General features: G+C 36.7%; 2 protein-coding genes across 13 annotated transcripts in view; both read right to left on the minus strand.

The window, feature by feature from the left end:
- Window positions 1–1088: 1088 nt before the first annotated feature.
- On the minus strand, window positions 1089–51194 carry LOC137017749 (1-phosphatidylinositol 4,5-bisphosphate phosphodiesterase delta-3-A). 3 transcript variants are annotated; one of them, XM_067382342.1, is made up of 16 exons: window positions 50872–51194; window positions 40926–41093; window positions 29347–29575; window positions 28689–28818; window positions 28356–28581; window positions 26458–26659; window positions 24568–24712; window positions 24244–24396; window positions 22718–22870; window positions 22319–22472; window positions 20544–20660; window positions 20276–20454; window positions 20007–20142; window positions 19609–19758; window positions 15653–17678; window positions 12422–12524 (listed from the first exon to the last, which is right to left on the minus strand). In XM_067382342.1, the coding sequence occupies exons 1-15, from the start codon at window positions 50957–50959 to the stop codon at window positions 17548–17550; spliced, it is 2361 nt and encodes a 786-aa protein (XP_067238443.1). In that variant the 5' UTR covers window positions 50960–51194; the 3' UTR covers window positions 12422–12524; window positions 15653–17547. The 3 variants fall into 3 exon arrangements, with proteins under 3 accessions (XP_067238445.1, XP_067238443.1, XP_067238444.1); XM_067382343.1 differs by having other exon boundaries at window positions 50867–51019; XM_067382344.1 differs by lacking the exons at window positions 19609–19758; window positions 20007–20142; window positions 20276–20454; ... (9 more) ...; window positions 40926–41093; window positions 50872–51194 and adding exons at window positions 1089–2636; window positions 4695–4832; window positions 5465–5632; ... (5 more) ...; window positions 9740–9858; window positions 10038–10182 and having other exon boundaries at window positions 15653–17527.
- Window positions 51195–53769: 2575 nt separating this feature from the next.
- Window positions 53770–72089, minus strand: part of arhgap23a (Rho GTPase activating protein 23a) — a 75314-nt gene continuing 56994 nt past the window's right edge. For 5 of the 10 annotated variants that reach the window (XM_067382350.1, XM_067382347.1, XM_067382345.1 and 2 more), the window contains 16 exons: window positions 66426–66584; window positions 65879–65993; window positions 65435–65474; window positions 62999–63136; window positions 62496–62804; window positions 61336–61397; window positions 61011–61239; window positions 60777–60929; window positions 60523–60601; window positions 60284–60357; window positions 59195–59284; window positions 58761–58886; window positions 58627–58668; window positions 58450–58543; window positions 56532–56563; window positions 53770–56167 (listed from right to left, as the gene is read on the minus strand). In XM_067382350.1, the coding sequence (XP_067238451.1) occupies window positions 54752–56167; window positions 56532–56563; window positions 58450–58543; window positions 58627–58668; window positions 58761–58886; window positions 59195–59284; window positions 60284–60357; window positions 60523–60601; window positions 60777–60929; window positions 61011–61239; window positions 61336–61397; window positions 62496–62804; window positions 62999–63136; window positions 65435–65474; window positions 65879–65993; window positions 66426–66584 (3158 nt within the window). In that variant the 3' untranslated portion in view covers window positions 53770–54751. The remainder of the gene's footprint in view (window positions 56168–56531; window positions 56564–58449; window positions 58544–58626; window positions 58669–58760; window positions 58887–59194; window positions 59285–60283; window positions 60358–60522; window positions 60602–60776; window positions 60930–61010; window positions 61240–61335; window positions 61398–62495; window positions 62805–62998; window positions 63137–65434; window positions 65475–65878; window positions 65994–66425; window positions 66585–72089) is intronic. The other 5 variants (XM_067382348.1, XM_067382346.1, XM_067382351.1 and 2 more) reach the window with 4 other exon arrangements.

Genomic DNA, 72089 nt, shown 5'->3' on the forward strand with positions numbered 1-72089 from the left:
AGTGATCATAAAGAAAATACATCTTTTGTATTTGTTCAGAGGGGGTGTACTCATTTTTGCTGTACACTGTAAAAAGACACACTTAAAAAGACATTCTCCATTCATATACAGCCAATAAATACAATTTAATGGTGTAAATTTGTAAGAAAACAAAATTAATATTAAACAGTACATATCCTTATAACCTATTTGTACTGTTGCACAACATAAAACATGTTTAGTAATTGCCTCTTGTCTCTTTATTTAGAAAAAACATTTATGTTACAAAAGATTTCTATTTCAAATAATTTTGAAGTTTCTATTCATTGAAGAATCCTGAATACAAATCATAACATTGATAATAATGTTTCTTGAGCAGCAAATCATCATATCAGAATGATTTCTGTAGGATCATGTGACTGAAGACTGAATTAATGATGCTGAATTTTAAATAACAGTTTAATTTGAATCAACTAAATGCAGCCTTGGTGAGAATAAGAGACTTCTTTCAATCTTACTGACTCCAAACTTTTGAAGATTTTCATTTCGAAATATGGTGTTACACAATGACACTTCTATGTGATGATATTATACTAAACTTCAAAAGTAAGAAGTGATTTTATATTATTACTGTGTCAAAGACACAAAAAACACTTATCCAGAAACCTTAGTCATTGAAGATGACGTATAAATACTTTTTACTGTACTTTACTGTATTGGTTATTGTGGAACTACAGTAATATTTAGCCCTAAATAACAGCAAATATGGCTAAAGGTTATGTACCATGTGATTTTCACACTTCACTGCCTCAGTGTAGGGTGGTTGAAAAGTTACACATTATATTCATGAAGGATTCTAATAAATCAGGCAGTTTCTACTCGTCTGGCTCTAGGGTCTATTGCTTTAGTCATGAGGATTAATAGAACAAAACATCTTGTCGACCCCACTGATGTTTGACTGACGTGGCTAGACTTACATTTTCCTACACAAATAAAAACTAAAAACGTGTGGAGGAAATAACATCATTATAGAAGGCAGAAATAATGTGATTCTGACCTAAGAGAGAAACGACGTGAGATCGACCACAGGACACGAACTCAGAAATAACAAACCAAAACACAACCGTTCACAGCAGCTGCTACTTTTTATTTAGCACAAAAAAAAAAAAAAAAATTATTAATAATAATAATACACGTTGACATCTTTCACTCCATCATAAAATCCTAAAGACCCGTTTTCAGTTGCTTACATTGTATTTTCCACAACCAGTTTCCTCAAATTACCCATACCATGTTCATAACCACAATTTTAAGTAGATACTGCCAATTACTCATAAAATTGTACTGCTTTGGTACATCCATCTGCTTCCATGCATTGGACAGATGAAGTCATGTGATAAATAAGAGCTCCGGCATATGCTTACACCACGATCGGGATATTCTCCAATACTTCTAGAGCTGTACAACTTTATAAGCAGGCATAATCTATCATCCACGACACAAATCACCACATTTCATTCCCACACCCACCAGATCAAAATCATTTCCTCAAAAACACCATTATTATTGCTAATTTATGATGATCCCCGCCCCCCCCAATCTGCCAGGTGTACAATGTAGTTCAAACCACTGTCAACTTCTGGATCTTATATGGTATTTCTCATTGTTTCCTTGTTTATTTACACTGGTGCTTCTCTGTTGGCAAAACCGTGAAAGAGGATCACAGGCAGTTAGAGACAAATAAGCAATAAACTGATTAGAGAGAACATATTAAAAGCAATAACAAAGCAAAACCAAGACAAAAAGATCTCGCTCGCTGTGTACCGCATCCGTCAGTTGGTCAATGTTTGTCAAAAGAAAGTAGAGACACGGTTCCCATGGCAAAGAAAAACTGTTTAAGATGTGGGAAGGAGAAAATGACCACAGGAAAATCATTGACAGCAGCCCTTGTCATGTCCACTTGGGATTTTTATTATCTCATTGGCTGTTTTTTTCTAGGAACTTTCATGTGTCTTTGATTGTTGCATGTTCTTTTCTAAAACACTGAGGAAATGAACATTTTCATCCTGTTTTTTTGCAAAAAGCACTTCCCATTGGATAAGGAGAGTAAAATAACGTTATACTGAATGAGTTGAATCTACCGCTGCGAGTAGCATGACACTTATGCATCAGGGTTCATCATGAGCATGTCTGGTAGTTACATATCAGCATGTGTGTGTGTGTGTGTGTGTGTGTGTGTGTGTGTGTGTGTGTGTGTGTGTGTGTGTGTGTGTGTGTGTGTGTGTGTGTGTGTGTGTGTGTGTGTGTGTGTGTGTGTGTGTACCAATCATAACAGATTAAGGTTCCTCATCTCTGATGATGGCAATTACAATGGCTTTAGGTCCATGCGCAGAGAGAGATTAAGAAGAAGAGCGAGGGAAAGAGAGAGAAATAAGAGGAAAGAGAAGAAAACATCTTCTCAGTCTGGCAGCAGTAGTGCAGGTCCAAAAGGTCAAAGTTCAAACTTAAAAATGGGCGATGAATTCTCCTTCCTGAAGCAGGAAGTCCATTGGTAGCATCTGTCAGGTGGTCAGTGCGTGATGTCATAAATCAGCCTCGCTGTCATGCGAGATAGAAGTTGTGGATGGTGGAATGGGTCACTGGAGAACCAAACCCACCTAAAAAAAAAAAATTATATATTAAAATATAATATTAAAAATTATAAATATTAAAAATTGAACAATTATACCGGCTTAGTATTGATCTTTAGGAATTTTTACACATTAAAGTGTTAGTTCACACAAAAATGAAATTTCTGTCATTAATCAACTCACCGTCATGTCGTCTACACCCGTAAGACCTTCGTTCATCTTCAGAACACAAATTAATATATTTTTGATGAAATCCAACGGCTCAGTGAGGCCTCCATTGACAGCAAGTTAATTCACACTTTCAGATGCCCAGAAAGCTACTAAAGACATATTTAAATCAGTTCATGTGACTACAGTGGTTCAACCTTAATGTTATGAAGCGACGAGAATACTTTTTGTGACTTTTCAACAATATCTAGTGATGGGCAATTTCAAAACACTGATGCATGAAGCTTTACGAATCTTGTTTTGAATCAGTGGTTTGGAGCGTGTATCAAACTGCCAGTCATGTGATTTCAGTAAACGAGGCTTTGTTACGTGATTGCTATAAATGGAGGCCTTACTGAGCCATCGGATTTCATCAAAAATATCTTAATTTGTGTTCTGAAGATGAACAAAGGTCTTATGGGTGTGGAAAGACATGAGGGTGAGTAATTAAATGACATTATTTTCATTTTTGGGTGAATTAACCCTTTAAATTAAAATAATACACATACATATATGCACACCAGCCACTTTATAAATCGGCCACTGTTCACCTGCTCATTAATGCAAATATCTAATCAGCCAATCACATGTCAGCAACTCACTGCATTTAGGTATGTAGATATGGTCAAGATGATCTGCTGAAGTTCAAACTGAGCATCAGAATGGGGAAGAGAGGTGATTTAAGCCGAGTTCAGACTGCCCCGATTTTGGCTCGCCAACAGGTTTTGAGAAATCACCGACAAATGCCCGAAATCACAGGCAAATCGGTGCTCATTCAAGCGAGTGACAATCACGCAGTGTGAACGAGCAAAGACGCGATATGAGAGAATCGCTGAGGAGTCGCCGACGCCCGTGAGATATTTGGCATGCTAAAAATCTGGACCTGTCTGCGATTCAAAATCATGCAGTGTGAAAAGTGTTCTGACTGAAAACTACATCGGTGATGACTGACAGCCAATGAGAGAGCAAGATACAGAGCAGCGGGGAGTTCGGGGAGGAGTTATAGACCACAATATCAGCAATATCAATATCACAATATCTCCCCAACCATTTCCTCCTCCATATTCTCCATATTTTCTTTTTCTTGTTTTCGCTGCAAATCAGCGCACAGGCAATTTGTACTGCAAGCTTCTTGCGGGCTACTATTTTTAATAATAAACCCAGTCTCACGTGAGAACTCCGGTCTTGCACGCTTGATATCACGTCGTTTCCTTGTCACATCTCATGTGTGTTTGGTTGTGAAATGTGCCAGACAGAGTTGTCGGTGATTCTTCCTATTGTAAAGTCATGCAGTTTGAAACCTTCTATCGCCGAGCCATCATGCAGTTTGAACACGGCAGTGACTGAATGCTGGCCAAGATAGTCATGCAGTGTGAAAAGAACAGTGACCCGACTACTTTGAAAATCGTGCAGTCTGAACTCGGCTTTACGTGACTTTGAATGTGGCATGGTTGTTGGTGCAACACGGGCTGGTCTGAGTATTTCAAAAACTGCTGATCTACTGGGATTTTCACGCACAACCATCTCTAGGGTTTACAGAGAATGGGCCGAAAAAAAGAAAATATGCAGTAAATGGCAGTTCTGTGGCAAAAATGCCTTGTTGATGCCAGATGTCAAACTGGCCTGAGCTGACAGGCAATAGTAAGTCAAATAACCACTCCTTACAACACTAAAGGTAAAAGGAAAACCATAAAAAAGTGACAGCTAGGTGCTTCGGGAGACATACAGTGAGGTACTATGGCCACCTAGTGTATGAACTTAGCAATGTCAATCCTGTCTTAGAAGCCAATTCATTTAACTTCAGCTTCATTCTGATCGACTGAAAACATACTGATTTTAATCTAGAAAAACTCTGGACTGACATCTGAAAACCTGTACCTTTTCTGAGCCCATGCTGGGACATTTCCAATTGTAGAGGTAATACTGCAGGTTTCCATCCCCAATGCCAAACTTGAGCTTCTCCAAAAACGTCTTGTTCTCCATTAGGTCCAGTGCATTAAAGACATCAAATCCTTTCTGCAGTGGGAATGAAAAAGCTTTAATAAATCTGCTGACAGTTTAATGCTCCAGTAATGCCTGCAATTATACAGTTCAAATTGCTGCAGATGTTCTAAAACACAGGTTTGCCTATGGTGCTTCAACTGCTAGAACAACATTATTTCATTTATGAATGTTTTTTTTTTTTTTTTTTTTTTTTCAAATGAGCACAACCCCAAATGGAAAATTGTAGCTCACTTCTAGTGAAAGATTTGCACTAAAACTATAGCTAAACAAACTCATATTAAAGCTGCAACAACTAACTGATAAAATCAATAGTGAAAATAATCAACAGAATTTTGATTATAGATTAATTACGTCTGTACACAGAAAACATCCACCAAGTTTTAGAAAATATAATGTTTGATTTCAGTCCTTTTTTGTACATTATGTATGACAACCCTCCATAGATACATTCTACATTTGTTTCAATAATCTTCAGTTTGCTCACTGTTTGGAGGACAACATTGGGCAGGATATAATAACCCTTTTTGGGAAATAAAATTTGTGAGATTTAATCAGATTAACCAAACACAATTGACAGATTAATCGATAATCAAAATAATTGTTAGTTGCAGCCCTAACTCTCACACACACATTGAGTGACTGACCGACTTGGCGAGGATGAGAGCGTCTCCCATCAGGTCCAGGAGAGGGGTGGTGGTGTGTACGTTATAGAAAGAGTACGCTGCCTTCAGACTGCGATGCACAGGATGGTTCATGATGGTGGACGGCAGAGTGTAGAAACTCAGGATGTCAGTCACCTTCCCATCTGAATTCTACAACACAGTTGATATAAAGGACCAGCTGTTTACATGGCAAATATATTGATGATTGTCCACTCTTATTTTCTAATGCTAGAAACACTTTCATGAGCGATACCTCCAGGACAGTGGTTCCCAAACTGGGGTACGCGTTTTTTTAAATTCTACCCCACCTTAAATTAGCACTAAATCCTAGCATGTATTTTCACAGGGAAATAATGGTGTCATAAAAGGTCAAATACAAGACATCCAATCAAATAACCACATCTTTTGCTGTCAAAACTGATTGCATCCACACAAGCAGCATGCATATAGTAAGTTTCCTGCAGAGTCTGCTGCCTTAGCAAACCGCGCTACATTGCTGCCGTTCTCGTACCTTTGTAAAAGTTTGTAAAAAGTGCAAATATAGACAAACTGTGCAGAGAGATCGATTTAAGAAACTCTCTCAGAGACAGAAACAAAGATTTAATTTGTTTAAAAATTATTGGTTTAGTTTAAGTTATTAACTTATTTTTAAGATTTTGGCATAAAACATGCGACATATATATATTTAATAGGATTAGAAAAACTTTGCATTAATAAAAGGCAAAAGAAATGCGCACAAAAACCAATCTAAGGGGGCAAATATTGTACCTTAATGGAAATGGTGTGAGAGGGGGGATGCAGAAGGATATCAAATGCCTCAAGGGGTACACCACTGTAAAAAGTCTGGGAACCACTGCTCTAGGATTACCCATGCCATGAATTCTAGGTGTTCGGTGAATGTAATACCTGCACTATATAGGTGTCAATGATGTTCTCCTGAGGAAGCAGCCAGTGTTTGACCTCGTCAGGGCTCATGACGGGAACCAGGTTGAACTGATTCAGGTACTCATTCAGCAGGCGGTGAACCGCTGGGACATCCTTTACAGTCATCGGCCTCAGGCCAGGAGTCTTTGGAGCCTGCGGGAGAGAAACACGCATTAAGAGAAAATAGAAAAGAGGAAACCTGACAGATATCACCCAGGGAAGTACCTGGAACTCACCTCTGGCAGTCGGTAGAGCTTCATTGTGCGTTGCATAGTCATGTTCCGACTCAGGTGAGAGAACTTCACCTCAATCAGCTTTCGTGGGTTCAAGGACCGGTGCCAGTATCTGCCAGAGAAATAAGCAAGGCAATCAGTACGAAACAGGGATTTTTTTTTTTTTTTTTTTTTAAAGGCTATTAAAATGAGTTAAAATAAGAGCAGCAATTAGCACACAAATAGCAGTGTTGTGTGACAATTACTTATCCCCATTTGAGATTTTCATTTTATGAGAAATTTGACACGTACACTACAGTTCAAAAGTGTGGAGTCAGAAAGATTTTTTTTTATTTTTTTGAAAAGTCTCTTCTGCTTCATTTATTCAATCAAAAATGCAGTAAGATTAGTAAAATATTATTACAAGTTAAAACAAAAGTTTTGTATTTTTGTATATTTTAAAATGTAATTTATTCCTGTGATGTAAAGCTGAATTTTCAGCATCAATACTCCAGTCGTCAGTGTCACATGATCCTTCAGAAATCACTCTAATGTGATGATTTGATGCTCAAGAAACATTTATCATCATCAATGTGGAAACAGTTGTGTTGTTTAATATTTTTGTGGAAATATTCAGCAATAACACTGATTTGACTGTACTGACACTATTGGATGAGAATTGAACAGAGCTGGGTGCGTTTCCCAAAACGAGTTCTGTCGTTACCAATAGAGTTCAATGCGACTTACGACCATAATTCACCAACAATGCTATTGGGAAACACACCCTAGGATGATGACATCACTGTTTTCTACAGAGCTGCTTTATAGCCGAATTGAACTCAAGTCATATTTGATGATCTTTACACAGTAATTAAATGGAACTGAATCAACACTGAACTGATCTCAGCTGATCAATGACACTATTTTTGTTTTTAGAGCCGCTTTAAAGCATAATCGAACTCTGTTTGAACCACTTGTGGCAGAATAAAGCATATTTGAGAACCGACACGCCACCTGGAGGAAGGTCATTTTGTGTGTCAGTCTAATGCCACTCTCCACTTTGCACAGAGGTAGCTTTACATATATTATGAGAGTGCAGATGTGTATCTTACCTGCAGGTGCCCACTGGTTTGGGCAGCACCACACCTGCGGTGTACACAGCCTGAAAGATGCCCTCCAGGTTGACCCGTCTCGTGATCTCCCTGATGAGTACCGGAGCCACTCGTTTCGAGCGAAGTTTCTTATGCACACACAGAAAGTTAATCTCCACCATCTTCTTCTCTCTGGGAGGATTGAAGAGCAGATATGGGTCAACACCAGAATTGAGAGGCCAAAAAAAGTACTCTACATTCTAGTCTGCACAATATGAAAAAAAAAAATTCATTGGATGAATTTGAAAGTCTAATTTTACATGCAAATTACATATCAGTAAAAATGGTCAGCACTCATTTTCTGTGGATCATACTGCTTTTAACTCTTACACTTGCTTTAACCCTTTCACACGCAAGTTTCAATTATTCTGGCTGAGCCCCCAGCATGAACTTTTAAAGGCAACCATTATTTGGAATGTATCACTTTATTGTTTCCACGGTGACACTGCTCACAGCCTCAATAGCTCTGTATGACTGATGATCTGCTTTTATTTAATTTTTCCTTTTTCAACTCTAAATATTCACAAATTTGTTAACTATAGCATGAAATATCTGATATTCTGATTGTCAAATATGTGCAAGTGGATGTGTTTTGCTGTCTAAACACCTTTATAACAATCACGTTAGTTCAGCTATACGCGCGATGGGCGCCGTCATGTTCGTTTGCGCTGCAATACAGAGAATCAGATCTGTTGGATTTACAACACGCAAATTCATCCCCCCGAAATACATGAAAGCGAGTCGGTGAACTGAGGAAGAACAAGGTAAACTTTAAAGTTATCTGATATGAATAAAACATGTCTAATTATTATGGAAAGAATTGTTATTGCCGCTTCTATAGACATCAGTGTGTATTTACAAACTCTAAATATATTGTTTTGTCTGTACTTTTAAGCGTATTTAAATGTCTGAAACCTAAATGTGGTTAAAAACACTGCATATTTGTGCTCGGCGCCAGCCAAAGCGCGCAAGTACATTTGAATTTGGCAGTTGATCACGTGATGCACTGAATGTTCTAATCACACCGATGTGAACGTACGCGTCAACGGGTTAAAATGGGCAGTTAAAATGGGTTTTATAATTATTAAATACATTAGTTTGACATTGTTTTGTGTGGATATGTTTAGGGCTGCCTCTTAATAGTCAACTAAATTTGAGTTGACAAAAAGAAGCTCAGCTGACCCAAATGGTATTAGTCATTTAATTAAAAAAAAACTCCACAGGAAGTTGCGAAGTCACGCAGTCCCTTCGCACTGTACGCAACCCTTGCATGCGCATAAAAACTGAAGTATACTTTGGCCTTTAGCGTAGGGTAATGGCTGACTCACGAACAGTTTGAAAGTTCAGCACAACTGCCACTAGGGGGGCAAAATGCGACAATAGTACTTAAATGTCGGAGACAGTGAAAAGGTGACTTGAGGTGTTTCTGGATTTAGATGTTGATTTTGATGCATTTGAAATATTATTTAGGTAAACTTATGGCTGCTTACATGTCATAGATGCGGATGTTGGCTGGAATGGCACTGATGAAACCAACTAGCTTCTGATTGGAGTTCACTCTCACTCCACAATGCCACTGAGGCAACCAGCCTGGAGGACGCAGAGCCCTGGGACAAAAACAGAGTACAGAGACACTGAGGATAGATATCACATGACTTTTAGACCAAAAAATAAATAGATAGCCTTTTAAATACAAGAAAAAAAACAACATTTTGATCAACTTTTTCATAACCCATCTGTCATTTTTCAAGCCAAACATTCATACCAGAGCAGAAATTCAGGAGAGTAATCAAAACGAAACATGTTGTCATCATCCTCCACGTAGTTCTCGTTCAGGAGAGTGTACAGCTCTTTCAGCTTCAGAGAGACAGAGAGAAAAATTAAACTGAAAACATCGTCAAGACCGAGTTGTTTCTAGGTGTATAAGGATAAGATATCGAGGGAGAAATTTAGTGATTCAAATGTCGTACCACTCCAGGATTTCCCAAATCGAGAGCATCCCAGCTGAAGCCCTGTGGGAGGCTGTACGGCTCCTCTCTTATGTTATCTTTATCCGGCTCAATGCAGCCATGTGATGTCACAGTCTCTCCTACAAACAAACAAACAAACAAACTCAGAATGAACTGTGCCACAAGTCATGAGTCTCAAGAAAACATGTGTTGTACAGATGATGTTTACACTACTGAAAAGAAAAAAAACTGGTGTCAGAACAAGGAATAAGTACAAAAACTAAACTACTGTGAGTGCAATTGCACAAATGATCAATACCAAGTTTTGGAACAGGCTGAGTGTCCCAGAACTGATAACTGCGACGTGTGGCCTCCTCCATGGTTTTAGCTGGACCTTGTCCCACCGAGAACAGCTCAATGGCCTTCTGGATCTCCTGTAACTTATCCGCAGGGAGAGAGTTTACCTGAGGAAGAGACAAAGATGATGGAAAATGGGGATAAAAATTAATTAAATGCTTACAAAAGTACTTTGGCTGTATCATGGTGCAGTGATATTATCAGATGGTAATTAATACAATGGTACCAAGGTACTTCAAAGAATACCATGTTTTTCAAGGCATTTCCTGCATTGATATATGGGTCTAAATTAAAATATTTTAACTACATGAGTAGACCATGCATTTGGGACAGTGGTTGTTAAGAAAAATCTTTGTTCTTATACTGAAGTAGTGACGCACCAATATTACATTTCTGGCCGATATTGCTAAAGGCTGAAATACAATATATGCCTTTTTTAGTGTATGATGTTCAGACTGAAGATATCAAACCTGATATTTTGAGCAATTTTAGAACACTAATTGTTTTCATTTCTAACAAGGCAAGTGTTTCTACACTAAGTTTGTTGTGTTCGAATGATGTTTAAGTCGTGCATGATCTTTAGTTGTTTATTATATGATGTCCAGTTTCTCCTTAAAGGGTTAATTCAACCCAAAAATTAAAATCCTGTCATCATTAACTCATGTTGTTCCAAGACTTTCATTCATCTTTAGAACACAAATGAAGATACTTTTAATGAAATCTGAGATGTTTCTGTCCCTGCATAGACAACTAAGTGACTACCACTTTGATGCTTCAAAAAATTCATAAAGAGATCGTGAAACTAATCCATATGATTTGAGCGGTTCAGTCCAACTTTTCTGAAGAGACACGATCTCTTTATATTAGTATTGTCAAAAGTACCGACTTCGGCACTGAAATTTTAAAAATGTGATGCTTTGAGCGCTGTTGAGTGGATTCGTAAACACCTCTGATTGGCCATTGTGTTCACGTACTAATCAAATATGTCTGTGATTGGCTACAATGATCACACTATAAAACGTTGTAAATAGTCAATGACGTTCTTCACCGATACACACGGGAGCGTTTGAAAGCAGGTGTCTATCACAGACCAGTCCACTGATAGCCAACTACTTAGACACCTACTTTCAAATCCTCCTGCTTTCAAAATGCTTTCAAATTCAAACACTTCCGTGTGTTGATCACTGTAGCCATTCACAGACATATCTGATGAGCGCGTCAACACAATGGCCAATCAGAGGTGTTTATGAATTTCAGTAGGGACTGGTACCGAAGTCAGTACTTTTGACAACTCCACTTTATATGCTGAAAAGATTTAATTTAGGCTTTTACTCACATATAAACATTCATCATCTCACACATCAGTCATGGTAAACGGAAGCTCAAGTATGTTTTGCTTGACGTGCGAGAACCAGTGACTTTCGTTCTCGTGCGTTTCTCAGCATGTTTGAGCTTCAGAAAAAGGTTTGTTTTCACGCATCACGCAGGTTCAGTTGAGCTGCTGTTCATGTTCGCTGATCAATGTTTATATGTGAATAAAAGCCTAAATTCAATCTGTTCATCATATAAAGCGATTGTGTCTCTTCAGAAAATTTGGGTTAAAGGGTTAGTTCACCCAAAAATGAAAATTCGGTCATTAATGACTCACCCTCATGTCGTTCCACACCCATAAGACCTTCATTCATCTTCAGAACACAGTTTAAGAGATTTTAGATTTAGTCCGAGAGCTTTTTGTCTTTATTCAGCATTGTCTTCTCTTCTGGAATCCTTTTGAATTGGAAATGGAATCAATTCAATGGAAAGGATTCCAGAAGAGAAGACAATGCTGAATAAAGTCGTAGGTTTTGTTATTTTTGGACCAAAATGTATTTTCGATGCTCAAAAACTTCTAACTAACCCACTGATGTCAAATGGACTACTTTGATGATGTTTTTTTTACCTTTCTGGACATGGACAGTCTACCGTACATACACTTTCAATAGAGGGACAAAAAGCTCTCGGACTAAATCTAAAATCTCTTAAACTGTGTTCTGAAGATGAGCGGAGGTCTTACGGGTTTGGAACGACATGAGGGTGAGGAAATAACAACAGAATCTTAATTTTTGAGTGAACTAACCTTTTAACCATTTTCAAAGTCTGCCATTGTATGATGTCTAAAATATGTATTCCAGCCTTAAGCTGATAATTATAGTTATGGATGATATAGGCATAAAAAAGATGAACATTCATTTTGAGAATTGCTTGAGATTACATTTAATTTATTAGTGTTTTTAAAGATGCAGATGAATGTAAATGTAATGTAAATAATCTTGTGTTAGACACACAGAGCCATTCAAATACACTCACTTTGGCCAGCGGATCCTGTACGGCATCTTTTCCTCCAGCCTTGTCCTTGTTCTTTTTCTTCTGTTTCTTTTTCTTCTTCTTGGCACCTGTGTCACCCTTCTCCCTGCAGGTCATATGAACTCAGTTGACATGGGCAGATAAATGAGAGGTCATGTCCACTCAGCACTAACTGCTGATGATGCAGTTGAACCATCATCTCAATGGACGCATCAATACTTCAGGGTACAACAATACTTATAGGCTGGATTTTATTTTGACATTTTTTAACATATAAACAAGATTTTTCACAGGACAAAGAGAAATGGTCCAGAGTTTCTTAGAGCTATAGGGATAGTTCACCCAAAAATGTAGCTCCTGTTATCATTTATCATGTTCCAAACCTGTATGAGTTTTTTCTTTTTCTGTGGAACATAAAAGAAAATATTCTGAGGAATGTTACAGAGTTTCTTTGTACATTCAATGGAAGTCAATATTCACCAAAATCATTCGGTTTCCAACATTCTTCAAAATATATTCTTTTATGTTCCACAGAAGAAATTAATTCATACAGGTTTGTAATGACATGAGGGTGAGTAAATGATGAGAGAAATTTAATTTATGGGTGAACTAACCCTTTAACGAACCTATTCATTTTAGTTGAGAGTGTAGTGACAAATACACACACTGGTAGCAGGTGAATGAAAAAGATCAAGCAGAATCTGAGCTTAAACGAAAAAAACTTAAAAAGAAGAAGGATAAAACTGGACATACTGAAACAAATAACTAAAGTCACCTCAATCCCACCATGCAATTCACCTCATGCTTGAACTACACAGGCACAAGAGTCGAGACCCACACCAGTAATCGAGACCGAATGGGGCGACTTACAGAGAGACGTGCAGCTAATCCTATTAATGTCCTCGGAGGGAGAGAAATGACAGCACTGAGCTACGTTTGTTAAAAGGGGGACATATGGTCTATCACATGACCTGCAGAAAAAGCATGTTTTTGTGTGTTCGAGGGGTGATGGGCTATATAACAAAGACTGACGGATAAACAAGCACCTCTGTGACCATAGCTTTGACAGCCATCTATTCACCAGGGCTTCCCTTTTTTATCTCCATATTACTACAATAGATATAAAGATGCAATGTTGGATGTCCTCATAACATAACGGACAATCGTATGGTAGTTTTAAATTATGTATGCTTTAGATATCACCACACCTACTTCCCCAGCTTAAAGGATTAGTTCACCCAAAAATGAAATTTCTGTCATTTATTACTCACCCTCATGTCGTTCCACACCCGTAAGACCTTCATTTAATCTTTGGAACACAAATTAAGATATTTTAGTTGAAATCTGATGGCTACGTGAGCCCTCCATAGGGAGCAATGACATTTCCTCTCTCAAGATCCATAAATGTACTAAAAACATATTTAAATCAGTTCATGCAAGTACAGTGGTTCAATATTAATATTATAAAGTGACGAGAATATTTTTGGTGAGCCAAAAAAACTAAATAACGACTTATTTAGTGATGGCCGATTTCACAACACTGCTTCATGAAGCTTCGGACCGTTATGAATCAGTGTGTCGAATCATGATTCTGATCGCGTGTCAAACTGCCGAAATCACGTGACTTTGGTGCTCCGAACCACTGATTCGATACGCTGATTCATTTGTACTCTGAATCTTCATGAAGCAGTGTTTTGAAATCGGCCATCACTAAATAAATCATTATTTTGTTTTTTTGGCTCACCAAAAATATTCTCGTCACTTTATAATATTAATATTGAACCACTGTACTCACATGAACTGATTTAAATGTTTTTAGTACATTAATGGATCTTGAGAGAGGAAGTGTCATTGCTCCCTATGGAGGCCTCACGGAGCCATTGGATTTCAACTAAAATATCTTAATTTGTGTTCTGAAGATGAATGAAGGTCTTACAGGTGTGGAACGGCATGAGGGTGAGTAATAAATTACATTATTTTCATTTTTGGGTGAACAAACTCTTTAATCACAGTACACTGAAGACATTACATTTTGTATTTGTAGTTTTCTGAATTATGTTTAAATATACAAAGCATCATCATCTGATTAAATATGCACTCATTTGAAAACATTGGCAGAACAGAAATCATGGAATAAAACCAGGTTCAAAATTCTTGTTTCATTTATTGACATATTAAAAGTTAAACGTTTTTATCACTCCATAAATGAGAAAATACTTTGAACAGCCAGAAAAGAAAAAAAAAAAAAAGAAAAAAAAAAAAAAATCACCACGTTTATTTTTTAGTATTAAATGTAAATGATTCTGTATTACTTTTTGTTACACTTGAATTTCCCAGATTAACTAACAATAAATATACCCAACATGTCACATTCTAGCTAGACACACATAAATAAAAACACAACAAAACTGTTCATTTAAATATCATTATTATTATAACGGAAGAAAAACGGTTTGGCGAAACCTGACAGGTATGTTAATGTTAGGTGCTCTTCGACACACCCGTTACTTCTTCACGATAATAAAGTGCAATATTGAACTATCTGTTGCCTAATTCATCGAGTCGGTCTCTGTACATGACCTTGAGGGACATGCAGTGGATCAGACGCTGGTTAGTGGGGCTTTATTGACTATATTTCAGTGAACAGACCTGCTCTTTTGTACTGAAAGTGAAACTCCATCGGCAAAAAGAGACTACAAACCGAGAGCAAGGTGATAAACTCGTTTAATGATGCTCCAGAAGCAGTCAAGCTAACTAGATCACGACAAGTAATCGGTTAGTGACAGCAAATCCATTTTACTTACAACCCAGTGTTTATACAGGCCTGCATGAGCAGCTTTGAAAGCGGTGTTTGCTGGCGATTTATAAATACTGGCCAGTTTTATGGTTTATTGAAAAGCATATGAAATAGCGACTTTAATCGTGATAGCTTATTCATTTTTACCATACCCAGAATTATGGTGAGGCTATTAAACCCTTCACACAAAAATGCCCATGATCCTAGAAGAACTGGCCATACGGAACGGTCCTTTTGCTCGATTGACGGCGTCCGAGCCAACCATTTTAGAGATCCGCCAGTCAATCAATGCAGTGAACCAATGGCGTAGGACCTCAGGGCGGGCTGATGTGCTGTTAGCGTGCCCAAGCCTTGCCGAACATGGGCCCTGTCTTTTCGGGCCGTGAGGAAGAGTATTTTACATTTACGAGCTAACAATAAAATGCATACACGCTCACCCGTCATCAGAGTGATGCTCTTCATTTTCACAATTGCTGCAATGTCCATGATCCTCTTCTACCTCAGTTTCTTTCTCCAGCTGCGGTGCTGTCTCATTCTCATCCGCCATCTTTAACCAGGAAGTGAGGATCTCGCCCTGCGCTCTCACACCCCGCAAAACCATTGGTGGACTGCCGCAAAGCCCGACGGTCTCTGTAGTTCTTTCATTTTATGTGTGACAGTTCTATCTATCTATCTATCTATCTATCTATCTATCTATCTATCTATCTATCTATCTATCTATCTATCTATCTATCTATCTATCTATCTATCTATCTATCTATCTATCTATCTATCTATCTATCATACAATAATTAGCTACAATTAGCTATGCAAATATTAATATTAATTTTAATTACTGATTATCTATTTCAATACAACATAGGAAAATGTGCATGTATACACACACACACACTGAGATTACACATACACATTCAGTACTGTATGAACACCAAGTAAGACATTAAGATCAAGGTTACTGTTACTGTTAAACAGAAAATCTACAATTAAAACATGTTTGTAAAGAATTTGATATTACATTATTACATATCATAAAAATTAATTATCATAGCCTAGTGCAAAACACAGACCTTTGGGAACTCTATAAATCAACCATGATTCAACAATCTTAGCCATAACATCTAGGAGCAAGTGCTATAGTTGCCTGCACCTTAAAGGGATAGTTCACCCAAAAATGAAAATTCTGTCATCATTTTCTCATCCTCATGTAGTTCCAAAGCTTTATAAATTTATTTGTTCTGCTGAACACAAAAAGGGAGATATTTAGATGGAAGTTTATGTCCAGGCCACTTTGGGACACCATTGACTTCCATAGTAGGAAAATAAATACTATGGAAGTCAATGGCACCCCAGAACTGTTCAGTTTCCCACATTCTTCAAAATATTTTACTTTGTCTTCAACAGAACAAAGAAATTTATACAGGTTTGGAACGACATGAGGTTTAGTAAATGATGACAGAATCTTAATTTTTGGAGGAACTATCCCTTTAAGGAAAGTAACTCTGGTCAAGGGGTTAGGACACTGAACATTTACAATGCTTGCTTTTAGGTTTAATGATCAAATCTTCTGTCTCAGACATTATGTTAAACACAGATTTCATCATTAGTCATAGTTATTTAAAAAATATTTAGATATATTATTTCTCAGAATTATCTAATTGGAACGCCGATGGTGTTTAAATCAATTAAAACATACTTGCGTAAAAAAAAAAGAAAAATCAGTCATAGACCTTACTAAACAGTCCATATACTCTCTATGTTTCCAGTATCATTTCAATGTTTTTTTTTCTACACTTTCTTTATCCTGTCAGTATTCAGCTTATCAAAACCTCCAACACAATTACAATATTCAAACATTAAAACAAGTAAAGACAGAAGATCCTTTCTGTCTACATGCACATACAATTCTTGTCCAGCATCTCAAAACTAGTTTAAATTCAATTAAAATATTAAATTATCATAAAAAGTGTTAAATATTTTAAATATAGACTCAATAGAATCTCCATGGAAACAGACTCTATAAACAACACTGACTTGTAACTTCTAACAATACTGACTTTATAACATATTTAGCTCTGACTGCAACATGTCTTTAACACGCTCTGCTCTGCAGACAACACCACAGATTCACGATGCAAAAACCAAATGCACTTCAGGTCTACATTGACATTCTTGAGACTGAGTTTGTCCATGTACATCCAGTGTCACATGTTTCAGGTGGTCTCATTCTGAAGAGTCGCAGCACCTCAAGAGCCCGACTCAGTGGCTTTTCCTTCAGTAAGGTATTGTACTTCAGGAAATAAACATTTCCAGGAACTGCTGTATGACAGAAGCATCAGGCTTTGCCAATCCGCTCAGAAACGGTTTTAATAGGAACTCCCCGCCGTACGACCTTGACATGAATGAAGAGGGTGGCAGGAGACAGACTGGAGCCGTCTGCTTTTAGCAGGTGAACGTGACGATAACCTGCAGAACAACACAAAACACTTAATTATGTGAAAAATGTAGTTTAAAATAAAAGCAGTGTCACAAGCAAAGTAATACGTACCAAATACACTACAATTTTTGTTTTGTTTTTTATTAAAACTTGTTAGAACAATTAATATTTTATTTATATTTAGTTCGAAATGTTGAATATTGTCGAAAAAGCATCTAATTTGGAACTTTCTTTGTCTAAATGTTTTTCCAAACATTCAAAGTTTCATGAACCTCAGGATTAATTCAAATGTGTTTCCTTCTTGAAATTCAGATTTAGACATTTTTTAACAATTACGTGCTCTAGGCCATGGACTGAGAAGCAGATTTCCATCTGATTGATCTCTCAGTGATCTGGAAACTATTATTCTTCAGGAATGGTGCAAATCCCACTCTAGACGGTTAGAGACTTGAACAACAACATTCCAAAAATGACTAGAGCTGTTCTGAAGGCAAAGGTTGATCTGACTCTTTACTATATCCTTCTTGAAAGGATATACAGTACAGTCCAAAAGTTTGGAACCACTAAGATTTTTAATGTTTTTAAAAGAAGTTTCGTCTGCTCACCAAGGCTACATTTATTTTATTAAAAATACAGTAAAAACAGTAATATAGTAAAATATTATTACAATTTAAAATAACTGTTTTCTATTTGAATATATTTCACAAAGTAATTTATTCCTGTGATGCAAAGCTGAATTTTCAGCATCATTACTCCAGTCTTCAGTGTCACATGATCCTTCAGAAATCATTCTAATGTGATGATTTGATTCTCAAGAAACATTTAATGTGTACAATTGTACAAAATATTTGTGTACATTTTTTTTCAGGATTATTTGATGAATAGAAAGTTCAAAAGAACAGTGTTATAAATGTCTTTACTGCCACTTTTGATTGATTTAATGCATCCTTGCTGAATAAAAGTATTCATTTCTTTCATTTCTTTTCAAAAAAATAAAAATAAAAATTCTTACAGACCCCAAACTTTTGAACGGTAGTGTATAATGCTACAGAAGCTTTGTATTTCAGATAAATGCTGTTCTTTTGAACTTTCTATTCATCAAGGAATCCTGAAAAAAAAGTAAAGTAAATAATCATAAATGTTTATTGAGCAGCAGATCAGCATATTAGAATGATTTCTGAAGGATCATGTGACACTGAAGTCTGGAGTAACGATGCTGAAAATTCAGCTTTGCTTCACAGGAATAAATTACTTTGTCAAATATATTTAAATAGTACACAGTTATTTTAAATTGTAATAATATTTCACAATATTACTGTTTTTACTGTATTTTTAATTAAATAAATGTAGCCTTGGTGAGCAGACGAAACTTCTTTTAAAAACATTAAAAATCTTAGTGGTTTCAAACTTTTGGACTGTACTGTAATTCATTGTTTCCATTCAATTATTTGAGTTACAGTAATATTGTAAATATTATTACAATTTAAAATATCTATTTTCTATTTTAATATATTTTATAATGTAATTTATTCCTGTGTTGCCAAAGCTGAATTTTCAGCATCATTACTCCAGTCTTCAGTGTCACATGATCCTTCAGAAATCATTCTAATATGCTGATTTGCTGCTCAAGAAACATTTATGATTATTATCAGTGTTGAAAACAGTTGTGCTGCTTAATATTTTTTTGTGGAAACCGTGATACATTTTTTTTCAGGATTCAAAAGAACAGTGCTTATTTGAAATATAACTCTTTACTTTAACTTTTGATCATTTTAATGTGTCCTTGCTGGACAGAAGTGTTAAAAAAAATCTTATTGACCCTAAACATTTGAAGGACAGTTCATGCTGGAAAATATAAACTACAAACAGTACTTCCACCACAAATAAAATAAAAATGTTTATGTTTAAATATTGTATGTTTTATAAAAACATTACATTGTGTAAACCAAACACACACACCTGTTCGCAGGCTGGTGAAGGGGAGGGTGAATTGGCCAATAAAATCGTTCTTAGCTTTGTGGTCATGATCTTCCACCATGAAACGCACCAAGGCCAGTTCAGGCACCTGCAGCTGAAAACTCACAGTACAATCCCAGCGGGGGTTGAAACCTGCAGGGGGAGACAAACACACACACACACACTCAATATTCAATCCTGACAGGAACATCTCTTATCAAAATCTTGATCAAAGGGAAAATAAATGTGCTATTACATGAAACTAAATAAATATACACACCATTAAAACATCACTAATGTTTCTATTTCCCATTTATAAGATATCTGAATAGATTATTATGGATTAAACAATCCTACACCACAAAAGGATACCCTTAGATTACTTTAAAAAACCTCCTCACCATTGTTGTCAATGCGCTGGGTTTTGGCACGAGCCTTATCGATGGAAACTCCATGAATCTCCACCCAGACCTGCGGGTCCACAATGGAGTTGGGCTTGTCAGTGTTTATTTTAGGAAGTTGCTGAGCGGAAATCACCTGTGAGAGAAACAAATCAGTCCAGTAAAACATAGATTTATCAAAATATTTACAGGGCACATGGGAAGCGAAGCAGTGTTTCCAGTCAGACCATCATGAAAAGCTAAACTAGAGAAGAGGAGCTGTTACTAACCCGTATGGTAAGTTGTGTGGGTATGTGTCCTGGTCCTCCACCTGTGTTCTCAGGATCAAAGTCGGACTTCGGGTGACACAGGAAGTCAGGTTTGAGCACGTATCCACAGCGCCCGTTGGGCAGAAAGCGGCCCTGGTTCAGATCCATCTGCTCTCCCGGTGTCTGGAAGTTCAGAGCCACTGGAGAATACAAGAGAAAATGAAGCATTCAAGCATTTCCTGCTGGACTTGCAGACATACAGGAATGTCCGTGTGCTCGTTCGGCTCACCCATCTGACAGCCCCCGTTCCACATGTCCTGGGGGTCATAGTTGGAGGACTGTAATCTCTGGCCTGATGGGTAAATCCTGCTCAGCTGCCGACTGTTGTGTCGAACAAACATTTTCCCTACAGGGAGCACACATAAAACAAATTCACATACAGTAAAACAAATGAACAGACACAGAAACTCACGCAAGGAGCAAATACATATTTATAAATATATTTTTAAACTATGTTTCAGTAGTAGTTCAGCATTATTGCTTGTATTTAGTATATATTTTTTTACTTATTTATTATTTACTATTTAGTATGGAAGCTTGTTTCCAACACTAAATAAAAAATAAAAAAGTAATTGCGATTTTTTTTATCTCACAATTCTGACTTCTTTACTCAGAATTGTGAGATATACACTCGCAACTGCGAGTTAAAATGTCAGAATTGCAAGATAAACACAATTTTGAGAAAAAAAATTAGAAGTGTGAGTTATAAACTCACAATTGCGGGATATAAACTTGCTGACTTAATTCTGAGATATAAACTTGCAATTGCGAAGTCCAATTCAGAGGAAAAAAGTCTTTTTTTCCCTCCTCAGAATTGGACTTTATAAATCGCAATTGCAAGTTTATATCACAATTATGACTTTATAACTCACAATTCTGACTTTTCTGACTTTTCGCAATTTTGAGTTTATTTCTCGCTATTCTGACTTTACAACAAGCAACTGCGACTTTATATCTCACTATTCTGACTTTATAGCATGTAATTGTGACTTTATATCACACAATTCTGAGAAAAAAAAGCAATTACCTTTTTTATTTTTTATTCAGTGGCAGAAACAAGCTTCCATAATTTAGTTTTAATGCTGTTAACAAATTGATATTCTCATTGTTTTTACATACACTACTACTCAAAAGTTTGAGTCAATTTTTAGTTTCAAAATAAATTGATACTTTTATTAAGCAAGGATCAATAGTGACAGCGAAGACATTTCTGTTTGAAATAAAGGCTGTTCTTTGAAATGTCCTATTAATCTGAGGATCAAAGAAAAAAAAAAAATCAGTTTCCACAGAAATATTGTTAAAGTATTTTTGATAAAATGCAGCTTTGATGAGCATAAGGGACTTCTTTTATGACCCAAACTTTTGAATGCTAGAGTACATTTTGCTTTGATTTACTAAATACATTACACAATCGGACAGTTTCCTCCTATAGTTTTAACGTAGGTATTTTTTTCTCAAAAGGATAGAGTGACTGACCTCTATCTATGTCTATGTTTTGTTTTGTTTTTTTGTTTTTTTTGTGGTAAATGTTGTGCTCTGAGTGGTGTGACATGACCTAATTATGAAATGATATTGTTTGATGTAAATTTGTCATGCCGCTGGCTGTCAGTGTTGGCTGGAACAGCAGCGTTTTGCGTTGGAAGTGATCTGATGATCTACTCATTTATTATAAACCATCTGGTGGGGCCCTAGGCAACAGGCCGGTCCTGATAAAAGCAGCAAACATTAAAACAATACATAGTTCACAGTAATTTGTGATATATATTCATACAGCAGTGCATTTCTGGGAAGTTGCGTGCCACTTCTATTATGACGGACGTCACGGTATTATATTCCACAACTTAAAAACCTCGATTAAAAGTCTTTTAGAGTCTTTTATCTATCCATCCATCCATCCATATATAATATATAACTTCTATTGTTTTTTCAGGCCGGTCCTGAAGCACACAAAACATGATAAGACTTCAGTGAATATGCAGTGTAAATTTGTTTTGTTCATCTTACCCGAGTCTTTGATGAGTTTAAGTGCCTCATTTTCAGAGAAAGAGGACATCAAGCTAGGAGGTCTCTGATTGGCTTTCTCGAAACCACTGAAGGGCACGCTCTGACAATACACCACCATATCTGACAGCTCTGGACTCAGTTTAGTGCTCACAGACTGTGGGGGGATTTATACATGTCAATGAATACGTTCTCACACAGGCAGAGTTTTTTTTTTCCAGAGAATGTTTAGGCATTTTATGAATCATAAACATACATATGATCCACATACTGAGCTGCACAGACTCAAATAATTATCTCAAATATGCCAAATGTTAAAACACAAATAGTACACGTCAAACCACATAATCATCCAATATTTTACAAAACTGGAAACAGGATTTAATTTATATCTGTACTCACCCTTACAGGATCCTTTTTGGATTCCTTTTTGTTCCCGCCCCCTCCCGCAGCAGGATCTTCATCTGAGCTATTTGAGAAGCTAATCCAGCTGTCAGTCTTCCCCAGCAGACCATTCAACTTCTTCCCCTTCAGAAGGATCCGCCCCATCAACTCCTACAGTAAAACGGGCACATGAGAGAAAGAACATTGCTGAAATGTTAACCAATTCCATGAACACTTTGTCTTGCTTGGAAAATGGCCATTTTATAACACTGAGGAAGTAATTTATGTCAGAGGTCGAAACACATCTTGAATATTATGGAAGAATGTAGGGATGACAGAAAAGTTTTGGAAACAGCGCAGAGTGAAAAATAGAGTAGATAATCTTATCATAAATATGAAAAAACAGGAGTGCTTGACACGGTTAAAAATTTTACACTACACCAGTATGAGCACTGGCATGTGTTGATTTAAAATCATTCCTAGTACTCCATGATTGCACATGCTTTTTTTTTTTCTTGTAGGCAGCACGGGTCAGATGTTCTTTACTGATAAACCTTAGAAAGTAAACAAGAAGTTTCCAGAAGCAAGAAAGGAAGGGTTAGCGACACCAAAATCTTGGGTTTGATTTCCAGAGAATGTTCGGAAGTCATTTTAGACAAAGCATCTACCGAATACGCACTATAGTTTAAAAGTTTGTGGTCAGTAACATTTTTGAAAGAAATTAATATTTTTATTCAGAAAGGATGAATTAATTGATTAAAAAAACACTGTAAAAAAATGTTGTTGGTTTAATTAATTGAAATTAAAAATTTGAGTTAATACAAAGAAGGAGAAACTCAAAATATTATGTTATCTGAACCACTTTTATTATCTAAGTTGATTTGACAAAAGAAAAGTTATAACAAATGATGAAAATATCTTTTTACAGTGAAACAAACATGGTTTCCTCAAAGATATTAAGCAGCACAGTTATTTTAATTGATTAATTAATTAATTGTAATAAAATATTTCACTATAATACTGTTTTGTTTTTGTTTTTTTGATCAAATAAATGCAGTCTCAGTGAGAGACTTTCAAAAACATTACAAAAATCGACCGCAAACTTTTGAATGGTAGTATATATGTAAATGCAAATGAGTGTTAGAACACTGACATTATGCAAAAGGTGAGGTGTGAAATAGTTACACAGGGTGAATTCACACTTTTTCCCATCCATCTCAATAGCAAAAAGTGTCCCAATCACCCTGAATTCACCCTACAGTTACTATTGTATTATGATTAACAGGGAAATTCAGCGTACTGCTTACTGCATAGTACAGTAGATAAGTACTAAACGCTTCAAACAGTAGAAAGCTACACTGAGGTCACACGACCTAATTACAACATGGAATGTTTCATTTAGCAAGTGGCGTCCATTTAGCATAATGACAATACATTTGGTTCTTTTTCTTTTTTAAATCCGGGTATGCCTAAAAATCTGTTGACTTTTGGAAGTTTGATGAATTATTAATTCAAGGAAGAGGAAAACCAGAAGTGTGTGTGACCTCAGGCGAGGGCAGCTGTTTGAGGGGCAGCTCATTAAGTGGCTTCTTCAGGAGCTTTTTGCCCAGAATGGAGCGAAGGTGCTGCGCCATGACCGCCTGCTGCTCCACTGAGCAGTGATTCTCCAGGGACAAGATCAGAGGATATGGAGACGCCTACAGAGAGAGAGAGAGAGAGAGAGAGAGACATGATTGTTAAAGAGAAACAACTTTTTACAGTAAGTGTGAACTATTTAAAATGAAAAAAAGCATGCTACGCTAACCCATATTGTTGCATTATACAAAGATTTACATTATCGGCTGTTGTAATGCTTGATGTGTCTGCACCTTGAAGGCGTATTGAGCGATGGTCTCGATGACTTCTTTAAAGAGCACTTTGGAGGTGAGCGTGTGTCCGTGAAAGATCATGGGCTCTCCTTTATCACCATCCCAGCAGTCCAGCTCAACACAGCGACAGCCCTGATGCAGAGCTCTAAACACACACACAAGACCCATGAGTTTAACCACAAACAAAGAGCATGAACATTAAATGTCATCGTTAGTGTTGTATCTCATAACCCAGTGGTAATTTTGTAGAGCTGCCTCTAGTCTCAGCACCAGACGTCACTCCCACGGCTGAACGCCTGATGCATATAGCACACAAAATGGGAAACACTTTGGGAGTTTGGAAGTTGTTATCTGATTGGTTGAATTCTACAGGACTTCCGGGAGACATGTGTGACATGTCGACTCGAAACAAAGCTGTCGTGACGCCAAACCCCTTGTGGAAGAAGAAAGATGTTTTGTTTACAACTGTGACAATGAGCGCTTATCAGGATCTAAATGATTAAATATTTAAAAAAAATATTATATGATTAAATATTTAATTCTGGACAACACATGAGCCTTGCAGAATTGGATTATCTGTCATTCAGTTGTATGCAAAATTATTCATATTCAAATTTATTTAATTTATTCTTTTGGTTAATGTCTTTTAATTATTCCTTTTTATGAATCTTATTAATCTCTTTTCTATGAATTCGAGTCATTAAAAGCTATGTACAAGTTTAGGAGGATGTACATTTCCAGCATGCTCTTATTTTGTTCTTCATGTTTTTCTTTTGCTTCTTCTCTTCTTCCTCTCCTTATATTCTCTTACTTCTTTTAGGTCCTTCTTTCTCTATACTCTGACCTTCACAATCTTCATCTGTTAGATACAATACTTTGGAATTTATTATGAACTATAGAATAAGATTGATCATATTTATTTTTGTTTAAACTTACTTGTTATTACTATTTTCATATTTACTTGATTCATTGGTTGTCACTATAATCTTACATTTTTACTTTTGCTCATCTGTCACATTTATAAAGTTCCACATATGTCCTGTACATTGCATGTTCACTTAGCAAATATTTAGCTAATCTGATGATTTGATTTGGCTAATCAGCACTATTTTACCATATTTAAATACTGTCATTTTCTGTCATAACATGACATATTTCAGCCAAAAAAAAAATAATGATGAATACTTTAGTCAGCAAAGATGCATTAAATTGATCAAAAGTAACAGTAAACAATGTTACTTTTTAAATAAATGCTGTTCTGAATCCTGAAAAATGTGTTTCATGGTTTCTACAAACATCTTAAGCAGCACAACTGTTTTTACTGAAACTGATAATAATAAGCAAATCATCATATTGTAATGATTTCTGAAGGATCATGTGACACTCAAGACTGGAGTAATGATTCTGAAAGTTCAGCTTTGCCATCACAGAAATAAATTACATTTTAAAACATATTCAAATAGAGAAAAAATATATTAAAACAATTCTTTTAAATTGTAATAGTATTTCACAATTTTACTGTTTGTATGTTTGTTAAAAAATATTACAAACCCCAAAGTTTTGAGTGGTGATGTACATTTTATTTCATCTACCTCAGAAGTTTTTCCTTTTACTGGAACCTTGGGCATAATATACTTTTATTTAGTTTCTAACTTACAAAGGTAATTGTTTGTCTATTCTATTAAAATTCTATTAATTTTTCTCCCAGTCAGTGTAACAGAACACAACACAAATGGTCAGAAAATAAGCTAAGCTTAGTGAATGCTATAACGCAGACACAAGCAATGATTGTGATTTTACAGAACAAAATATAAGTGTGTTTCCTTCTACATGCCTTATCTATGAGATGCTTGATGCAGATTATAAGGTGTGAGTGTGTTGGTATTGTACCTGATATAAGGCTCAGTGCTGCTGGCGCTGGTCACCTGGTCTTTAGTCAGGTATGTATTATGAGAAGAACAGATGTAGTAGTGAGCCAGTGGTCTGCTCATGTCCTGATACACGTGAGCGTGATCCGGGTTAAACACATCGTTCTCTTTCGAGAGCATGTACATGGTGAAACCGTTCTGGGTCATGAACAGATTCTTCTGGGCTGAGAGTCAGAAAGAAAATGTATTGGTCAAAAGCAAACACTGTTAAACACAAGCTTCAATAGCTGAGGAAGTATCGTATATTTAGTTTTACTGGGATATTAACCTCAATTCTAGAAAGAGCAATCAGGAATAACCAAGGTTTGTAAGTTATTTAGCACAATAACCAATGACACACTACTGAACTATGCGCTCACACTAGTTCTTGGAAGTGGAAGTTTTTCAGTTTTCAGGCGTGGCTTTTGCTCCAGGTTTCAATAGACTGGATTTTATACATCATTAGCCGTTTTGAGTTGGTTAGTTTCATTTCTATTGATAGTACAGACAATAGAGTGCAGATAGATTTTAAATGACGCTGCCTGCATGAGCACCATGGGTCATATTACAGTACATTTTTCATATTACAGCAGAAATTTTTTTGTAACCTTGACCAGATCTGTACCTTGCTACAATTCTGTCTCTGAGCTCTTCAGGTAGTTCCTTTGACCTCATGATTCTCATTTACTCTGACATGCACTGTGAGCTGTAAGGTCTTATATAGACAGGTGTGTGACTTTCTTAATCAAGTCCAATCAGTATAATCAAACACAGCTGGACTCAAATGAAGGTGCAGAACCATATCAAGGATGATCAGAAGAAATAGACAGCACCTGAGTTAAATATATGAGTGTCACAGCAAAGGGTCTGAATACTTAGGACCATGTGATATTTCAGTTTTTCTTTTTTAATAAATCTGCAAAAATGTCAACAATTCTGTGTTCTTCTGTCAATATGGGGTGCTGTGTGTACATTAATGAGGAAAAAATGAACTTAAATGATTTTAGCAAATGGCTGCAATATAACAAAGACTGAAAAATTTAAGGGGGTCTGAATACTTTCCTTACCCACAGTATATATATGTGATTATATATATATATATATATATATATATATATATATATATATATATATATATATATATATATATATATATATATACACACACATGTCCTGCATAGATAGATAGATAGATAGATAGATAGATAGATAGATAGATAGATAGATAGATAGATAGATAGATAGATAGATAGATAGATAGATAGATAGATAGATAGATAGATAGATAGATAGATAGATAGATTACTGCATTTATAGTATTAAAAAGTTTGGGGTCAGAAAGACTTTTTATTTTATTTTTTTTATTTACTTTTTTCAAATTCATAATGTAACATTTATATTTCAAATAACTGTTTTTGTTTTGAACTTTCTATTCATCAAGGAATACTGGAAAAAATATTGATTACTGTTTTTACTGTATTTCTGATCAAATAAATGCAGCCTTGGTGAGCATAAGAGACTTTTTTCAAAAACATTAAAAAAAAAACCTTACTAACCTATGTGGAAGAATAATTTTATAAATCATAATTAATTATATGTCTAAAAGACTGCATACACATAATATAAATTCAGCAGTGTATAGGAAGGGAAAAGAGGATATGAGAGTATGTAACATGAAGTCAGGGGTGCTGATAGTGCTGAATCAATGGGAAAGGGCCAGCAGATTATCTGAAAAGGTTAAAAGTCAAGAACTGCGTTAACTGAGTTAAAAGATTAATATTAAGCTTTCCACCACACCCGAAACCTTTGAGCGGTAGTGTAAATATAATATATATATATATACATAAACCATCTATAAGTGTGGTTCTGATGGCTGTGTACCCCAGTCGTTGAGCTCATAGGTGTGGATGAGACTCTTCGCATGGGCCAGCGATGCGTCCTCGCCCTGGTCTCCAAGAAAATCCCGCAGCTCCAAGGTGGTGAGCACACATCCGTTACCGGAATAATGCCTGAACACCGCGTCCAGCTCCGGCCTGCGCATCAGCTCACGACAGAACTCCTCAATCTCCACGTGATCCAGCCGCCCATCACAGGAACGATCACACTTCTACAGACAAGAGCAGGAATAAAAGAGAGAGATTGCTCGAGGATTAGTTTGATTTAAACCCGTTTTTACAACCACTCCTGCCACTTACATGGCTATCTCGCACAAACCTTAAAGAGGGAACGAGCATACTGTTCGTTCAGGTCAATGTTGATCAGCTGTAGCAGATGTTTCACCTCATCGTAGCTCATCTTTCCATCCTGGTTCTGATCCGCATGTCTCAGATAGCTTCGAATCCAAGTGTGAACAGTTAGGGAAAACTAGACAAAGCGATAACATGCGTTCACAACATGATGCCAGCCATACATTATGAAACTATAAACCATCTCTCTGCGACACAACCTCAGTCCAAAGGTACTCAACAATGTATCAAGTTTTTCATGTTGAGAAAAAGATAATAAAGGGCATATAGGTTAATAATAATAATAATAATAGTGAAAGACACATTGGGGGAAAGAGAAACAGGACAAAGTTATTTCAGATGAGAAGAGATAGCACGACATGTTCTGTGGTTCATCTGTTCTACATTTGGTCTATAAATAGTCAGTTGAGTAATAGAGATTGTGTTTACATGTGCATTTATTGGCATATGGTGGTCAAGGAAACTAAACACAAGCCTCCTGTTTAAAAACTATAATTAAATGTGTATTAAATGCTGTAAATGGCACTAATGTGCAGTGGACACAAGCGTCTACTTGCTTTTAGGAAACACTGTAATTAGGACTCAGTTCTATAGGTTTCCCCCTGCAGGTATGGCTTTAAGGATATTGGTCCAGCTTTTCTTTCTGACTCATGTTGGAGACTCGGTCTTTGAGTGTGCGGATGCCTCGGACCCAGCGCTCCGCTTCCTCCTGTGTGGGGCAGCAAAGATCCAGGCTTTTCCTTCCCCCACGAAAGACCACAGTGAAGCAGTGTTTCTCTGGAACCAGACCTGCCATCCGTCGCAGACACTCCGACTGACAGCCTTCCCGCACACACTCCACCTCCGTCACAGAGACTGACAGAGAGAAACCACACACAAATGAGTGTTTAATCCATTACTACTGCTATTAATCCACATAATACATTACATAAAGGTGAGGTGAGTTATTTATTTGAAAAAAGTTGCACCAAATAGAACTGCAAAAAGAAATGAATCAAACAACTTTCAAACAAAGTTAATGTCATTATGTCTGGCGCAGTCAAACAAAACATAAACAGTCTGGGAAATAATAAACAAGCAACCAGAGCAACTACAGCAAAAATAAAACTATTAAATCATTATTGTCCATGCAAGAAGGAGGCCATCACATTGAGGCTGCACATGTGTGTGAGGATTAATTTGGCTCTTGTAAAACATGACCTGTACAACATAGTGCCAAAAATGATTACGATGTGCCCTCATTGCTCCTAAAACACGCACACACCCATATAAACACACTTCACAGCCAAGCAGAGGCTTTGGACAGACAACCAGTGTTGGGGTAATGCATTACGAGTAACAAAAGTTTCGTAATCAGATTACTTTTTTCAAGTAACAAGTAAAGTAATGCATTACTTTTACATTTACAACAACATATCTGAGTTACTTTTTCAAATAAGTAACACAGGTTACTTTGCTTTCTCATTTATTGCCTGACACCTCTCTTGCCCCCATTTTGAGAGAAATTGTGAGTAAGTGCAGAGGTGTTGTGTGTGCTGTGTCAACATGATGCTTATTATAGTCCTGTCGTGACAACTCTCGGAGTGTTTGGCATGGTATGACAAAGTAGATGTGTTTGGTCTTGGTGGAATAGATCTGCTACGCTGCTGCTGCTTATTACCAAAGACTACAGAATAACACAAGACGTGTCACTCATATTGTTTTGAATGGGAGAAAGCGCAACGTGCAATATGGCAGAATAAGTCCCGCCTTATAAATAAGAGCCGATTGGTAAAGTCATTGCGTCACTTCAGCGGCAGTATGAAGCTCTGGTTTCTATAGAAACAGTCAGACGGCACTTCCTGCAGAGATGCGCAAATAGGACTGCGCATGCGCATTAGCTTGATCTGGCCTGAAAAAATGCCTTTTTTTTCATGATTTGAGCATTTAGAAACAAAATTCATGAGACAGTTGTTGTCAAATTTCATTGGTGATTTCAAATATGAAATTTAATCACCATTTCCCCATTCAAAGAGATAGGAGATGCACTTGCATGCCCGAGAGGCGTTTCAAAGATGGCCGCCGAATGAAATGACTTGTCTTTAAGGGACTTTGTTATTGCTGCTGCAGAGCAAGTATGGGACTTGCTACTGCCAATACGTACACGACACGCTGCTGTGAGCAAGTAAGACATGCTGCTGCTGTACAATATACTGTAGCGTACATGAATAACCCGTAACAGGTGGAGCTGGGGAAGGTGGAGGGCTTCTGAAGCGCGCTGCACTGCTACAGCAAATGCTGACTCATGTATTTAAAGATTGAGCACACAAGCTCATTGGCTACTAATACAGCAGGAACCAATTATCTGTGTCCTATAGATAATGATGTGATTATGAGCAGGTTGAGTTAAAGGACCTATTAGCCTGCGCATTAAAGTTTCATGCCAGAACTTTGTATTTCTAGACTCAATGTGAACATACTCATTTTACTTGCACTAAAACAGCTTCAGTATTCTTCAAAATGAATAGCGTGAAAGGCAAACTATATTATAAAAAATATTATGTAAACCCGCAATAATTAAATACGTTAAATAATACAAATTTACTTTATGTATTTAATCTCACTTTATTAACTTTTTTGCTGACCTTCGGCGATCAAGTTTAACCAAAAAGGTGTGAAAGGTCCTTTACATTTGCCAAAACAAACAGGCAAGCCAAGCCCAGGTGAGAAAAAATAACGCAAATGTAACATAACACATTACTTTTCACAAAAAGTAATGCAATTACTTACTTTTTTAGGGAGTAACACAATATTGTAACTCGTTACTTTTAAAAATATCTTTCCCCAACACTGCAGACAGCCACCAACAAATGAGAAATGCTACTGCTAAAACGATGAGATTTAATTATTATGTATTACATAGACTTCCCTTCTCTTGTATTTGTCCCTGTCATTTTTTCCATAGTCTTAGTGTGCACATCAAGTCAGCTACTGTATAATGAGGAATCGTAATCTAGCATAGCATATAAAGTAGTGGCAACAATAACGTCTTTGAACTGTGGGAACTCCTACACTGCGAATAAACAAAGAGACACAAGGGAAGACAGACACTAGCTCTTTTAAACGGCAGACTCCCTGCCCACTTCCAACAGCCGTCTGACAAACATGCATTCATAATTCTTGTGTGTATGAAGAAGAAGGGTGTTAATTTTAACAGCAAGTGTGCTGAGACATGTGCAGTGAATGGGCGTTTACTATGTTACTGGCATTCCTCACTAAAGCCCGCTGCATAGATCCTCCCGGCATCTGCTGCCCAATGAGGAGCTGCTGCCTAACAGCACGATGACACCTGGACAGACTCATCTCATAGCCAGACCGGCATTATTTAGTCCAGCCTATTTGACACTTATGCCATAAACATGTGTCTTCTATCTTTATCTACCATAATAAATAGCCAAAGGAATGAAGTGGTGCATGATGTAATGTCACATGCACAAACACTTATTCACATTATGCGAACACACATACACACACACAGTCATGTACTAAGTGGACTATGTTTATTCCCTCAAGTGTGTGGCAGTCAGTGAGCTGTGAGAGGCATGCTGGGATTGGACAGAAGCAGCTGAGCCTGCATTCCTGAACCCAATGTGACGCAGCACAAGACAGAAACAGAAAGAGAGGCCGAGTTGAGCAGTACCATCAAATAAGTGTTAGGCTTATGAGCACTTTCAAGTGAACTTCTCGCGATACACTACCATTCAAAAGTTCGGGGTCAGTAAGATTTTAATTTTTTTTTTAAAAGAAGTCTATCATGCTCGCCACAACTGAATTTTTTTATTTGATCAAAAATACAGTAAAAACAGTAATATTGTGAAATATTACATTTAAAAGAACTGTTTTCTATTTGAATATATTTTAAAATGTATTTTATTTCTGCAATGTCAAAGCTGAATTTTTAGTATCATTACTCCAGTCTTCTGTGTCACATGATCCTTCAGAAATCATAATAATATGCTGATTTGCTGTCTTTATTTTTACTATTTTAACTACAAAAAGGGAAAATGTAAAAAGCTGTCACAAGATTACCCATCTATTTATACTAATATATATTATTTTGCTTACAAGTCTGTCCTTTTATGCCGAATAGCAATTTACTACCATATGATCACATATACTAGTGAATGTATATGATAAATAAATATAATTTTTTTTACCTAAATGTTGTCCCAACTAGCCTATGTTACTGATTTGCAAAGAGTGAAACAAGTATAGTAATACTGTATAAAGTATAGTATATAGTTGTTTATAAATATACTTCCAAATGAATATATGTGAGGTTTTTTTGCCACTAGGTGTCAAAAAATTACTGTTAAAAATGTATCTATCACTGAATCATTCAACAAGTGATGTCTTTACTCCAACTTACAAAGATATTCAGTTTCAAATGTCTGGATCGTACATGTGTGTTCAAGCATCTTATTTGTGTTGAATTTGTGGTAACACTTTACAATAAAGTTCGTTTGTTAATCTCTAACTCTCGATTTTAATAATGTATTACTAAATGTTGAAATTAACATTAACAAAGATTAATAAATGCTGTAGAAGTGCAGTTCATTATTAGTTCATGTTAACTAAAGAACCTTATTGTAAAGTGTTTGTGAATTTGTAAATTGTTTTGTTTGTGAGGTCTGTTAAATTAATTTTACAAGAATAATTAACACAAAAAGGACTGTTTGAGTTGAGTATTGTGGATTTTTTCCCTTACTGCTATTTTTTATTGGTTGTTTAATTATTTTAATGGAACCGGAATTGGAACCGGAATCGTTAGGCAGAACCAGAACCGGAACCGGAACCAGAAAATTTCTTATGGTTCCCAACTCTACTCTTCTACATAATACAGTAAGCTTCAACGAACAATATCAATTAAGAACATAAAGTTTACGTTGCTAAGAGTGGTTGCTAAGGGTGTTGTGTAGTGACACACAGAACCATTGGGTGAAGCGGTCATAGCCATGTGTTATCATGAATAAAACACAGCTATTGACCAATCAGAATCAAGGACAGGAACTAACCGTATTATAAGAAATAATAAAGCACAAATCTGTTCCATATAAAATTAAAAACACCAATTATTACATAATGATATTACATAATTAGCAATATCTTATATAGAACTATTTACCAAAATAACAAAACATCTAAAAAGGAGTTACACAGTGACATCTGTGCTTATTAACACTACCCTGTGATTGTGTGTGTGTCAGAGAACACAAATTATTAATCACAGTGAATCACGTGGTTAGGTAACGGTTCACTTTTATCCTCAGGGGTTCAGAGTTCATCAGAAAGACCCATTTAATCCTCCAGAGAGCAAGGATTATTCATAGGCATATGACTTGGGCTTTAACCTACAGTATATGTGCATATAACTTTGCAAGTTTCAAAATCGTGAAACATATCATTACTTAGAAACATACATCCACTCACATGTCTATATTACTATACAAATGCTTCCAATTTGTTGTTCATGTGTGAGAATTAGTCTAATTCAGGAGTGATTTAGGATTTATGTTTTGTTAAAAACGCAACAACGTAACAAAATAAAATCAGTAGATGTATATCAATAACAGTGGCGTATTTTGTTGTATTTTAGAGTTGAATAGCCTCAGATATCTCACCACAGCCAGTGAAGAGAGATCGCATAATTACAGATCTTTATGGGTGATGACAGCTGAGGTAATCACAGATATTTCAGAGTGCTGAGATGAATGACAGAGAGGCTGAAGGCTCCCTAAATAGGGTCCACCAACACCTGTGGTCTAATGAGAGAAATAACAGTCCCATGCTCCAGTGAAGTGCCATGAATGGGATTATAGCAGGAATTCTGATTCTCTTCACTCTCACAGCAGATTATCATTCCATATGAAGAGCATAAGTGAGATTAAAAACAGATTATAAATCATTTGAACAGCTAGAGATTAGGGATGATAGAGCATCCCATAATGTCTTACCACAGATGAATCTGTGGTATGTTTCCATTATACTAGGAGCAAAGGTTTCATTTTTGTGATTAAAAAAGAGATTATGAATCACCTAAAAAAAAGCAAGGTGAAAGTAACAGATTGGGATAATTAATTGGGCCATGTCCCAGAAAATCTCTATTCAAAGTATAAAAGCACCAGATCTGCTGGTCTGAAATCATCTAACCAGAAACCGGGGAACGTTCTCAGAACATTCTGGCTAATGTTCTGGCAAGGTTCTCTCAAAGTTATGAAGATTTTTCAGTAATGTTAACAGAACGTTTGGTCAGAGTTATCTGGTCTTTGAAATTTAGCACAAAAACAATATATTCATACATCATTCACTAAATTTTTGGTTTTCGGTTGGAATATAGTCTAATTTTTCAGAATGTTCAGAGAACATTAATAAGTTACATTCCCAACATTCGCATAATCAAAAAAAATATATATATTTTTTTAAATGTTTAAAAACTGGACGTTTTCATAACTTAAAGGAACACTCCACTTTTTTTGAAAATAGGCTCATTTTCCAACTCCCCTAGAGTTAAACAGTTGAGTTTTACCGTTTTCGAATCCATTCAGCCGATCTCCGGTTCTGGCGGTACCACTTTTAGCATAGCTTAGCATAGTTCATTGAATCTGATTAGACCGTTAGCATCGCGCTTAAAAATGACCAAAGAGTTTTGATATTTTTCCTATTTAAAACTTGACTCTTCTGTAGTTAAATCGTGTACTAAGACCGACGGAAAATGAAAAGTTGTGATTTTCTAGGCTGATATGGCTAGGAACTATACTCTCATTCAGGCGTAATAATCAAGGAACTTTGCTGCCGTATCATGGCTGCAGCAGGCGCAATGATATTACGCAGCGTCTCTCACAAACGTCTCCATGGTTGCAAGGCACGTTCCCTGTGCAAGCAGGGGCTCACGGGCGCTGCGTAATATCATTGCACTGCTGCAGCCATGGAGTTCCTTGATTATTACGCCTGAATGACAGTATAGTTCCTAGCCATATCAGCCTAGAAAATCACAACTTTTCATTTTCCGTCGGTCTTAGTACACGATTTAACTACAGAAGAGTCAAGTTTTAAATAGGAAAAATATCAAAACTCTTTGGTCATTTTTAAGCGCGATGCTAACGGTCTAATCAGATTCAATGAACTATGCTAAGCTATGCTAAAAGTGGTACCGCCAGAACCGGAGATCGGCTGAATGGATTCGAAAACGGTAAAACTCAACTGTTTAACTCTAGGGGAGTTGGAAAATGAGTCTATTTTCAAAAAAAGTGGAGTGTTCCTTTAATTGGAATGTGTTTTCAGAACATATTTTTGTTATTGGGGTAACCTAGGGTTACCATATGTGTTATTTTCCCAGGACACATCCTGTCCAGGATTTCTAAGTTGCATAAAATGTAGTTTTGTTTTTGTTTTCATATTTGCGGAAGGTAGCCTAATGATTAAAAAATGATTTTACCAATAGCGTGCATTATACATAATCGACCAATCGTGGCTTGCGAGAAGGCCGGATCTACAGAGAACGGTCAAAGCATTGCAAATACGACAACATTTTAATGCATTGCATGAAGACTGTCAATAAGAACAGTGGCTTGCACAGACCTCCGTTTAGAAATCGCGTTCAGGGGGCACATCGATATGACCGCTTTCACGATTAAAGAGGCAAGGGCTCGAGCCATTTTAGGCAATTTTGAAATCCTGGACAAGACGCGTCCTGGGAAAATAGCACATATGGTCACCCTAGGTAACCAGCATTTAAAGAGAGCTTTAGATAATTCATAATCAGTTCAAAAACTGAAATATTTCCAGTTTAATTTCCTTGTGCCAAATAAAACGAGGAAATTCAACTGAAAAGAAGCTGAGTGTCTAAGCCAGTGTATATACACAAACACACACCTGCACATATGCATTAATAAGTTCAGATATATGTACACGAAACTTTATGGGTTTTCTGTTTGCTCTTGCGTTGATTGGAAAGTCCCGTCCCTCAACACACACACACACACACACACACACACAAAAAAAAAGCAGAGCAATATATCACACAGCAAGTGAATCGGTTTAATATAGGAAAAAAAGCATGATACTGGATCCCCAAAGTTCAAGGACATATTCATATATACAATTTTTCATCCAAAAACAACAATTCTGCCATTATTTGGTCATTCCAAACTGTTCCAAACATACCAATTTTTCAGTCAAAATAAAACAAACCATAAACTGAACTCTAATGCTATTTCTATAATGCCTATTCAATGATGTACTTGTCTACCAAAAAATAATGTCTTTGAATTTGTTTTTATCTTGAACATCTATGTGATTAATTCATTTAATCAGCATATCATGCAATTAATTCAAAACATTTTAATCAACTGACAGACCTAATGATACCATAAACTATAATGGTTCCTAAAAATACAAGACCAATACATATATTGTGATGGCACCTGTATTGACTCATCATTGTGTAACCTTTTCGCATTATTTATGTATCTGCCGCAGCATTTAGGCCTTTGTTCCTTCAACGTCAATTGAACATCTTTACCTTGATTGACCTGTGATTAATTGGGTCACTGCTACAGTTCATTACACTAAGCCAAATCCATCCGTCCTGTTAAAATCAGTGGCATTCATTTTCTAAAAATTGAACGTCATTAGATTTAATACCTGCTGTGTCCTCTGGGATGAGGCTAACAATAGGTATTCAAAGAGAGCAGAGCAAACATAGCATTAATAATGTCTTGTTTTGATTCAAAGCCAAGTATGAGGTCAGACAGAGCGAGTGGAGAAAGAATAGCCTATTTAACTAGTTAAAATAGCCTGTGTTTGTTTTCTCACTATTATTCTTCCTCTAGGGTGTGACTATGACTCCTTGATCTGACTCGTTGTGAAAAATAGTCCAACAAATGCTAAAGCAGTATCATAGTCTCTCATTCACATGTAAAGTTCTTGCATCATGGCTCCTGCATCCCTAAAATCCTGACGTCAGTGCACTAGAATGTCAATGTAATTTCTGTCAGGTCATTTCTGAATCATCAAACTCTTTCTGTATTGTATAACTTTGAAAGTCTCTTATGCTGAATATTTATTTGATCATTTATTTGATCAAAAATAAAGTAAAAACAGTAATATTGTGAAATATTATTAAAATGTAAAATAAATAACTTTTAGATTTGAATACACTTTAAATTGTAATTTATTCCTGTGATGGTCATTACTCCAGTCTTCAGTGTCACATGATCCTTCAGATATCATTGTAATATGATGATTTGCTGCTCAAGAAACGTTTTTATTACTACTTTTGAAAACCTGATACATTTTTGTCAGGATTCCTTGATGAATAAAAAAAGTTCAAAAGAACATTTATTTAAAATACACATTTTTGTTACATTATAAATGTTTTATGGTCAATTTTGATCAATTTAATGTGTCTTTTCTGAATAACTGTATTAATTTTAGTTTTTAGTTTTTTTCATGAAAATTACTGACTCCAAAGTGGCTGCAGTTTATGTGAAGAAAAAAAAAAAACTTATTACTCTATTACACTGTTTAAAATATCTACATTATAATTTGTTTTTATTTTTAAATAAAACTATTGAGTAGTTGCTTATTAACATGCATTTATATAGAATATTGGCTGTTTATTACTACTTATGAAGCACAAATGAATGCCTTATTTTGTATGACCATATTCTGCATCCCTGAATCCTACCCAGTAGGGTTGCACAGTGTACCGGTACTACGGTAGTATCGCGATACTAAAGCTTCAAAATACTGGCGATGCCATTGTATTTTTTAAACGGTAGTATCGTCAGTACCGTAAGGAATGTTGTATGTGTGGCAGGTACACTTCAATTGAACATGCATGCCTGCAAAAACATTACAAGAGACTGCCGTTGACTGTCTGCTGTGCCCTGTGTAGTAAATGCTCTGTAGAATTAGCGCCTTATTGTTTCCTGATGCTTCAGTTAATTTTGCAATGAGATAAAGTTGCGCTTGCACGTTGTTGTTCGCAGTGCATTTTATCTGGAGAAAGGGTCTGAAATTCACTTAATTAACATCATAAAATCTTTATATAAGACTGAATTCTTTTTTCAGTTTTATTCAGTTTTTCCAATGCTCATTTGACCACTTCTGGAAAAGATTAAATAGTTTGTTTCTAGAAACATCTTTGCGAACACGATTCAGACAAATGCAATTCCATTCATCAATAAGTTATAGCGGGTTTGCACTCGGTTCTTATCAGTCATATCAATCGTGATTTTATAATTATAAATGTATTATATGTTTTAATATACATACTGCTCTCCAGTCAGGGTTAGATATTTCAAGATAGGCTGGCAAAAATGCTCCTGATAGTTCGTGACACGAGCAACAGCGCTGTTTTTGTTTCGTTTCTAAATGAATCTGTTATTGAACAAATTGGGCGAGTCACTGACTCACTAATCCATTCATTAAGACAGTCATTTGCTTCGTTCTTGAATGAATCAGCCGTTTTGAACGAATCGGTTGAATGATTCATTGACTTAATCATTAACACTTGCTGCCACCTACTGGCGACTTTAGTCTCCCATCTAAAAGTAGGCCTATTCTATCATTTTTTACCATCTAAAAGTAGGTCTATCATTTTTATTTCTATATTCAGATTTTTATATTTGAAACATTAATATCATAACATTATTTATGCAATTGTAATTGAAGTGTAAATGCATAAATGCTACATCATAATGTCAGTTCATACAGCTTCTGTGCAGTGCTAAGATGAATTTTATTTACAATGATTCATTTGATTGGTAATAAAAGCCTGTTATTCATTCTCATTAATGAAGTATTCAGAGAAAAATCTGGTCTGTTTTCATGTTTTTATGAAAGTTTGGTTCATTTTGTATACTGCATGGTATCGCGATACTACTTGGTATCGTGATACTTCAGCTGGTATAGTATCGTAAGACATTTTTATGGTATCGTGACAACCCTACTACCCAGTACCTAAACTTAAAGGGTTAGTTCACCCAAAAATTAAATTTCTGTCATTTATTACTCACCCTCATGTCGTTCCAAACCCGTAAGGCCTTCATTCATCTTCAGAACACAAATTAAGATATTTTTGATAAAATCTGATGGCTCAGTTTGTTAATTTACACTTTCAGATGCCCAGAAAGCTACTAAAGATATATTTAAATCAGTTAATGTGACTACAGTGGTTCAAACTGTTATAAAAATCTTATGAAGCGACGAGAATACTTTTTGTGTGCCAAAAAAAAAAAAAAAAACACAAAAGGGCGACTTTATTCAGCAATATCTAGTGATGCGCGATTTCAAAACACTGCTTCATGAAGCTTCGAAGCTTTATGAATCTTTTATTTCGAATCAGTGGTTCAGAGTGTGTATCAAACCTCCAAAGTCATGCCCCCCAGTGGTGAACCATTGAAACTTCGAAACACTTTTGAGGTAATGAAGCCTCATTTACTGAAATCACGTTACTTTGGCAGTTTGATACATGCTATGAACCACTGATTCGAAACAAAAGATTCGCAAAGCTTTGAAGCTTCATGAATCAGTGTTTTGAAATCGCCCATAACTAGATATTGTTGAATAAAGTCTTTTTTCTTTTTTTTTTTGACGCACAAAAAGTATTCTTGTCGCTTCATAACATTAATGTTGAACCACTGTAGTCACATGAACTATTTTAAACATGTCTTTAGGAGCTTTCTGGGCATCTGACACTGTTAATTATCTTGTTGTCAATAGAGGCCTCACTGAGCCATCGGATTTCATCAAAAATATCTTAATTTGTGTTCTGAAGATGAACGAAGGTCTTATGGGTGTGGAACGACATGAGGGTGAATCATTAATGACATTATTTTCATTTTTGGATGAACTAACCCTTTAACATCTGCCTTACTAACTAACAATAAGCAGTAATTAGGGGTTTACTGAAGCAAAAGTCTCTGTGTGATTTCTGTGCTGATCTGTGTTTCTGTGTGATTCAAATTAAACAGAGATGTGGGAAGGTAACCTCTGCAGAAACACAACATCTCCTGTTAAAAAGGCCTCAGGAACTTAATGAACTGACCCTAAATGATGCACTTTCTCAGCTTGCCACACAAATTATGAACTCACAAATATTGTGCTGAAAGCTGAATTTTGTATGCAGCTCAATCACAGTTCTGGCAGGTGATATACTCACAGGTCTGCTGACTCTTGCCCTTGCGGGAGGTTTTGCTGGACTCACACCACACCGTCACACAGTCCTCCAGAAGCTTCAGGCTCCGGTCCTTCCTCCAACGCTGAGATCGAACCTTTACCATCTTTGATCCTTGCAGCATCACACGCACATCTTCATCGTCTAAAACACCTACAACACACACATACACAACTTTAAAATAAACGCACCTTCTGTTTGCTCTAGATGTTTTCCAGGCTGTCCAACACACCTGCTACATGCTGTAAATCTGAAGTGTCAAGTCTCCAAGAGTTATACACATACTGTAATTCACTCATAATGTGCAGTCCCAAGGTTGTTCTCATATTCAGGCTATATGTGCCAGCACTTCCTAATACTTCCCAGCACTGTCTGAGTCATATACAGTTTTGATATTTCATCTAAAATATGAACCAAAATCAACACATTGCTCAAACATTACTTCCAAAATAAATATATATGTGCACACTCACACGTACTTGAGATGTGAGAGCACTGGGAGGTCAGAGTCTACAGTCACAAACACGAGGAATGATTTCATCCCACAGTGATGTAAGACGGCAATTTCTGTGCGTCAACGTCAGCAGCAATGACTGCTCATATTAAAAGATATGAAAAACTGAAGGCAAAATTAACTGGTTTTTCTATTTTGTTTTTGTCAACTTTTCATTTTTAATCATCAACGGTATTTTGTTGCTCAGATTAAAATGGCTTTCTCTCCTTTACAGGATTGTGCAAGCTTGGAAAAAGACTGTTCACTAAGAGCAAAGATTGCAAAATTGCCAGTAGTGCACACTGAGCTCTTTATAGACTTTTCAAAGCTAAGTTAAGCCCGTCTGTGCAGCCCGGTGCTGTGCTACAATAGGCTGAGCTGGAAAAAAAAAACAGGCTAAGGGAGGAATTCAGTAAGATTGAATGGTGCTCGCTGAAAGTGTGACTTATTTGCACACGCTCTGTTGTTTCAGTGCCAATTCACTTAAAGGTGCCCTCAAATGAAAAATTGAATTTACCTCGGCATAGTTGAATAACAAGTGTTCAGAACATGGAAATGACATACAGTGAGTCTCAAACTCCATTGTTTCCTCCTTCTTATATAAATCTCATTTGTTTAAAAGACCTCCGAAGAACAGGCGAATCTCAACATAACACCGACTGTTACGTAACAGTCGGGATCATTAATATGTACACCCCCAATATTTGCATATGCCAGCTCATGTTCCCAACATTATGAAAGGCATTAGACAAGGGCAGCCAGTATTAACGTCTGGATGTGCACAGCTGAATCATCAGACAAGGTAAGCAAGCAAGAACAACAGCGAAAAATGGCAGGGCGCATGAGATTTAAAGGGGCCGCAGCATAAATCGGCTCATAGTTAATGATGCCCCAAAATAGGCAGTTAAAAAAATTAATAAAAAAAAATCTATGGGGTATTTTGAGCTGAAACTTCACAGACACATTCAGGGGACAACTTAGACTTATATTACATCTTTTTAAAAGACGTTCGATGGCACCTTTAAATAAAGCTATTTCATTTATTCTGACTTATTTACACTGTTAAAGAGTTGGATTCTCATGCTAAATGTGGCCAAAGTTTCAAAACACGAGTTGCATGTATGACAGAGTATTGCTGTGTCAAAAATACTCTTCCAATTCCTCATAAACTTCACAGTCTTTTTTTCGAGTATGTGCCTGTGTGACGTCAAAAGGGTCGGAATTCCTTGTATGGACACTTCACCTGGAAGAGCGCTTGCGCACACGTTGACCAGAGCAAGTACAGGTCTCTGCAGGACATTAATGATTGATGGGCGAGGCCATAAACAGAGGGGCGTTTTTGAGAGCGTTACCTGATTTGCCCTCGTCAGAGTGTGGTAGGGTTTAGGGGTGGAGTCGGGTGAAGGGAATCGTTTTCATATATAAACACCCACCAGTTTGAAAACACCCACAAATACAGAAACGCCCACTTTTGTTCCGCAGAGACCTCATACTCGACCAGAGCGAGAGAGCAAGTACACGCCCATCAACGCGCATTTGGCTTTATGGAAGTCGTCGGCAGCGCTGCACAGATCACAGGACTTCACAAAATGTCATCAATGTCACCAAAGAAGTGTGTTTTTGGCTGTGAAGGAAAAATAATCTTGCTTCTCAAAGAACCCAGCGTTAAGTGGAGTTGAGAGTTTTGTGCTCACGCATTACATTGATGCGCTCTCGATATTTCTTATTAAAAAACCATAGAAACTGATAGTTACAATCACTTTTTTATTAGTTAAAATGAATGGAGAATATCTTGTGTTTTCCGTGGCTGCTCAAGCTCTCAGGAATGACGCTTATGGTTTCATAAACAAGGTCCAGTTTGATGCCGGATTTATAAATATGATAAAACTAAAACTTTTTGGAGATATGAAGGATGCACTACTACTCTATAGGAACTCAAGATTAACATGAGATTGGCAGAAACTGTGTGTGACCCCCCCCCCCCCCCCCTTTTTAAGGAATTAGATAAAACCTTGCTAACTTAGATTAGCATGCTAACAGTGTAGCCTGCTCACTAAGTGGTTAAGAAAAGCTTTTGATTAGCTGGATTTGAATTACTGCCAACATGATCAATAGAAAATGTACACAAACATACACTTGCAAACAAAAGTTTGGGATCGGTACCTGTCTTTATTTGTTTACTCGGGCCATAATAGTGCAGCATTATTTGTGCCAGGCAAACAGCACTAACTCATGTGAATAAGCCGCAGTCTATAAGCCACGTTTGCTCTGAAAAGAATGACAATGACTTAAAGCACAGCCCTATTTTTAAAATATTTGCCTTTAACTGGACTGGGCAGCGAATAATGCACAAATATTTGCGTGGAAATGGCCAAATGTCCCATATTAGTCTGGACGTCCCGTATATTGGGCCAAACGTTAATTGATTTGTCCCGTACGTGACCTCCCTTGTCCTGTTTAATGACTGCTATGCTGATCTAAAAGCCACTTACTTTCATGTATTTCGGGAGAAGTGGAGGAACTGACGTGTTGTAAATCTCACACGATTCTCTGAACATGGCGACCATTAGCGCGTTATAGATCAGCTAACATGATCATTATAAATGTTTTTACGGCGTTTCACATGACAAGCATGACGCGTCACCATGGAAAGGGTCAGCTAGAATATTTTGAACTTACGTGTTAATATTTTGGCTTTCTTCTTCATTTATGTTAAAAAAATTATTAACAAAATCAAAAATTTGAGCTGGGAAAGTTTCTGAAATTTGGTTGATTTGACCAAATGATCCAAATGTGTTTATTATGTCTGAGAACATCTTACATACACATACTTGACTGTAGATACTGAAACCACATGCATTGTATGGTACAGTACAAATATTTGGAGTGTGTACCTTATTCCAACCCTTATTTTACTACAAAAATTTTTATTTTCCTTTCCTGAAGTTGACAACCCCAGACGGAAATACTGCATGCAAACGTTGTACAACGGTTTAGCAAATTTTCTCTACTGAATTTCTGCCAGAGCTGTATTGGGCTTAGGTTTTTACAACAAAACCCAGCCAAACGCTCCTCAAAACTAGCCCAATTGCATTTCAGGGGGGTCCCCTGGTAAAATTCGTGTTCCAGGGGCTAAATATCACATTATTTGGGGTCGATTCAACCCGCAGACATTAAAAACAACCCGTGGCAACAGTGTAAAAGTAGCCCAATTCCACGGGAAAACCGCGGACTTGGCAAATTTGTGCTCAAAAAGACCTGGAAAAGGAGAGGTCATGCTCACAGTAAAATGGCTGCTCCACATTCTTTCACAGCATGGATATTTGCTCTAGACAACACTACTTCAAACCCTCATATCTTCCTCAGCTCTCTGAAGGGTGATAAAACATTGCTTTCTTTCATTTTTAATACATTTTCAATCATTTAAAGAGAAAAAGTGGAGTGACAGTAATGGAGCTAGAATTAAATAATATAAAAAGTTTGTGATCAACAGAAGAGAAATGACTAAGAGAGGAGAACAGGGACAGTGCAAACTGCCTCAACTGCCTCTGCTGAACAGCCAACAGTGCTTGCAGCAAAGAGACCCTCACCACGGCAACCAGAATATAAAGACCCTGATAAAGACTCTCTGACAAGCGTGAGTGTAAGTAAAAGACAGCACAGAGGTCAGGGGGGAAAACCGAGGGATAGAGGGAGAGAGAAACTAAGAGTTTATTTTTGTTATTTTGCCAGAGTGCAGAGTCAAAGCTACTGGGAACAGGGCAATGAAATGCCATCATAAACTAAACTGAACACTTTGAGAAATATATGATTTGTGGTAAAAAGAAGCACTGATTTTTCCCTCATTCCCAAAACTACACATAGAAATTAATGGAACTTTTTGAAAGTCCCATTCATTTATTTTTATAATAGAATGTGTGTAATATAATTCTATGAGAAATAGAAATTTATTTATAATAAAATACCCATTCACATGAGAAGACTCCAGTCATATCAGCATTGTTATTGTTAACTATTGTTCATTAAAGGTGCCGTAGAACGTGTTTTCAAAAGATGTAATATAAGTCTAAGGTGTCCCCTGAATGTGTCTGTGAAGTTTCAGCTCAAAATACCCCATAGAGTTTTTTTAATAAATTTTTTTTAACTGCCTATTTTGGGGCATCATTAAATATGAGCCGATTTAGGCTGCGGCCCATTTAAATTCCTGTGCTCTCTGCCCACAGAGCTCACGCTTGCCTTAAACAACATAAACAAAGTTCACACAGCTAATATAACCCTCAAAATGGATCTTTACAAAGTGTTCGTCATGCAGCATGTCTAATCGCGTAAGTATAGTATTTATTTGGATGTTTACATTTGATTCTGAATGAGTTTGAGGCTGTGCTTCGTGGCTAAAGCTAACATTACACACTGTTGGAGAGATTTATAAAGAATGAAGTTGTGTTTATGAATTATACAGACTGCAAGTGTTTAAAAATGAAAATAGTGACGGCTCTTGTCTCTGTGAATACAGTAATAAACGATTGGTAACTATAACCACATTTAACAGTACATTAGCAACATGCTAACAAAACATTTAGAAAGACAATTTACAAATATCACTAAAAATATCATGATATCATGGATCATGTCAGTTATTATTGCTCCATCTGCCATTTTTCACTGTTGTTCTTGCTTGCTTACCTAGTCTGATGATTCAGCTGTGCACATCCAGACGTTAATACTGGCTGCCCTTGTGTAATGCCTCGATCATGGGCTGGCATATGCAAATATTGGGGGCGTACATATTAATGATCCCGACTGTTACATCACAGTCTGTTTTATGTTGAGATTCGCCTGTTCTTCGGAGGTCTTTTAAACAAATGACATTTATATAAGAAGGAGGAAACAATGGAGTTTGAGACTCACTGTATACTCTAAAAAATTCTGGGTTAAAAACAACCCAAGTTGGGTTGAAAATGGACAAACCCAGTGATTGGGTTGTTTTAACCCAGCATTTGGGTTAAATGTTTGCCCAACCTGCTGGGTAGTTTTACTTAACTCAACTATTGTTTAAAAATTACAGTATTGCTTACTTAAAATGAACCCAAAATATCTTGAAAATTAACATTTATTAATATATTTAATAAATGAACATTTTTATTTCATTTTAGATTCATTTTAAGTCAGCCATATAGTCATTTTCAAACAATAGTTGGGTTAAATAAAACTACCTAGCAGGTTGGGCAAACATTTAACCCAATAGTTGGGTTAAAACAACCCAATCGCTGGGTTTGTCCATTTTCAACCCAACTTGGGTTGTTTTTAACCCAGCATTTTTTAGAGTGATGTCATTTCCATGTTCTGAACTTGTTATTCAACTATGCCAAGATAAATTAAATTTTTGATTCTAGGGCACCTTTAAAATAAAGCTGAAATAAAGAGTTTAGATGAAGTTTAGATGCAATAAATTAAGTTTAAGGGGCTATATGTAAGAATTTTCATGTGTTTATCTTTTTTCCCCCAATGCGTGAACAGCTTGTAACAAAATGTAAAAAATTAGACTTCTTAGGTTGTCAATGAAAGCCTGTAGAATGATTTTAATGTAAAGCCCTGTCCCAAATGGCACACTTCATGTGCACTTTAGTTGAAGTACTAAAATTGTACTAGAACTGAAATAAAAATAAATTACAGCTGAATAGAAATATAAAAAAACTAAACTAAAACACATAACAAATTACTTAAAATTAAAATTAAAAATGAAAATATAGAAAGCTAATTCAAAGTATTAAAGACTACTATACAAGTAGGCTAATATTAAAATACTGCATATCAGCAGCCTAATAAAAGCACATTTATTTCACGCCTCACAGGGGCAGAACATGTGATCAGCTGACTTCTACTCATCTAGCAACATAAGCAAAATAAGGCACCTTTAAGGGAGCTTTAAATGACTGAAACCAAGCTGCAAAAACGGCTTCATCTTCATGGCTGTGCTGTCACAATCATGGATCTCATATTAGAACTGAGTCTCTTAACGTTTCTGACTGAAGAATTTGGTGCATTTTGTTTTGTGAATATGCCACAGGCTCTGCAAAGGGTTTACTGTCAGTGCAAACTGTAGATCTGACAGCAACCCACAACATGGTGATGTCACTTATTTCATATGCAAACAGGTTAGCCAGCCATAATAAAGGTCACTTACTTAGAAATCATAACGAATGTGGCAAATCATACAGTAAAGCAGGACACATAATTCTAAGGGTTATCGAGAATGAGGAAGAGGAAACTGGTAATACAAAATGAAAACTACCACTTCAGTTGATTTTTGGATGAAGAAACCTTGATTAACTTTAACATACACTACTGGTCAAAAGTTTGAGGTCAGCAAGATTTTTCTTTAAAAAAAAAAAAACAAAAAAAAAAAAACTAATGCTTTCATTTCACAAGGACACAATAAACTATTCAAAAATGAGGCTAAAGACATTTATAATTTAAAAGACATTTATAAAATAATAGATTTCTATTTCAAATAAATGCTGTTATTTTAAACTTTCTATTTATCAAAGAATCCTGAAAAAAGTATTAAGATTTCCACAAGAATATTAAGCAGCACAAATGTTTTCAACATTGATAATAATAATGTTTCTTGAGCAGCAAATCAGCATATTAGAATGATTTCTGAAGGATCACATAACAATGACGACTGGAGTAATAATGCTAAAAATTCAACTTTGACATTACAGGAATAAATTACATTTTAAAATATATTTAAATAGAAAACAGCTATTTAAAATTGTAATTTTACTTAATTTTTTAAATAAAATAAATGTATCCTTGGTGAGCATAAGAGACTTCAAAAACATTACAAAATTCTACAACCCAACTGGTAGTTCTATTCTAAGTCACTTGATAAAGTGTCCACTAAATGCATACATTTAAATGTAAATGTACTGTAGACTTCAGAGAAAATATATGATTTATAAGAGGTGTCTCATATTTTATTGAGCAAAAATGCATCATTTAGACTATTACAGTTTCCTACAGTTCACTAAGGTGCACCTAAGTGAGCACATCTATATTTAGAATAAATGTGGGCGCATTGCATGGATGACTTATTCTCTCTCATTACTTCGTCATTTAGCAGAATGACAAGAACCGTAAACCAACTAGAGCAACTTGGGAGCAACTTAACATAAATCAACCCATCACATTGGGTTTATCAGCAAATCTCATCCCTAAAACAACTAATCAATGGTTTTCTCGTTCAAGAACCTCTTGATTATTCCCAGTGGAGTGCTGTATTTTAAAGCACTGGCATAGTAACATTGAATCACGCCACTGAAGTGCACCAACTTGCACAGCCTCTTCAAACAAGCCACTCAACATCATTTTACAAGTGCAATAAATCCGAACACTAATAATATTTATAGAATATCTATTGACACAGTAACCATGGCAGAGATAAATCAGCACTATGGCAGCCGTGGAACAGGTCTTACTAAAACATTCTATAAAAATACCCTGCATAGGTTGCTATGGAAAATAATACTGATGAGCACGACATTAAGTGCAGTTAATTAAACTGAGGAAGGGTTTTCACCCACTCTCAATTGTTTAAGCTAAGCTCTTTCTCAAGTAATTGCAGTCACAGTGCTGTAGTTAAGGGAAGAAGCCAGTTACATTCATAAGTTAATGCAAAAGAAACCCAGCTAAATCAGGCAGAGGTGTGATACTCAACTAATGAAAGACCTGCCGAGTTAAAGCGCTGCAATAAAAGACCAGCACTGTTAAACAATGATATAAATACACCCTACTTACCTAGAAATCAGCCAATGCTCATGAAGAATGCGGCATATTAATGTGCTTAATACTATGCTGGAATACAGGCATTCCAGGATGACATGAAATATCAGTCATATAATGACATCCATTTTAGATATTTTCAAATATTTTTCTCTCTCCACCCTCATGGTTCATTTCAAAAGCGTGAAGGGTAGCACTTTATTTTTCAGTATTACAGTAATTAAAATAACTATAGGTACTAACCCTGAACCTACCCCTAAACCTGACCTTAAACCCTGTAGTTATCTTATATTACCCATTATTTTCTTAGGTAAGTACACTGTAAGTACACATTTCGTAAAATAAAGTGCAACTAAGTGAAGCACAGTTATTTTAGTTTGGTTTGGTTTCAGGACCGGGCTGATACTAACAAGACCTGCGTTAGTCTGAGATGTCAGCTTGCTGCATAATAATATGTAATTGCCAAATAAATGTTGATATTAAAAGGAAAACATGTTGAATTGTTTTTACATGAACAGCATGGGCCATAGGTGTAGGTGGCGGTGATCTCAGATGGAGTCATGCTGCTGAAAGGCGGAGATGAGATGTAAACATGAGTGCGAAAATAAGAGTGCGAGAAGAGTCAGTGGTTACGAGTGAGGCAATGTGGTTATGCCAATCATGAAAGATAAAATATGTCAGGCCATACCAGTCATATTATGTATATGTATAAATATGTGTGTGTGTGTGTGTGTGTGTGTGTGTGTGTGTGTGTGTGTGTGTGTGTGTGTGTGTGTGTGTGTGACTGGTATGGCCTGCATTACATACATTGTTGCAGTGTCAAGTCTTAGGAGAATGTTCACACATTCAAAAACATAAGTTTCAAAGGATTCATTTTAACTTGACAAGCTGTCTCAAAAAGCAAAGTGCACCAACTGATGCTTGTGTGTGAATATATATATATATATATATATATAAAAACAGCTGGATGAACTTCCCTTTAGTTTCCTAATGTACAACACTGCAACACCAACAACATCAGCACAAAAAATAGTAATTCTGCACCACTCACAATCAATCTGTGGTCTGAAACAAACAACCAGAGTGATTCAAACAGTGAAAAGTCCCCGGGATGTAGTGCTATACGCTCAGCCAAACAAATCAGAGGACCAGAACTAACTGTTGTTTAATTATTATTGTATATATATGACAAATCCAGGTCTCAAAAAAAAAAAAAAAAAAAATATATATATATATATATATATATATATATATATATATATATATATATATATATATATATATATGTGTGTGTGTGTGTGTGTGTGTGTGTGTGTGTGTGTGTTTATAGCGTATTCTTTTCCCAAAACAGGTTAAAAAAAAAAGTCCCAAGACAATAAATAGTTAATAAAACACAGCAAATGTCGAGCATTCACATTCAAGTCTCGCAAAATGAACAGATGTCAAAGCGTAAAGGTCTTTATTGATTTAGTGTGGAATGGGTGAATTTGCTCGTTTGACATCTTTCACAATACGAACTGCTAGAGTTTAAACTAAGTTAGTTGCTGAGATTGGTTTACTGCCTGTTAAGGTTAAAGAAAGCGTGCATAGCCTACTTAAAGTAACATTCAGAGTATATCAGGCACTTTTGCCCTTAATGTGTGATCACCTCACCGAGCCTCCGAAGTGGATCGTGGGTTTTCGACTCGAACGCTTTAGTTTCAGTCTGAACGGTCTCTGGTTTCTTCTTTCTCCCCAACATGTTGAATATATTCCGCCGGTTCCAGGCAGTACTCCTTACAACCGTCTTGAACCGGGAGGTAAATGTGAATAATCAGTAGACAAAAAAGTTCTGAAGTAAGCGCTTAAATCTGTGAGTCAATTGCATGTGAAATCAACGCTGCTGCTGTGACGCGTGTCCTAAAACACTTGACGCTTCTAAAAGCGCAGCGCGTAACTCGAGTCCGGCGAGGAGCGATAAATATTTCGCTGATGAACACGAGTCACTCACTCACACACACACACACACACTGTGTGACACACTTACTGTAGGGTCACAGCCTCTGCTTCAAGGCAAACTATCTGAATAGAGAGCAAGACTGTGTAATTGGTTTTACTTTTGTTTTTAGCCTATTTTAATGTATGTAGCAGTAAACAATCGTCTTTGGAGAGTACTGTTGCAAACAAAAATAAAAAATGAGTCTGTCTGAATTCAGACCATGAACTTCACGCAAGTCCTGATATTGCTGAGTTAGATGCGTTCCTGGGACAACATATTTTGTTGATCCTGGAACAATATTCTAGTCTGAAAATTTAGTCTTAACCCTATTCCTACCCCTAAACCTAATCCCATAAATTATCCCAAAAATCTGAGGGAAATGATAGATGAATAACACTGATGTAGAAGCACCAATTCATGATTTTAAGCCTGAACTTCACATAATCTGTAAACTTGTCCCTTAAATCTGATTGGTTGATTTGAATGTTGTTACAGGATCAGCAAAAATGTTGACCCAGGAACATGTTGAACTTCACAAAGACTTTCTTCTTGGACTCGACCTCTTGTGTTTATTCAGACTGAAATGTCTGTGCAGCCTGAGATTTCTGTCAGCTCAAACACTGTAAATGCTGCCATCTGCTGTCATTCTAATGGAATTACGTAAAATAAAATAAAATATCAAATAAAAACAAGATAAAATATATGAGAATAAAATTAAAATGCAATCCTACGGGATAGTGACTTGGTTTAGAAAATGTCGGACTTTCACAATTAACTCACAGATTCACACATCAATCCTTACCTTCTGCTGACATGAAAATTAAATGAAATAAACAGCCTACATTAATCTATTTGGTGATAACAGATATGCTGTTATGAAATCGGCAACATTTTTTTTTTTTTTTTTGGTAAGGAAATACATTAACACAACATAAATAGTATACACACACACTGATCACATGTATTATATTATTAGTTGTACTTAACGTGTGAGGAAGGTGTCATTATGTTCATGGAAGAATCTGAGAATATATTGTTTAAATAATATATCTTCGTATAGGTTAATTTATTAAGTAGCCTAATGAGACATAATATAATAGATGCCCTAAAAGCTATAGAAGTGATTGGATTGATAAAGTTTTGACTTCTTTTATATTGAAGACTGTAAAAGACTCTAAACACGTTTAAACCTGTTAAACAGCTTCATTGAACACAATGATGTATACAGGTTTTACAGGTCCCTCTATAATCCTGTAAATACACACACACACACACACACACACACACACAAGGCCAAAGACATCTGAAATGGCTACTGTGCATGATGTGCATTGCGTGTCTTCTTTCTCAGACCTCTTATATGCAGAAACTCATGTGGTGCATATGACTTCAGCACAAGACAAAGGACAAAACCCAAGTGAAATAAGCTCTGCAATAAGAATTTATTATAGCTTGTGACAGACACTCTTTGCAGGTTAGATCTCTGTTCTTTTCATTGAGGTGAATAGATTTCTGCATAGTATTTGTAAGTCACAGAGAAAGGCCATTAACAGGGAAAACAGTCTAGTGGAGTTAAAACAGGTACACCCCAAGATTTCCAAATAAAAGTACTTATTATATTCATACAAAATATATGTATAATATATACTGTGTATAAAACAAACAAACAAAAAATATTAAGGAAAACATTTCAAGTAACATCTTGAAAGAAATGACTGTGCACCTAAGTGCACTTTTGTAAACCATATAAAAACTAAAAAAAAGAGAAAAAAAAAAAAAGAAATGACAATATAATATATGTGTATTTACAAGGTTAACTTAAGCAAGGCTTTGTACAAATGTTACAAAAACGTTTGACACACACATACTTGACCACATACGGTTTACACAGGCAATTTCAGACACACATACACACTCATTTAAAGAGATTTCACCAATGAGCCGTTACTCAATGTAAATGAATATGTGGGAAGGTGAACACACCACACTGCCTCTTATTGAACTTAATGTAGCGGGTTACTGGTAGAATTATGCGCGGAGTTCAACGGCCTGTGTTAAAACTAGTAAATCTGTCACTATCAACACTGTTTCTGTTTTGCTAACACTGTTTAACCAATACTGTACCGGCACATTCGGAGAATTGGTTCGTCTGGGACTTGAAAACACAAAAGCACTGAGTCGTGAGGGTCTTGGCAATAATTTAAAGAGCAGAATGTTGTCATGTGACTGGCCAAGAAAAGGAAGAAGAAAATGTGAAAGGAATGATGAAAAAAAAAAAAACTTTGGCAACACTGAGAAGCCCCTTTTGCGATGCAGGTAAAGTTGGTCTAAATGAGAGTGACATAAATTAGATTTGACATAGGGCTTTAAACAGTCTGAGTTTGTATTTTATACTCACATGGCGACCTAAAAGGCTGTTCACACCGACAGCGATTTGCAGTGAAAAAGTGACTGGAGTCATCTTCATTAAGGGCGATTCCAGGCAGCACAAGCGACGGTGACATCGATCGCCCATTTGCGTAAAGAAGAGTTCTTGTTTATGCAAATAAACAGCGACAATGGGAACACAGACCAGGGTAAAGGTAAGGAAATTACAATTGAAAGAAATTGATTTATTCAAAAAACAGGTAATGACATTCCGGGAAAGTGTTTTTCCTCCTTGGTCCATAAAATGAAACTTCATTTGAGAAATTCATATAAAAATAAGCACATTTCAAATGAGGCAGAAGTTTGTCTTGATAACTCTTCCATTTCTTGTTACAAATGGCAATTAGGGCGTTTTCACACCTGGCTCATTTGGAGCGTTCGTTTCGGAACCTGGCGCAATTTTTTCTCCCTAGTTTCGGTTCGTTTATGCATATATAAACACTGCAAACGCAGTCGGAGCTGGACCAAAATAACCAGTCCAAGAAAGAGGTGGTCTCTGATTCAAAACAAACTCTGAAGCGGTTTGCTTGTGGTGAGAAAGCAATCTGACCCAACGGACCAACAATCCAAGTTGTATCATAATATGAAATAGAAAATGTGTCGCATAAAAATCAGCAGTGTCTACTTCTTATCACAGCTAAGAGCACCTCTTCATTTTAAAACATCATTGCTCTTCTCCGAAACAGGTGCAAATGTGACTTGCATCAACATAAAAATATTAAATTGCATACAATTTTTCCTTGTGAAAGCGAACCAAGGAGAAAATGCAACATTGTAGCATTGTAAATCCCTGTTTCTGAACAAAGCAAACTATCTACAGGTCTGAAAATGCCCTTATTGTTTGAATTTCAGTTCATTGTAATTCCAAATTTCAATTCGGCATCCTGTTTGCTACCTCAATTAAATCCAATGCAAATTCAAAAACTGAACTGGTGCTCAATTCTGAATGGTGCACAATGACACATGATTTTCCACCTGGCACAGTTTGACACTGCAGTGAACGTCTACCGACCAAAAGTATTCTACAACGATATAATCGCTGTCAGTGTGAACTCATACTGTGGACACAGCTACAGCACAACCCAAATCCAACTCTCTTGGTTCACTAGCCTGTACACACCATCACTGCTACAAGAAATCACGAAAGCGCGAGGTAGGCAGGGCCCGACGTGCAGTAGGGGCTTCAGTCTCTGGGCACTCTGGTTGGGACTCTCTAACGTCCGGCTTTTCAACAGGGGAGGGTGAATCTAGCGGTTTGGGGGGTAGCGCCGGTGTTTTTTTGTTTGAACAATCTGTAGGGGAGACCACCACGGTGTGCCTCCTCCACGCACGTCTCTTCCTGCGCGTCTCCGGCGAGAGCTGCTTCCTCATGCCGACGCTGCGCAGGTCGTCCGCTGAGCCCATCAGGCGAGCCCGTACCTGATCCGCCAGGGAACCCTGTCCGGAGGACAACGCGCAGCTCTTAATTCCGGGACCGGCTATGGATGTTGGCGTATACTCTTTTCTCACGCTAACCTCATTGGAGGATTTGGCTTTTGGAGAAGGAGATGGAGAGGAATTAGGGATTTGATTCGCACCTGACCGGCGATCGCCCTCTGTGGCGGAGGAGCTGGAAACTTCTGAAAGGTCCACCGAGGGCGCTTTGGCTTTGTCTGACTTTAGCCGACGCCTTGCCAGGGTGTCGCACTGTATAAGGCGGTGGGAGTTAAAAGAGTGGCGGCTGTGGAGTCGCTGGGAGGCGGATGAGGAGTAAGAGGAAGATGAGGGAGTAGACGAACGTGCTGCGCTGTCGTGCGCTTGGTCTTCAGGGTTGGTAGTGATGTGGGGGGAAGGAGGAGGAGGAGCGAGGGAGGAGCCGGAGGAAGCAGAGGGCGTCTGTGATTTGCATTGCGCATAGAGGAAGCTGCGCGGCGCGGTCGGATCGGGTGAGGCTTGTGAGTTTTGGCTGGAACGGGTTGGTTTTTCCGGCCTCTCTTGGGTGAGGGAGCGCGAGGCAAATCCGCTTTCGTTGTCAGTTTCGCTCACCAGTTCACTGTGCTCATCGTCTGCATCTTCGCCCCGCCCCTCTGAGGCTAAGCTCCGCCCCAGAGTGGACAGAGTAGAGTAGCCTGACACAATAGACCGCGCATCATCTCCTCGCCAGCTGCGACCTTTCACTTCAGACCTTTGCTCCTCGTCCTCGCTCAGCAGAACCGCTGGTGGCGCTTCCACTGTTAAGGAAATGCTGGGAACTTCTTCCTCTTTCTGTTCTTGGGCCTTTTGTCTCTCACCCTCCTCCTCCTCTTCCTCATCTTCCTCCTCCTCTTCTTCATCCTCTTCTCCCTCCGCTCGTGGGGCACAGAAGGACGCCACCTGCCCCATCTCTTGCAAGTCGTCTTTTTCGGAGATGCAGGATTTAACGGGTTCATGCTCAGAATCGTCATCTGTGCTGCTGCCGAAGAAACGGCCGTTGTGCCGCTTCCGGCGTTTGCGGGTCACAGCCGACATGATCGATAACGTCAGGATATCCTTGGCAGTAAAGTCACGTTTTGATCCCCACGACCCCTAAGTATCAAATATTATACAATTAAAATCTTAAAATACATTTTAATTAATAAATGTTACATAAATATTTATTTATTATTATTTATGTATTGAAAAAAATCTAATAAAATCATTCATATTTACATTAAAAATGAATAAATACAAAAACAAAAATATTCATATTGAATTATATCAAGATATTAAATCAAGATAGCAAAATAAAAACAATATGACTAATTTATTACTAACAAAATATGATTATTAAAGTCACAAAACTGCTTTTACGGAAATGTATTACTAAATTCTAGCATTCAATTACCTACACTTTACTGTTCAACATTTAAAAGAGAACAAACATATTAAATAGCCTTTGGTCAATACTGACCTTTGATTTTGCAGAATCACTGTTGGTTGAGTCTGGTCAGTTAAAAACAGAGAGAGATAGGGAGAGAGATTGTAAGAGGAAGTTAGTGAAAATTAACATTTTGGTACTGTGTTAAATGCTGTTTTAATGAGAGGCACAGAGGAGGAACAAACTTTTGTGCTTGTCAGTAGGTTAACTTAATAGTTCACCCAAAAATGAGAATTCTATCATCATTTACTCACCCTCAAGTTGTTTTTAAACCTGTATAAATTTAATCTGCTAAACACAAAAGAAGATATTTGGAAGAGTATGGGTAAGCAAACAGATGGAAAACAATACTATGGGGTGCATCAACTGTTTGGTTACTGACATTCTTCAAAATCTTTTGTGTTCAGCAGAAGAAAGAAATTCATACAGGTTTGAAACAACATGAGGACGAGTGAGTGATGACAGAATTTTCATTTTTGAGTGAACTATCCCTTTAATGAATTAACAAACAAGACCTATAGCAGCCTCTGTGTCAATCATTAAGCATCACCCCCATGAACAGTGATTGTGAGACAGTGTTCACACAAGATACACTATAAACAACATCTGTGTAATAAACGACCAGCTGTTGATTGTCAGTTAATGTTCCAATGTGAACAGGGTCATAGAAGAAGAAGTGAAGGGGCCCATATATGCAGCGGTAAAGATAAAGCGCACACTGATGACATCACGGCACATACTGATGACATCAACCCATGAAAGAAGCTATGGGAGAGGCAAGGGTAGAAACTGTAATTGTCAGAGGGGGAGAAGGACAAACCAAACACAATTTGCCACAACACACAGGCCCCGTTTACCTGGCATGGGTGTCACTTTGTGTTCAAATGTCACAACTGTGAAGCCTTAGCTCTTCGATATTATTTAGATTTTGCCCACATGATCGTTACTATTGTGATACATACAACTACCATTCAAAAGTCTTTTTTTAAATTAAATGACATATTAAGTTGAGCAAATTATTAAAGTGACAGTAAAGATCAAAATATTTTTTAAACTTTCTATTTATCAGTAAATCCTGAAAAACATGCATCATGGTTTTCTAAAAAAAAAAAAAAAAAAAATTTTTATATATATATGTATATAAGCAGCATGACTGTTTTCAGCATTGATGACAGTAATGTTTTTTTAGCAGCAAATTATCATATTAGAATGGTTTCTAAAGATTTTCTGAAATATAACCTATAACATTTGAATAGAAAAGTCCAAAAATCATTTTAAAAACAATTTAAATAGCACACTGAGTTGCTATTTTTAGCCTATACCTATGTAATCATGCTCAAAAATGACAAAATATTAGATACATCCCTGCCAAGCTATTCTGTTTGAATGAGGATAAAATAGCTTTTGTAAAAAAAAGAAAAAAAAATCTTTTTAGAGCCGAGTTGAGGATTTCATAGTAACACATATGTTAATACCAGGTATAAACGGGGCCCATAAGCATCTTCATCACTTGATACAAACACTAAAACTCCCACTTGTGCATATAGGCATTAAATACACACTCCTAAACACACACACACACACACACACACACAAAAAGTGAGAGCGTGGCAGGGGAAACCCATCCTACCGCAGTGGCTGTTCCACAGGCTCAGCTAAGAAAGGAATGCAGAAATGTACAGAGAAAGACAGCAGAAAGTGAATATAATGAAAAAGATTATTTTAAAAAAAGAAACCAAAACTCAGAAGTGTAGAGCATTCAACAGGCAGGAAAACCAAAACATGTTTGACCTGCTGTCTACTACTATCACATGTCCAACAGTCAGACCTGTCCATTCACATGCAGGTGAAATTATGTATCTAGTGTTAGTCATCTGAGGTGGAATATGACTGCTAGCCAATGGCAGTTAGTCAGGAGACTAGTTTATTGTAACTGGTTAAGCTCTCTCACCTGACGCCTCCCCCATCAGGCCTGTCCGGCCAATGTTAGAGAGGAGGTGATCTATGTTTGGGGCGGGCTGAACATCCTCTGTGTCCACTGGTGTCTGTGGGGCGACATTCAAATATTAAGTTAAAAGACATTTTTTTTTTATGAATCTCAATAAAATTAAATATGAAGAAAACAAACCTTTTCATCCTTTTCGTGTTCTTCAATGAAAAACCAGACATACTGCAAAGAGAACAAGACAATCATTGTTTAAAATCATAATTAAAATGGAGGCTGTAAACTCAAAGGTATGTTTTGTCAGCGGTGTCCCTCACGTGCTGAATGAGTGTCTCCACAATTTTGTAGCGGTCAGGCATGTGGGTGACCATGTCTGTCATGTTGTCCTCTGAGGTCCGGACAAGAGTGGGGCCAAACACCAGCGCCAAATTACGCGGCTCCATCTGCACAAGTGCACCGTAAGACCATAAACAAGCATGCTACTGTATGCAGCTGAAATCAACAACTGAAGCATTCTGAAGCATCATGAGATGAGAAAATAATGAGAAAATGACAAATTTTAAGACCAGTCTGAACCTGATTTTTTTATTTTATTTATTACTCTCAAATTCACAGCTTAAATTCAAATTAATATATGAAGAAAAAACAAACTGTAGTGTTCAATTATGCATTGTAATTTACGGTTGAAAAAAAACACCTGTAATTTAAAATACTGAAATATCTGAATAACATAAAATCAAGTATTGCTCACCTTGTTCTTCTCAGAGTGGTCTGCCACAGTCTTTAGGTGTCCAATTAGAAATTTTAGAGTGTGGAAGTAATAATCTGGTAGATCACGGATCTGCAGGTAGACAGAGAGAGATATGGAAAAGGGCAAAAGAAAAATGAATATATATACATACACACTTTTATTCAGCAAGGATGCACATTAAAATGATAAAAATTGACTGTAAAGACATTTATAATGTTACAAAACATTTCAACTTCAAATAAATGCTGGTCTTTTGAACTTTTCATAAAAAATAAATAAATACATTTTTACAAAAATATAGTTTTCTATTTGAATATATTTTAAAATGGAATTTATCAATGTGTTGAAAAACTGAATTTTCAGCATCATTACTCCAGTCTTCAGTGTCACATGATCCTTCAGAAATCACTCTAATATGATGATTTTTGAAAACAGTTGTGTTGCTTAATATTTTTTTTGGAACCTGTGATACTTTTTTTCTGGATTCATTGTTGAATAAAAGGTTAAAAAGAACAGCATTTATTCAAAATATAAATCTTTTCTAACAATATAAATCTTTACTATCACTTTTTATCAATTTAACACATCCGTGCTGAATAAAAGTATTAATTTCTTTCCCAAAAAAAAAATTACTGACCCCAAACCTTTGAACAGTAGTGTATATTGTACTTTAAATAAATGCTGATTTTTTTTTTTTTTTACTTTTTATTCATCAAAGAATCCTGAAAACCTACCATAATTTTAAATTGTAATAATATTTCACGATATTTTAGTTTTTTCTGTATTTATTATGAAATAAATGCAGCCTTAATGAGCATAAGAGACTTTGTTCAAAAGCATAAAAAATAGTAATGTTTCCAAACTTTTGACTGGTAGTATACATATAAATATTGTTAAAATAGTAAGCAGTTATTAAAATATCTGTTTCTTAAGTATCAAATCATCATATCACAATGATTTCTGAAGGATCATGTGACACTGATGATGGGAGTAATGATGCTGAAAATTCAGCTTTGACATCACAGGAATAAATTGTAGTTTAAACTTCAGAATGTGTTTTAAACTAAAATACTGAAACCACGTTCATACCAGTTTCTTCATTGTCCTTAGCCTATCACTGGCATTCTCCATCCGATTGGCCTCAATAAAGTCATTGTATTTGTCTTCAGTGGTACAGAGAGAAAAAGAAATAGAAGGAGAAAGAAAATGTCACTACATGACATTTAATACACTTTTAAAATATATATTTCAAAAGGTGACCAGTAATTTTATTGTTTTAGGCACATAAAATAGCAGTAAAACCACAGTTAGCATGCTCATAATCTCACCATCAGTAAAGAGGGGTTCTGGGAGTTTACGGAAGAAGGACTTCAGCAGGCTGCTGACCACATTCAGGTCCTGCCATCTCTGTACAGCAGGAAAAAGTGAAAGTAGTTGTTGTTGACATTCTCGGTATGAGGAAGTACCCAGTTCAACATGGGAAGTGAATATAACCTTCATGTTGCCTCAGTCTCAAAGATCCAGTTGCAGTTTAACAATGACAGTGTCTCTGACCGAGATTATGTGTGTTTAAACAACTCACCTCCTCAGCGATGTTGATGTCTACTCCTTTGTTGAGCTGCTCCTGCAGACTGGACACTACGGCATTATTTCCCGGCACTCTGTAGATCCCTGTGTACTCCAGACCCATTTCCTCCACCAGCCCACAGCAGATCTCCACAATCTGGGGAATGAACTTCACAGACAAAAACCACATACACATTGAAACATGTGTAAGCCTAAGAAATACATTCAGCACACTGCAAAAAGCACACACCTTGTTGTTGGTAGCAGGCTGGCAGTCCTCTAGACGGACACCAAAGGCTTTAGGACCTGCCTTCTTAGCTTTCTTCATTATATTTATGCCCCAAGGAGATTTTGGGGGGCTGCTCTCCTCTTTGGCCTCGTGTTTTGGGGAACGTGGAGGTGCGCTGTTGTCTTGCTTACTGAGCAGAAATGTCATTCGATGCACTCTGGGTGAAGAGTCTGGTTTATTGCCTGTTGGACTACAGGAGGGAGTCAAGAGGAAGAGGATCATTTCAAATTTGGAATAGTAAAATGTAAAAATGTGTTAAAAATGTCACAAGGGTCTCCAATCTTACCTTTGTTTCCTGTAGTCATTAAGTTTCTTACTTATGAGAGCCTGTCGTGAGAAACCCAATTCCTACAGACAACATTAAAAAGGAACATTTAAGTATTACTGAAAAAATAAATAATTGTCTAATTCCAAACTCACACCATTGGTTGAGCCAATGTTGCCATGTTGGACTGTGCAAACCACAGAGTTTTCACTCTTCAGGGAAATCAACCACCAAACAGTGTTATTGGTAATGACAGATATAACAAAATAGCTTTTTTCATTCAGTAGAATAAAACATAGCAACATTGGAAAAACTTCACGATTCAAAATAAAGTAAACACTTTATTTTAGGGTTCAATTCTCACTTGCCTAGTTGTTTTTTAGCTTGCATATTATTAGGATACGGACTGTTTATTAGTACTTATAAAGCAGATATTAATGCCTTATTCTGCATGACCTTATTCTACATCCCTACCAATACATAAACTCAAATGCTACTAAAACTACCTTAACTATTAATAAGCAATAATCTAGGAGTTTATTGAGGCAAAAGTTGTAGCTAGTGAATGTGTTCCCCATAATGAAGTGTTACAAAATAAAATAAAATAAATACTTTATTTTAGGGTTCAATTCTCACTTTTAACTAGTTGCCTATTAGCTTGTGTATTATTAGGATATTGGCTGTTTATTAGTACTTATAATGCACATATTAATTATTCTAAATCCCTTAATCCTACCCAATACATAAACTTAAATGCTACAAAAACTACCTTACCAAATATTAATAAGCAGTAAATTAGGAGTTTATTGAGGCAAAAGTAGTAGTTAGTGAATATGTGTTCCACAAAACAAAACAAAAACAAAACAAAAAACAAAACAAAACAAAACACAACAAAACAAAACAAAACAAAACAAAACAAAACAAAACAAAACAAAACAAAACAAAACATGAACACATTTATTAGCACACCTGGCAGAGAAAGCAAAGCCTGCTGACAGTGAGCGGTAAGTGAGGAAGTAGATCTCAAACAAAAACACCATATCAACATGTATTGGTTCCTATACTGGCAATGACAACCTCAAAACCTAGCGTCATTCATCTGGACAAATACAGAAACAAATTTAATCTTGCCGTTTCATTCTGTTGAAGACCTCTATGTACCATCATTTTCGCACTCTCACCTCATTGTCAGTCTTGCTGTTCTCTCTGATGACTTTGATCCACTCCAGCATATCCTCTCTGTCCTCCGCCTGTAGCAGGTATTCACAGAAGTCCTGCGTGGTCAACCTCAGCGCGTGCTTGCGCTTCGTTTCACTGTAGGCTATGTCCACAAGGCAGCCCCGGATGCTGATTGGCTGTTCATCTTCGGCCCCGCCTCCCAGCACCGCTCCTTTGAGAACTGCCTCTCGCTTGTCTTTGTAGAGAAACAGGGAGTGCGACCGAAGCACGGAGAACACCCGCCTCCAAGGCCAGATGGCACTACCCACCTTCTGCAAGAGAGGGAGAAAAGACAAATCTCATCCATCAGATCATACAGGTAACTAATTAGTCATTTAGCAGTCGCTTTTATTCGAAGCAACTTATAGCATGTCAAGTTTGAGCCTAAAACGTTTTGGTTGCCAGCCCACATCTTCATCTAAACCACTAATAACAGCTCTCCTAATTCGCACTCTCTTTCTCTTACCTTGCCCTTCTCTGTGTGGATCTGTTTGAAGTGGAGCCAGCCTTCCCTCCTCACGTCACTGTAGCTGATGCTGCCCAGCTCCGAGGTAGAGTGTCGTTTAGAGCGAGCCTCTTCAGCAGCACCCAGACTGTCTAGAGACTAAATTAAGACACAGGACAGAGATACACACAAATGTGACAATGACATGGAACTACAGTATACAAAGAACCAGAATACAGGAAGAAAACATTTAAAGCAGTATACATTATAAATGTTCCTTTTTTTAAGTCAATTTGAAACAAAATAGGCCTTTTTCATTTTTTTTAATGCATGTTCTTCATCTTGTTGTGATTGATTTATCTGTACATGCATGTTTTCAAAGAAATAAATTGTCTTTGTAATATAAAAAAAAAAAAAGTCATTATTTGCTTTTCCTCTCAACAGACTTTCCTGTTTTGCTGATGTCACCTAGGTAAACGGAAAATGTTAACTAATAATATAGAATATATGTATATATAATATGGAATATAGATAACTATCTAGGCATCACTTTAGCAAATGTGCATGTTGACACAGATATCATAAAAATAGTTATCACAGAGAGGTCAAAACTGTTACTATATTGTGGATTGTAACGTGGCTATTAAAAATAATTTTCATTAATTGAAATAAGGCTGAAATAAAATTTACTGGACTAACAGTAAAATTTATAAAAATTCGGAACTAAACATTATTCAGACACTTTGACCTGACCATGTTTTGCTTAATTGTTATCTGACATAATTAAGATTAATTTTTGAAAAACTGTATTAATGAATGAAATGTTCAAGGTGTCTGAATAAATTTTGGTTTGACTGTATATATAAAATGAAAAACCTAAAAACTATATATATACATATATATATATATATATATATATATATATATATATATATATATATATATATATATACATTTCATTTTAATTTTAGTTTAATCTAATATATATTATATATAACTAAAATGAAATTAAAAATGAAAACATTAAAATTAACTAAAAATTTAAATTAAAACATTAAAATAAAAGCTAATTCGAAATAGCAAAGGATTAGTTCACTTTAAAATGTGTGTATGACTTTCTTCTTTCAGATGAACACAATTAGAGAAATATTAATAAATAACCTGACGCATCCGAGTTTTATAATGGGAGTGAATGGGTCCACTGAGTATAAAGCTGAGGAAAGTGCTTCCATCCACATCTATCCAGCATAAACATACTCCACACGGCTCCAGGGGGTTAATAAAGGCCTTCTGAAGCAAAGCGATGCTTTTGTGTAAAACAAATATCCATAATTAACAAGTTGTGAAGTAAAATATCTGGCTTCTGCCAGACTTCCTTCCATATTCAGCTCATCAAGCGCCAGTTTTTTCCGTAAGTTGAATACGGAAGGTGTAGGACATAGTGTAAGCGTTTTGAACTGCGAGAGGCATTAAACTTTCTTCCTAAATTGAAGAATAGGTTTGTATTATAGACTGATGCACTTTCTTGAGCTTCATACTCACTGGTTCCTTTCACTGCCATTATAAAGCTCGAATGTATCAGGATATTTAAAGGTGCCCTAGAACCAGTTTTTACAAGATGTAGTATAAGTCTAAGGTGTCCCCTGAATGTGTCTGTGAAGTTTCAGCTCAAAATACCCTATAGATTTTTTTTTATTCATTTTTTTAACTGCCTATTTTGGGGCATCATTAAATATGCACCGATTCAGGCTGCGGCCCCTTTAAATCACACGCTCCCTGTCTCCCCGAGCTCTCGACTATAATACAGTGCATTTACAAAGTTCACACAGCTAATATAACCCTAAAATGGATCTTTACAAGATGTTCGTCATGCATATTGCATGCATGTATCAGATCATGTGAGTATAGTATTTATTTGGATGTTTACATTTGATTCTGAATGAGTTTGAGGCTGTGCTTCGTGGCTAAAGCTAACATTACATTAGATTCGGCTGTTCTTCAGAGGTCTTTTAAACAAATGAGATTTATATAAGAAGGAGGAAACAATGGAATTTGAGACTCACTGTATGTCATTTCCATGTACTGAACTCTTGTTATTCAACTATGCCGAGGTAAATTCAATTTTTAATTCTAGGGCTGAACCTTTAATAATATTTCTCAGACTGTGTTCATCAGAAAGAAGAAATTCATATACACCTAGGATGGCTTGAGGGTGAGTAAAGCTTAGGCTAATTTTCATTTGAAAGTGAACTAATCCTTTAACAACAACTAATATATAAATAATACTAAAATAACAGTGTTATTGACCAATCAGCATCCAGGACCAGAACTAGCTGATCCCTAATCAGAAATATTACATTATGTTGACTTTAAACAACATTAGAAAAGAAACTTTGATCATGTCAAATGTCAAAGTTTTAGAGTGTATGACCTAGATTCTACTGTAGTTAAACTCACCCCTTCAGTAAAGAAGCTCTTGACTCTTTTTGGAAGCCTCCTGTTGAAAGAGCACAATGAGAATATATTAAAAGTAAAATAAACTTACAACTGACATCATAATGACTCCAAAAAACAAACAAACAAAAAACATCCTTACTGAGGTATGAATGGTACTTATTGCCAAATTTACACTGTAAAGGTGGCACAGAAGGGCTTCTGAAGTGGCAGTTACAGTAAATGTCTTTACACAGACTATTTAATGCAGCTCTGAGGTGGCATAAATGCATTTACACAGCAATTTTAATAATATACTTATATACTAGGAGCTAAGGTAGGTCAAAGCAGACAAATTATTCTGGCGTTTGTGCAGCATTACATCTTTACACAGAATTTTGAGCAGGCACAGATGCCTTGAATCAATTGATATATATTTAATACTAATAGTAAAATCCCCAAACTCACGAGAAGACGCGCCCCTCTTCTCTATATGCGTTAAGCCCCTCATCACATGACTTGGAGCGTTCAGTGGTGATGGCCAGCAGGTAAGAGGATCGACGATTAGACTTGGCATCACCTGCTTATGGTGAGAAGGCAAAAAAAGAGAGATATCCATTCATTACCAACAGTGACAAATCACTGTCGTACAGGAGAAGAGAGAGAGCTGAAGGACAGTTAGTGTGGATTTGGGTAGGACACAGAAATTAATATGAGATTAGGAAGTGGGAAGGAGGTGATCTTCATCAAAGTCTCAGTAAAGTGTGGTGAAGACAATGCACGGGCATCACTGAACGATCATGTGGATTTTTGCAGTATGCAGTACGGCATGCACACATACATTTGACTTATTTGTGCGGTGCGATTACGCATGCAGTAGGGGGAGCTCTACGGCGATCACATGCAGCTTCTGAATGTTTACACAATTTTTGTTGCCATGTTTTTATGTACCAGGCAGTGATTTGATCATTTAGTAGTAACAGTAACAGTGTTTCTCTTTCTCTGCGTCACTCACTGCTGTCGTGGGAGAAAAGGCGGTTGAGGGGAAAGGTGAAGGTTGGGGAGGCGGGGCTTGTGGCCACAGCAGGGGCAGAGTTTATACCGCCACTGGACACGACGGAGGAGGCGGGGACATGACGTGCCCGCAGATCTGCACTTGGACTGGTCGGCTCATCTGTGGGAGGAGTGGAACGGAGGAAAGGAGAGGAAGAGGGGAAGGAAGGAAGGAAAGACGGAAGACAAGAATAAAAGAAAGTTATATTGGTAAAAGGAGAAAGAATGAAACAAGGGAAACCAAAAAAAATAACAAGGAAGGAAAGGTTAGAGGGAAAGCAAAATGGTTTTGCACAGTTAATTTAAATGTTTCGGATATCATAACACACCAAATCACAAGAGACTCTTTCCCTCTTCACATATAGTGCATACAAAAGTAAACTATATTTCCAAACACTCAATTTATTCCACAACCCAATTTACACCCTCATACGCAATGATAAACAAACAATAATAAAGAGAGAAGAAGCAACTACTGTGTTACAGTAAGGGGAAGCTACACTCTAAAAAAATGTTGGGTTAAAAACAACCCAAGTTGTGCTAAATATGGACAAACCCAGAGGTTGGGTTAAATGTTTGACCTGCAGTTGTATTTAACTCAACTATTGTTTAATAATTACTATATGACTGTCTTAAAATGAACCCAAAATGAGACATATAATTACTAGAAGCAACAGTAATAATAAAAAGGTGAACATTTATTAATAAGCAATTTAATAAATGTTAAGGCTATTATTTAATCATTATCATGACATGTATTAATAAATGTTTGTTTATTAAACATATTAATAAAATGTTCATTTCCAACCTATTTTGGGTTCATTTTAAGTGAGCAATATAGTCATTTTTAAACAATAGTTGAGTTAAATAAAACTACAGGTTGGGCAAACATTTAACCCAGCCGCTGGGTTCGTCCATATATAACTCAACTTGGGTTATTTTTAACCCAGCATTTTTTATGTGCATAGTATGTACTGTATCTGTACCCACTGGTCATGTGCTAAATTAAATAATGTTAAAAGTATGCGATACATGACAAAGTGAATGGTGAGCTAAAAGAAGATACAAAGAGAAAGAATTAATAATCAAACAGCATTTTTGTACCTGACTCGAAGCCCTCCATGAAATGTGCTTAATGTGGAAATGGAGATGTAAAAGTCCTCTTTGTATTAACACACGGTTTCAGTTCTTCCTAAAACGCTTGTGCTCAGTGTTGTATGTGACTGGTGGGAAGTGGTTTGTTGTTGCAGGTATGCTTTTATAACAATTTATTAGGAGATAACCGTTAACCGTTTAAAGCTAACACATTAAAGGTGCCCAAGAATTTTCACAAGATGTAATATAAGTCTAAGGTGTCTCCTGAATGTGTTTGTAAAGTTGCAGCTCAAAATACCCCATAGATTTTTTTAAATTAATTTTTTTAACTGCCTATTTTGGGGCATCATTAACTATACACTGATTTTGGCAGCGCACCGCCCCTTTAATTCGCGTGCTCCCTGCCACACGACTATTTTACAGTGCATTTACAAAGTTCACACAGCTAATATAACCCTCAAATGGATCTTTACAAGATGTTCGTCATGCATGCTGTATGCATGCTTCGAATTATGTGAGTAAAGTATTTATTTGGATGTTTACATTTGATTCTGAATGAGTTTGAGGCTATGCTCTGTGGCTAACGTCTAATTCTACACTGTTGGAGAGATTTACAAAGAATGAAGTTGTGTTTATGAATTATACAGACTGCAAGTTTTTAATAATGAAAATAGGGACGGCTCTTGTCTCCATGAATACAGTAATAAACTATGGTAACTTTAACCACATTTAACAGTACATTAGCAACATGCTAACGCAACATTTAGAAAGACAATTTACAAATATCACTAAAAATATCATGTTATCATGGATCATGTCAGTTAATATTGCTCCATCTGCCATTTTTCGCTGTTGTTCTTGCTTGCTTGCCTTGTCTGTGCACAGATCCAGACGTTAATACTGCCTTTCCTTGTCTAATGCCTTTAACATGGGCTGGCATATATGCAAATATTGGTCATACATATTAATGATCCTGACTGTTACGTAACAGTCTGTGTTATGTTGAGATCCGCGTGTTTTCCAGAAGTCTTTTAAACAAATGAGATTTACATAAGAAGGAGGAAGCAATGGGGTTTGAAACTCAATGTATGTCTTTTCCATGTACTGAACTCTTGTTAACTCTGCCAAGGTAAATTCAAATTTTGATTCTAGGGCACCTTTAAGAGATGCATCTTATCAAAGTCTTTTCCCCAAAAAAATCATACATAAACATGTGATATGAGTGGCACCTTCAATGAATTATTTGAAAAACCCTCTGTTTTCGAAGCATGTTCTTGCAGTTATGCGTCAGGTCTTTCTTGCCCTGCAGGGACAACATGATCACTTCAAAAACACAATTTGGCAGAGCGTTGGAATGTCAGTGACTAAGGAGATTCTGTCAACCAGCAAACCACCTGCAACAACACTAATCCACACCATCAGATGGCAGCAGCGCACAAGCAACACTGAACAAGAGGGTTTCTAAGCAAGAGGTCAAGGTTTGGCTGGTTAGCATGGTCCTGTTGGCACTGGGTCCCAGTTGTTCAAAAGTAATTAGATCAGATTTTGGCTACTATACTAGATCAAATCATCAAAATGGGTTGTTTAAAAAAAAAAAAGGGGGGGGGGGATTCTAAAATGGGAGATCATGTAATTCAGTATTGGTTTTGATCTGGATCAAACCATCAGTATATTGGGATAGCTTTGAGCCAAAAAAATCTGGCTTATCCTGATCCTTTTGAACAACAAGGCCCTGCAGATCCTACAACTACACCATCTGGCTAAACCATCTGAGCATTGTTCTCCACTGACAGTCATTGTGCTAGTAGTGGAATAGCCTACTGGCTAACATCAGATTCTGTAAATCTTCAAATCCACTTTGAAAACTGCTTTTAATATTCCTTGATTTTCATTAGTATTCAATCATCTTTTGATTTTATGTATTCTCTTCTACTTGACCTTAGTCCATATGTTTTCCATTTTATTGTCATTTATTTGCTGTATTGTTTTATGTGTTTCTAACCTATTGTTTCTTTACTTTGGCTCTTGTAAAGCACTTTAGTCAACACTAGTTGTTTTTAAATGTGCTATATAAATAAAATTATATTGTATTGTATTCAATAGTAGTAAAAGTAAAGGTGTTCTTGTGGTGCCATCAGCCAATAAGTGCCAGTGTAATTTTCTTGCTGTGATTAATCACATTAGATTTATAGCTCATGACTGGATCAATAAATCTGTTTGAGGGAGTTGATATGAAACAGAAGGCTTTCTCCAGGTATAATATAGACTGTCTTGTTTCTGAAAGCTGTCTAACTATCTTTATCTCAGTCATACATTACTTCAGACTTCATATGAATCCACTCCTTTCCTTGTTATTCATTAATCTCATTCATAAATGTTATAAATGTTAAAGTGTTACAACACATATACATCAGCTGAACTGCAATGAATCAAGTGAATCCTTCTTTTAATTCTCTTAAATTGTCTACTCTTTCTCTCTCAGACTAGAAGGGGAGCAGGGGCGGAAACATTCCCAATCTAGGATGTGGAATCTGGACTGTGCTTGTTTTCCAGCCACTGGCAGAAATAGCTGCTCTGTGGGTTTAACAAAGGCCCTCATTACTGAAGCCCGAGTATGAGCTCACACACACACACACACACACACACACACACACACACACACACACACACACACAACTTCATGGACATACAACACTTGCACGTACAGAATCCATCTGTACTACTTCAACATCAGTCACATGCAACAGTCATATTTTGAGGTTCAGATGAGATGCTGTAAATATCCCAACTCATCAGAAGTAACCTCCATGAACGGACTCTCACTGGCCACGATATGCAGTCTTTCTACTGACATATCCACAAAACCAAAGAACGAAGAACACAAATATAACTAACATGGGGAGGTTTCCTTTTATAGTGTAACAAATCAAAATGAAACCAGGCCTGACAACACTGCAATATGAGCGAAAGTGTGATGAGAGGGATTTCTCCAAAAAAATGTGTTGGGATTTAAGGGAGACTGGTGAGTTAGTGTGATCATGTTTGTGTGTGAATGGTTGGTGGAGTGAAGACTCCTCCCCTTTTTATTGGAGACACAATGACCACATTGAGGACAGAAAGAGCTGAGTGTGTCGATTGTGTCCAGTAATATCTGATTGTGAGAGAGTGTGTATGTGTGTGTCCTTCACCCCTAACCCCTAAACCCCTGCTCCCTGCTGCCACTCTTCCTTCTGCCAGTCTCAGCTCATCACACGATCGTAAAAAGCACACACTATGGGAAACAATTACATTCACTCCTAAACAATTCAAACTTTTCTCATTCCTCTGAAAAAATATTGGATACCTGAATGAATTGACCATTCACTACTAAGCTACAACTAATAAAGTGACAAAATAACTAAAACTTTAAAATTTGAAAATGAAAACAGAACATTTAAAACCATGAATTCAAAATTAATTCAAAAGATTCATAAAAATGACAAAAATCTTCTCGATTTCAGAATAGGCACTGAAAATTCAGACATGGCGTGAATAGACTTTAAGTTTGTTGCATGATGTAGATTCATATAGATATGGCCATAAATATCTAAACATCCAATTAAACCAACACGATAACATAGTTTCCAAATCAATAAAGAGAAGGTCTAGTACAAACAACTCCAGCAGGTAGAGCAAGACAAACCGTCTGTTGTGTTTTTATCAGTATGGTGTAACATGTCCCAGCTTGTGAGCATTTCTGTTAGTTTCAGTTTGGTTCTCTCTCTGTTATGCCTCTCTGCGTTCATCAATCTCTAAAACAGGGCCTGGGACACGCCCACCTTGCTCCCATCATAAATATGTAGTTACATTCTTGGAATAATCCTAAACATACACAAATACATAACGTAAAGAAGAACATAAAAACAAATGCAATCTAACTGAAGGCTCTAACTCTGTGCGAGGGGCGTGTTGTGCTGTACAGGTGTGTAGTAGCAGGAACGTGCTTCTCTTTAGTGGTAAAAGGTGGGGCACTTTAATGCAAAGCATAGTGGCTTTAGGCTTAACCTTCCTCAGGAATGAAAGCACTGCACTAACAACAGCTTATGCAATCAACAGACAAAAAGATGTCCAGCAGTGAAATGTCAGAGCAATCTGAAAATCACTAAGAAATAGCCCTAAAATTAATTGGTTTTGCTCTAATGCTGCCATTACAACTTCTAATGCAATGTTAAAGGAAAGCAAATGACCGAATGAAAGCTTTTAAGGAAACTGCAAAATCAATAGCACTCCACTTGAATCCAGCTGTGCTATAAACATATAATTAGAGGAAACAGAGATTCATAGCCAACCATATATAACTGTGTAGCACATTTAACAGTAAGATATTTGGTGTCTACGTGTCTCTCACGGTTTGTTTTGAATGCTTTGCATTCAAACAGCCATTTTGTTTCAGATTTCCTCTTGCACTCTGGTTTAGAAATAAAGGCAAGCAGAGACAAGATCACTTTAAGCAACAGGCCAGAGCAAACACACAAACTACACACACACACAG

This window comes from Chanodichthys erythropterus, chromosome 3 (genome assembly GCF_024489055.1).
Source record: "Chanodichthys erythropterus isolate Z2021 chromosome 3, ASM2448905v1, whole genome shotgun sequence".
In the NCBI taxonomy this organism is placed as follows: domain Eukaryota; kingdom Metazoa; phylum Chordata; class Actinopteri; order Cypriniformes; family Xenocyprididae; genus Chanodichthys; species Chanodichthys erythropterus.

What these genes read in the sequence shown, in the direction of transcription:
- LOC137017749 (XM_067382342.1), bottom strand. Translation starts at nt 50,959, where the DNA reads ATGTTGGGGAGAAAGAAGAAACCAGAGACCGTTCAGACTGAAACTAAA. An exon ending in GGGCAAGAGTCAGCAGACCT is followed by an intron (nt 29,576 to 40,925) that starts GTGAGTATATCA and finishes TCTCTCTGTCAG; the next exon opens with TCTCTGTGACGGAGGTGGAG. An exon ending in CCAAAAAGGATCCTGTAAGG is followed by an intron (nt 22,473 to 22,717) that starts GTGAGTACAGAT and finishes ATCCCCCCACAG; the next exon opens with TCTGTGAGCACTAAACTGAG.